We start from the raw sequence: 56,355 nt of genomic DNA, 5'->3' as shown, positions 1-56,355 counted from the left end.
GGGCAGCAGGCACTGCCCATACCCTCCCTGGATTGGCTGCCTCCTCAGGAGGCTCTGACCAGCCAATCAGGCTTTGACTGTGGGAGATCAGGTTGCCATCATGGTCTGGCCTTGACTTCCTCATCCAAAATGCCCTTGTGCCCCTGACTTGATTCCTAGGGTCTTGAAATATTTAAAATCAGAAAAAAGAGTGTTTTAGGCTTAAATTGTGTCTCCGACATCAAGTAAAATGAACATTTAAGTCTCACTACTCTTTGAGACAGCTACTCTTACCCTGTCATATAGGTAGAATAGCAGAGGCTCAGAAAAATTAAGTCTACCCAAAGACCATCAAATTAGGAGGAATGCCAGATTCTAAAGCCTGGACCTGCCCACCACCCTCTGTGCTTTTGAGTCCATCTAACCAGGAGTGACTGGGTTCAGAGAATTTTTTTTAAAAATCCCTTTCAGTTTTAGCTAGCAAGTCTCAATGGCTGACAATGACATCATCATTTACCTCCAGCTTTAACAACGACCAACTACAGAAGGGTGCAGGCCAGCTATCAGGACCAGTGTAAATGAGGAGGATGTTAAGACGCTGCTGGATTTCCGGCTCATCTGTGCCAGCCATTCCAAACTCCCATTGGTCACAAGAGAGCAAAACGACCAAGATCACTGGGGGCTAAGCTGAAAAGACCAGGGGAGTGCTTTCAGTCATCTCCTTAGTAGACTTCCAAGGGATCACTAGAGTTTAGAGAGCATGAGACCCTCCCTAAAACACCCTTCTCACAGTCTTGAGTAAGAGGGAACAAAAGACTAAACCAAAAGAGTATGGAGATAGAAGGGGCAGACAAGGTAATGTAACCCGTTCACTCAAACCAGAGAAACCCTGGGAGCAGTGCCTGGCTAGGCCAGGGATAAATAAGATGATGCCAGAAGAAAGCAACTGTGTGTTGTCCAGCCACTTCTGGAACGGAGAATGCAAACATAGTGAAACTTCCAGACAGGGGCCACTCTAGTGGAGCTGACCCCAGAATGCTCTTGTCTCCCTGTTGGACAAGTGCATGTAAAGCTAAAATTCTGAGCTACAGCCAGACATTGATGAGTACTGTGCCAAAATAATTTACAAAGTTATCTGAAGTCTTACATTTTATTTAAATAGCCTCCAGCGAGAAGAAAGTGGGCCAATTACTACCACTTCCTTGTAAAATGAAGTAACCAAGCCAAGGAGAGTAGGTGCACCCAGCAGCCAGCCAGTCATGTGACAGGTGGGGTGCCTCTCAGTGTGGGCGGCCACGACCACGGCCCCGGCCTGCTGCTGGGGGAGCATCCACAGTTGAGCGGGGGTTCTTGATGGTTTCATCTACAGACACGATCAGGCACGCAGCCTCAGAGGCTGCTGTCAACGCATTGATCCGCACCATAGCTGGCTCCCACACGAAGGCCTCAAAGTTGTCAGCAATGTCCTCGTTGTTGATGTCCACCCCATACCACGTGCCCCCCTGAAAGAGTAGGAAAAGAAAGGAGGTAATATGAAACTGCTTTCAACTTTCCTCTTGTAAACTGATGCTCCAAAGGACACTGCTAGGAACCCACAGACTCTCTGAACTTGGTGGCATTTTGCTGAAGAATACTGCATCTTCCTATGGCAGCATGTCAGGAACCTGGAAACACCCCTACTCCCGCCAGCTCCTCCCTTTAACCCTGGACATACCACACAAGACCTCTGGGATCTTCTCCCAGGCAAGCTGTTGTGTTTCGGGGTAGCCCCATCCTCAGGTCACCTGAGGACTATATAACTATCAAACAATGAGTTCTCAAGATAAACAAGAATGACAAAAATATTATTCAATCTCTCATCTCATTGCTTCCAATAGCCCAATTTTACAGATGAGGCAAGTGAGACACAGAGATAAAGTCACTTTAAGCAAAAGTCCTAATACAAGCCAGAAGCAGGGTCATTCACTGGGTGCTGAGCACTTAACAAACCTACATCTATTTAACAAACGGAGACATTAAACTCTCAGAGAGGTTGAACTAACCAACCCAGGGTCACACTTGGAGAGCTCTGGAGAGCTTCACCACACTGATAAGCCCACTCCATGTGGTCAGCATGTGCGTCCAGGAAGGTGGATGCAAAGTTCCTCCTGTGGTACCATGAGGAGCATCATACTCTTTTTTTTTTTTTTTTTTGAGACAGAGTCTCGCACTATCACCCGGGCTGGAGTGCAATGGCATGATCTCTGCTCACTGCAACCTCTGCCTGCTGGCTTCAAGCGATTCTCCTGCCTCAGCCTCCCAAGTAGCTGGGATTACAGGTGCCCACCACCACGCCTGGCTAATTTTTTTGTATTTTTAGTAGAGACAGGGTTTCACTATGTTGGCCAGGCTGGTCTCGAACTCCTGACTTCATGATCCACCCACCTCAGCCTCCCAAAGTGCTGGGATTACAGGCATGAGCCACCACGCCCAGCCACAATCATATTCTTGGTAGAAGCAATGAAGAAACCCTGGATCTCCAGTGCTAGCACCATGGCTTTCCTTCTGCCCTCTGAGGAGGCAGGTGGTCAGGCAGACAGGCTGGGTGGAGTTGCAACCTATCTCCTGGGCTAAGCGTGCACAGCTTGAGTAAGCACAGCTCACATTCAGAACCCAGCCCACCCGCCCAAACCCGGAACCCTGGGGAGAGAAAGGACCCACCTGGGCATGCCGAGCCCGCAGTTTGTTGAGAATGTTTGTGGCATCAAAGCCAGCATTGTCACACAGCTGGCGTGGGATAATCTCCAAGGCCTTGGCATACGCCCCAATCAACAGCTGCTGTTTTCCTGGAATAGTCCTTGAGTAATCCCGCAGGTACTTGGAGAGCTCCATCTCAATGGCCCCGCCACCAGCCACCACTGAATCATTCTGCAGAGATCAGACCTCACAATGGAAGAAGGCCCCTGGTCCAAACTTCCATGCTGGGCCACTCAGTAGGTCCCTTCAGCCCAGAAAGAGTGGTTCTTCATTCCTTCCTCCATCCCAAGCCCCAAAAGCCCAGACACAGCCCCTATCTAGAACATCCCAACTTCAACCTGCTGAACCTTATGGTTTCTATTTTCAAGGTCACCTGCAGCTCAAGGACACTGGCACAATTACTGGAATATCTGACTACATTAGCTCCACAGTTTGCTAACAAAACCAAGTGTTTCTTCTGCTTGCTCTGTTGCCCAGGCTGGAGTGCTGTGGTGTGATCATAGCTCACTGTGGCCACCAACTCCTGGGCTCAAGGGATCTTTCCACCTCAGCCTCCTAAGTAGCTGGGACTGACTACAGGCACATACCACCATTCCTGGCTAATTTTTTTTTTTTTTGTAGAGACAGGGTCTCGCTATGTTGCCCAGGCTGGTGTCAAACTCTTGGCCTCAAGCAACCCTCCCACCTTGGCCTTCCGAAGTGCTGGGATCACAGGTGTGAGCTACCACACCTGGCTAAAAAAACAAGTCTTAGCTTTCGAGGCAGGATGACCTATTTTTGAGAAACTGAGGCTCAGTTTCTCTACCATTTGTGGGGCAAATCAGGGCTCACCACACCACCCAGGAAAGGGCAGGTTATATAGAGAAGGAATCACCACACAAATCCAAGGTCTGAACAGCTAGGGAGATGAGAGTAGGCTGTGCAGGCAGGAGGCCATCAGCCCCGTACCTTGATGGCCCTCCTGACGATCATGATGGCATCATGCAGGGACCGCTCTGTCTCCTCCATAAACTGCTCGGCACCGCCACGGAGGATGAAGGTGCATGTCTTGGCCTTGGGACAGCCAGTAAAAAAATTGTACCTATGCCCAGGATTAAATAGTACACACATGAACTCTTGTCTGCCACCGTCCTACTGTTGCCCTCAATGCCAGCCCTCCCAACACGCAGCAGCTGCTCTTACATTCTTCACTCAGGTTACCCAATCCCAACCTTATAGACACTTTCTTGGAAAGGTCTACAGCTGTACCACCAGGGCATAAAAGATTGTGGAGTCAAGGCTTTAGATCTTCCTGTAGTGCTTTATATTATCTGAGCTCTTTATGGCTCAAAGGTGAGACTCTGTAAAACCTGTATACCACAGCCGAAAGATGGCAGAAGACCAGACCCAGGCGGGTTTGTGAGCTCGGCCTGGGCCCACGGCTCACCTCTCGCCTCCAATCTGGGTCTCTTCAAACACCTGGCATCGACCCAGCACATCTGCTGACAGAGCATTCACACTGGTCTGGATTGAGCCTCCACACGCCTAGGGAGCAAGGAAGGCAAGATCTAGCAGTGAAGGTTCCCGAGGCCAGGCAGCTTCCTGCCACCTCGTCCCAAAGCCAATTCCCAAGCCTCTGCATTACCCACCCTTTCCCTTGACTTCCAGGTGACCCTTCCCCCTCCCTGAAAGAGCAAAAAACCAAAATAGAACTAAAACACATCAAGGGCAAACAGGAGAAGTTAAAAGGAGATAAGGACCCATTCGATTCAGCTTATACTCCCTCCCCTAAACTAGGGTGGCACTGGGTCCAGCAATTGAACTCAGGAGTACTTTAAACCTAAAAGTATCGTTTGTGGGATGCTCATGAAAGGGAAGAAATCTGGCTAGAAGAATCCATATTTGAGTTTGTCCAGCTAATCATAGCATTACTGCTAGGTTCTCTCACAAACTAGATTTCTGGACTTGTTTTGGTTAGACTAAAGTAGTTTGTGCCACTGGGCACACACACATGGAAATGGAGTGCTTCCTGGAAAAAAAGAGAGTTAAAAAAAAAACAGGGCTCAATTCACATGCCAACCTGACAGTACACTATCTGTTATACCAGGGGTCAGTGAAAACCCTTCAGGGCCACAAAGGCCAAGAAGCAGCCTGTGAAAATCTGGTTACCATCATTGTCCTCTTCAGATCTTCCTCAGGTACTCGGCCAGCACAGAACATGTCCCTGTCAGCAAAGTACTGGGTGGCCACATCCCCAATGGGGAGTTTGGACAAGACAACTTTGGCTCCAGAATGATGGATCTTCTCTAACTTGTCATAGAGAATGTTCCATTCAGCATCAACAATTGCCTGATAATCCTGGAGAGACCCAGAAAAGGATGAGAATGCTTTGGGGTGAAGGTTGACATATATGGTAAGGTAAAATATACCCATCCGCCCCCACCAAATAAAACATGCTGATTTATCTGGGAATTAACAGAGATAAACAGAATAGCCACTCCTCAGTCCAAGCAAACAAGGACCCCATAAGATGACTTACGAATCACTTGAAACTCCCCAACACAAAAACAGAAAGTAACCCCAAGGCTGAGAACCAAAGCTGGTGCTGTCAAGATGTGAGAAATAATTTAACCTGGCTGAGGTCTAGCCTCTTCTGAGGCGCTGGATTCATGGGAGTTCCCAATAAGACCCCTTTGGCTGGGCACAGTGGCTCATGCCTGTAATCACAGCACTTTGGGAGGACAAGGCAGGTGGATCACCTGAGGTTAGGAGTTCAAGACCAGCCTGGCCAACATGGTGAAACCCTGTCTCTACTAAAAATACAAAAAAAATTAGCTGGGCGTGGTGGCACATACCTGTAATCCCAGCTACTCAGGAGGCTGAGACAGGGGAATTGCTTGAACCCAGCAGGCAGAGGTTGCAATGAGCCAAGATTGCACCACTGCACTCCAGCCTGGGCGACAGAGTGAGATTCCATCTTGAAGGAAAAAAAAAAGGCCCCTTCCCCAAGAACTGCTCAAAGGTGGGTGACACGGCTACCTCCAGAGGTAGCCTGGGTAACATCAACAATGACAGCATACCTTTCTCTGCAGCACTAGGTCTAGTCTAGAAGTGGAGGAACTCACACCTGCACCAACAAGAGGAACCAAAATACTGGGCAGGCTATGTAGCTGGAAAGGCCCTGCCAACCCCTTCCCCAGGACCAGAGCATATTTCAACAGGTCTGCCCTATCCAAATTTCCTCAGGTCAAGGTCACTCAGGGAGAATACAGAGTATGGAAAGAAGGGGGCCTAGTACTTAGATATCAATATTCGGGGGGGGGGGGCAGGAAGAGAAAGGGGCCCACAACAGCCATGAAGACCCAGGGCTCTGGCTCAGAAAGCTGCCCATTTCTATGCCCCCACCAACTGGTGAACCCACCTACCTCAACTGTGTGGACTCTTATCTCAGCATTGTCTTTCTCAGCTTTCAACTCGAGCTCGACATTCAAAAGGGCAATCTTAGGATTGTGATACTTTTTGGGTTGCATTTCAAACCCAGCATAAGAGAAAGTCTTCTTGAATGCAACACCAGCTACCAGCTGAGAATCCTGTTTTAAAAAAACAAACAATTTAACGTTTTGGTACTAGCATGAAATAAAATCAAGTTAGTTGTTTGCTGGTTAGTGCTTATCCATTCCTGTGAACCTGAGCTAATGATGTCTTTATTTCACTGTTGTAACACAGCCTTTCTGTTATCATAAAATCGGAGACAAATCCTTTTTTTTTTTTTTTTAAATAACACAACATATTATTTCAGTTATCCCTTTAGCATTAAGGAAAATCATCTGGTTAGCAGAGGCAAAGCATGGTAAAGGCCTACTGGGCTGTCCTCTAAGACTGACCTCTGCAGCACTGGCCAATGGAGAATGCTGTACAAACTTCCATAAAGCATGCCAGAAGAGAAGCCAGGTGTTTACAAAGAAGGCAAAAGTTGTGCAATGCTACCCCCTTCTATACCCCAACTCCCAAATCTCAAGTCTCCTCCTGCACACCTCCATGTACCCGTAACTTGCACTGCACCCTCCACCCGCATACCCCCAATAGCATGGATACTACAGCCTTGACGCTTCCTCCCTCCAGAAGATGAAGCCAAAATGTCATAAGAATCAGAAATCCCCCGTGTAATTTCTAAGCTATCACTGCAGGTCCTCAGACCTCAATCCCTCAACTTAGGATCTTCTACCACTTGTTCCACAACAGAGCTTCTCTGTAGGTTGGATTTAACAGCAGGGCATAATAGAAAGCACACTGCACTCAGGGCTGACTCAGCACTACCATGAGACTTAGGTTTCAACGTCAGATCTCTTCCTTACTAAATGACCAAGTCATTTCCAACACCATAAAAAAGGGTATTCAGTTCAATAACCTTTAGGTTCTCTGCCAGTGCTCTTCTACAATTCTAATCTATAATACTGTAACCCATGGGTGAAGAGTATCTGTCCCCAATTCCTACATCATTCAAATCCACAGCTTCCTAAAGGGAGTGATGCCTGAGCTGAATGATGGATAAGCAGATATTAGTTAAACAGAAAAAAGGAAAAAACGAGTGCTCCTAAGAGGTGGGAGGCAGTGTTGTGGAATCAGGGAATGAAAAGCCATTTGAGGCCATACTGACCAAGGTTATTTATAGATTCAATGCCATCCCCATCAAGCTACCAATGACTTTCTTCACAGAATTGGAAAAACCTGCTTTAAAGTTCATATGGAACCAAAAAAGAGCCCGCATTGCCAAGACAATCCTAAGTCAAAAGGACAAAGCTGGAGGCGTCACGCTACCTGACTTCAAACTATACTACAAGGCTACAGTAACCAAAACAGCATGGTACTGGTACCAAAACAGGGATATAGACCAATGGAACAGAACAGAGTCCTCAGAAATAATACCACACATCTACAGCCATCTGATCTTTGACAAACCTGAGAGAAACAAGAAATGGGGAAAGGATTCCCTATTTAATAAATGGTGCTGGGAAAATTGGCTAGCCATAAGTAGAAAGCTGAAACTGGATCCTTTCCTTACCCCTTATATGAAGATTAATTCAAGATGGATTAGAGACTTAAATGTTAGACCTAATACCATAAAAACCCTAGAAGAAAATCTAGGTAGTACCATTCAGGACATAGGCATGAGCAAGGACTTCGTGTCTAAAACACCAAAAGCAACGGCAGCAAAAGCCAAAATTGACAAATGGGATCTAATTAAACTAAAGAGCTTCTGCACAGCAAAAGAAACTACCATCAGAGTGAACAGGCAACCTACAGAATGGGAGAAAATTTTTGAAACCTACTCATCTGACAAAGGGCTAATATCCAGAATCTACAAAGAACTCGAACAAATATACAAGAAAAAAACAACCCCATCAAAAAGTGGGGAAAGGATATGAACAGACATTTCTCAAAAGAAGACATTCATACAGCCAACAGACACATGAAAAAATGCTCATCATCACTCACCATCAGAGAAATGCAAATCAAAACCACAATGAGATACCATCTCACACCAGTTAGAATGGCAATCATTAAGAAGTCAGGAAACAACAGGTGTTGGAGAGGATGTGGAGAAATAGGAACACTTTTACACTGTTGGTGGGACTGTAAACTAGTTCAACCATTATGGAAAACAGTATGGCAATTCCTCAAGGATCTAGAACTAAATGTACCATATGACCCAGCCATCCCACTACTGGGTATATACCCAAAGGATTATAAGTTATTCTACTACAAAGACACATGCACACGTATGTTTATTGCAGCACTATTCACAATAGCAAAGACTTGGAATCAACGCAAATGTCCATCTGTGACAGACTGGATTAAGAAAATGTGGCACATATACACCATGGAATACTATGCAGCCATAAAAAAGGATGAGTTTGCGTCCTTTGTAGGGACATGGACGCAGCTGGAAACCATCATTCTTAGCAAACTATCACAAGAACAGAAAACCAAACACCACATGTTCTCCCTCATAGGTGGGAACTGAACAATGAGATTACTTGGACTCGGGAAGGGGAACATCACACACTGGGGCCTATCATGGGGAGGGGGGAGGAGGGAGGGATTGCAGTGGGGAGTTATACATGATATAAATGATGAATTGATGGGTGCTGACGAGTTGATGGGTGCAGCACACCAACATGGCATAAGTATACATATGTAACAAACCTACACGTTATGCACATGTACCCTAGAACTTAAAGTATAATAAAATAAATAAATAAATAAATAAAAGAAAAAAAAATCTGTCATTTGCAGACCTGTCATATTTGTAAATTTCTTCATGAAAACCCCAAATAATAAATCAGATGGAATCCAAAAAAAAAAAAAAAAAAAAGAAAAGCCATTTGAAGTTGCTAGAATTTAAAGAACCAGGCAGTAAGGAAGAGAGAGGAGAAGCAGGCAGGGGCCAGTTTAGAAGGGTCTTACAGGCTCTGTTAATGCCTGGCTTTGTATAGGGAATGCAGACGTCAGAAGGCTTTACACAGAGGAATAAAGTAGGAGACTTCACCTTGCAAACAGTAAGTAAGTACAATGGATTTAGGGGATCCAAGACTGGAAGAGGGGTGGCAATGGTCCCAGGAAAGAGTAAAAGAGAGACTCAAGATATAATTAGGAAATCACGAGGAAAATTGAACAATGGTAATTGACAGGTTGGAGTCAGAAGGGTTTTCAAGGATGATCCCAGATTTCTAGTTTAAATAAACGGTGGTGACACCAACTATGACAGGAAATACAGAAAATGCTATCACAGGACTGGAGGACAAAATAAAGCGTTTAATAGCAGTTAGATACAAGAGCATGAAGCTCAGAGGAGAGGTGAGGACTAAAGATATGGATCAGGAAATTCTCAGTTAACCCTGGTAACAAGTAAATAATCACTACCACTATTTATTGAATTCTGGGTCAGGTTTGTATGTATTTAACGAATGTAGGACAGTCTGGGAAAAACACAAGTGTGGCTTAGAGTCCCTGGCTTTCTTGCCAGGTAAGATTATTAGTACTAATTTCTAGTTTAGTGGATGCCAATCTAATCTCAAGCATTTATGTAAGTAGGAAGGCCCAAAAGAAGATGAAAAATTGCTACTAAAGCAGTGAGTAAAGACAAAGTCGGCAAGCCATGATGAAGACAGGGAAATGGCTCAGATGACTTCCAGGTTCCTCACGGCTTTATTATACGCAGAGAATCTCAGCCCACTGGTCTGACATGTGCCACAATAGGAGGGGAAATGGCAAAGTGGGAATGCAATTTGGGAGGGTAAAATTTAAAGAGAAGGGCCAGGCTATCTTTCAAGCTGGTCCTCCTCTACCCAAATCGCTTCAGTTGAGGTCACTGACGACGAGAAATAAGTACAGGAGGCCAGAGACTGCAAAGGCCAAAAGTAGCATGGAGATACCAAGGATGTTTCCAGACAGACACTGCTGTGTTAAAAAGGAGTTCTGCTGTCCAAGACAGTAGCCACTAGCTACGTGTTGCCATTTAAATTGAAATAAAATTAAGATTCAGTTCCTCAGTTACATTAGTTGCATTTCAGGTGCTCAGCAGCCAAGTGTGGATAGGGCTATCATATTGGACAGTGCAGATATGTAACAGTCCCACCACCCTACAGAAAGCTCTACTGGAGGATGCTGAGTTAAGAGCTACACATGCTAATATGGATCAGTTTCTAGAGTATGCTGTTAAATGGACAAAAGCAAGCTACAGAACACTATATAAGCAATCTTTTGTCTTTAAAAAACAGTATTTACATACAAGCTCATATATGCACAAAGTAACTCTGCAAGGATACACACAAACTAATAGTGGCGGTATATGGGGCAGGGGTAGTGCATGAAACAATTCTAACTTTAGGCCCCTTCACAGTCTGAAATATGTATCACCTATTCAAGATAATTGAATGAAAGAAGGGCGAGCTTAACGGTATCACTTAGGAGTAAACCACTGAACTGAAAAATCCCTCTCAGATGCATTAATTGGGAGGTCACTGATAATTTATTTGAGATAGTCCTACAACCCCCCAACCACCCACTGACACAGAGAACCTGAGATTCTGAAAATCATCCAGTCCAATTTTTCTATTCTGCTGACAAATAATATCCACAGAGGTTACCAAGTTTATCTAGTCACAGCCTCTAATGGCAGTATGGGAAGTACAATATAAGTCTGACTTCCTGCCTAACATGCATTCTCTTTACTCCTGTAATGAGTACCCTTCTGCCATAGGAAGCTGTCTGAAGAGTCAATATGAAAGCAAGAGCTGTCTTAGAGGAAGGCCACAGCAGGCTTACCTCAAGGGCTCCACCCTGTACCTTCTTGATTCCAATCATTTTAAGCTGCAGCAAATCATCGAGCATCATCACTGCATCCACCACCATCTTAGCAAAGAAAGCTTTCTGCTGGGAGATCAGCTTGGAGCTCAGAGCGGTCATGGCACACTTTTCCAGCAGCTTCCTCTGCTCCCTGGGACACAAGGGCAGAATCTCAGAATCTGCATCAGGTCTTGAAAACCAAATCCCTCTCATCTGATTCTATTACCACGTGGAGGCAGTTCCCTTCCAGTCTCTAAACTCAGCCCTCTCCAACTTCACCTTCTGTATCTTTAGGGCAGATTATCAGTGACAGACGGTGACTGCAGTCAAAGATCTCATATGTGGCAGCTTTTAAACTACAGTTGACAGCTTCTTTTGTGCTCTGTGGCCTGGGACACAGCCAAGGGTCTGGCATGAGCCAAACAGCCCCAGGCACACAGAGAGACTGCAGCATGCTTCTGTATCCAATTTGGCCACAGGAAGTCAGTCAAGGTTCTGACAAAGGCCTGCCGAGGTGACTCGCACCTGTAATCCCAGCACTTTGGGAGGCGGAGTTGGGAGATCACTTGAGCCCAACAGTTCCAGACCAGCCTGGGCAATATAGCAAGGCTACGTCTCTTAAAAAAAAAAAAAGTCCACTACAGACTTACACTTTATCTGCCTTCTTCACGGTCACAGCAATCTCTTTGATCTTGTTAACTGCCTGCCAAGAACAGAAGTTGAATGAGTTTCTCATGCTAAAGACAAACTGCTGAAATGGACCCCAATCTCTCACTAGTCCCGAGTCTGTTTACTCCCAAATCCTAAGCATTTCTACTTTACAGCTGAAACAACACTTCTAGGTCTTGTAACTGCTCAGAAAAACGTAAAACTCTATAGTTCAGAAAATTCCAAAAGTCAGAAATGCAGAGTGAGTATACAGTTCTGAAGAATCAGGGTGCTTCCAAGATTTTGTTCTGGGTCTGTAGGTAACACACTAAAACAAATGAGTGGAAACAGCTGTGACACGAGATTAAGCCAAACCTCCTGGTTTACTAAAAACACCTATGAAAACTTCTACCACTTTATATATTAGTTATATATAAAATATGCATACAAATATATAAACTATCTTTTCCAAAGTACTCCTCATATATTATTTCATTTTAATGTCACTACTCAAATTAGAGATAGCAAAGAGAGAAAGTAAGGCCTAGAAAGATTAAATGACTTGCCCCAGATCACAAATGAAGGTTAGAGGGCAAATAGCTAGGTCTCAATATACATCATGAGGTACTTGATAAAAACTAGTCCTTACTAAAAGACTATGTCTACATCATAGTCTACCAGGCTGACCCTAACCTGAGCCTTAAAAAGATAAAGTAATACACCTCATCAAATGGCTACAGAATAGTAGAACTGAGATTACTAGGGAGATGTCAGAAAATGCCCAAAGTACCCTGTTCCCCAGTCCCTCCACACTCCTGGAAAGAAATTCCCCTTCCTAAGAGAAATGTGAAGGTGCCCAGACCCAAGGCAAGGTTAATCAGTACTGCCCATACCAGCTGGGTGGCTGTGCGGAAAGCTCGAATGATGATCTGGGGGTGTAAACCTTCCTCCACATAGGGTTTCACCTGCTTCAGAAACTCTGCAGCCAGCAAGGTCACTGAGGTGGTGCCATCACCCACCTGGAAGATGACAGGAAATACACGTTTTCTGATATTCAGGGAATAAAGCCCTGAAACTCCATTTTTAGGCACACTACCCATTTAAACTGAGTATTCTTTAAATGGATGTCAAGCTTTTTTCTGGAAGCACAGGTTTTTGCAACAAGTAGAAAGAAGGTAATGGTAGTTAGATATCCATCATGTCAAATAGTCCTGGGCTACAAAATTAATTCCCCAGACAGTCCCATTCTCTAAAGAGGGCTGATGTGGACAATCAGATGTTCTCAGGGTATAAAATTACACACATGAATTAAGTGAGAACTTATGTTACGTACAAGGCATTGTGATAAGACAGTCATTGTCACGCGTATTATAATACAGTACTTACAAAAATCATGGTACCAAGAAGCATGAGACAAACATTGTTTAAGAAGCAAAAGGTGGTTGGGCACAGTGGCTCACACCTGTAATCCCAGCACTTTGGGAGGCCGAGGCAGGCGGATCACCTGAGGTCAGGAGTTCAAGACCAACCTGGCCAACATGGTGAAACCCCGTCTCTACTAAAAATACAAAAATTACCTGGGCGTGGTGGCAGGTGCCTGTAATCCCAGCTACTCGGGAGGCTGAGGCAGGAGAATTGCTTGAATCAAGGAGGCAGAGGTTGCCGTGAGCCGAGATCACACCACTGCAATCCAGCCTGGGCAACAAGAATGAAACCCCCTCTCAAAAGAAAAAAAACAAAACAAAACTGGGAATAAGCAGATTACTAGTCTGCTAATCTTTTTTAGATGGTGCTTTTCTGTGATGGGATCTAAACCCTACTTAATGAGGGTGAAAAAAAGAGCTTTCAAGAATATCGGATCAACTTAAAACTGGAAGAGATTAATTTCGGTAGAGATGGGGTCGTGCTGTATTGCCCAGGCTGATCTCAAACTCCTGGATTGAAGCAATCCTCCCACCTTGGCCTCCTAAAGTGATGAGCTACAAGCATGAGCCACCATACTCAGCCCAGAAATTTATTTTCAACTTCATGTATGTTCACTGTGTAAGGTAAGAAATTCTCACAGGGCAAAAAAAAAAAAAAAAAGGTTACTACAGAAAAGGTTTAAGTGGCCAGATTTCTGGACCAAAAGGCATTATTCCCTCATTGAAGACAAAAACAAATCAAATCCAGACTCTTCTCACTTTAATTTTAAATATGCTATACCTATTTTATAGGCTAGTGGGTCCTAATAAACCTTTTAATATAATTTCAGGACATACCTGTAGTATATATATTTTGCAGTACTCTAAAATACAAAACCTATCTGTCAACACATTTATTAATACTCCAGTGTTAGAATTTATTTTTAAAAGACAGACTGGCTGATGCCATGAATTATACACTTAAAAATGGTTATAAGAATAAATTTTATGTCTATTTTATCATCAGTTCAAAAAAAAAAAGGCCTGGTGTAGTGGGAAATGCCAGTAGTTCCAACGACTAAGGAAGCTGAGGTGAGAGGAGGCTTCAGCCCAGGAGTTGAAGGCCAACCCAGGCAACATAGTAAGACCCTATCTCCTAAAAAAAAAAGGGGGGGGGGGGGCAGATTGGAAGCCTTAGTTTACAGCCCCATTTTATAAGCGACGAGAGGTGGAATTATTTAACCTAGCAACTCAAACAAATGACAGCACACAACCTGTTAAGGTCTCAGGCAGTAGACTGATATCTAAAGACTGTTGTCATTCACCAATGTATTAACAGATATGAAAAGCTACATGTAATGAAATACTATGAATTTTAAAATGCTAATAATTCTAAATACTTTTATAAGCATGTATTACTTGTACAATTATAATTATATAAAATCTTTAAAAAATTTAATAGAGGAAAACTAAGGAGCAAGCAAGCATGTGTTTCAACCTCCATTTAAACACACAACTATTCTCCTACCTCAGCATCTTGGGATTTGGCAATGTCTACCAAAGTCTTTGCTGCAGGATGGACAACATCAAGAAGTTTCAGAATTGTGGCCCCATCATTAGAAATTGTTGCTTTGCCTTAAAAGAAACAAACAAAAATTTAAAGCCCCTTTCTTAAATGCTGTCTTCAAGTTGGACCTAGAGACCATGTACACTTTACTGGGATGGGGCAGAAGGGATCACGACAGGGCTGAAGGGAAAGGATACCTATCTGATCTTTCTATACAGAATTCGCTCTGTACACAAAGGGTCTAAAATCACAAGCTTTTGAAGACCACAGACTCCCAATTTTCCTTGAAGAGTAATTAATACATGTCAACTGGATACAAAAAAGATTTTTTAAATAAAAGTAACCACTCAGATATTCTTACCACAGTCGATACCCTCACACATCAATATACCAAGATATAAACAGGAATTTTCTTGTCTTGATAACAATGGAAGTGACCACAGGAAACTCCAGATAGTTCTATTTCATGTTTCTAGGCCATGTCTCCCTATGAGGCAACAGGCTTTTGAACCTAGGTTCTCTCATATATTCCCACACGGGCTCAGCAGTCAGGACAATTAAGAATTGGAACTGCTTCAGAGTGAGTCATCTTTCAATGATCTTAAAAACAGTGGGATTTCTGAGACCAACGTATGCTAGTCCCAAACACCCCCCAGGAGCCTCCTCTCTGCACATAGGCCTGAGGAACTCTGTAGACTTACCTCTGCCATCCACAATAAGCTTGTCCATGCCACGGGGACCCAGGGTGGTTCTTACAGCTTCAGCAATCACCTGGCAGGCACTGATGTTACTCACAAGCTGGGGGATGCCTTGGGAGCTATCAGTCCCCTCTTTCAATAGGATAACTGGTGTGGGCTAGAAAAGAAAAATTAACTGCTTTTAATAATCATCTATTATAATGAGACTGGCAGGGGAAAGGGGAAAATGCTCCCATCTCTCCCTTAACAGAATTATCTAGAGGTCTTCTTAAACCACATTCGCCCAACTGTCTACCACATCCATTCCCCAACCAGCCTCTACCTCCAGAGACACTATCAATTTAGCCTACCCTGCAGGTATGCTAGACACGAAAATGGTTTGAGAAGCACTGACCTCGTCTAAAAAGAACAAATCATGAGTTCTCCAGTGCCCAGCTGAATGACCAAGGCCTTTTCAACTTCTGACCTTACTCCCTGTGTGGAGGAATTAGGTCACAACACACGAGGAAGAGGCAGACCCTGCTAAGTGTTCATCCCGCAGCAAAACACCCACTTGTCTGTGTTACAGCTCAATCTTAGGGAAGCAGATGGGGCACTGATGCAAAATGCAAGATGCCAAGAGCTTGAGGTGTTGTCCTGGAGATGCCTAGGCAGTCAGCTTTATATAACAGTGATGTTCAGCTGCAGTGTAGGGAAACAGGCAGAGAAACAAATAGTACCTTTGCCCTGTTTTGAAAAATGATGGCAAATCTAATTCATATAGCAGTGTTTCCATCTCTCATGCTGGCTCAATAAAGTTTCTGTGTGACTAATTTCCAATCAGATACCCCAAAGAAGTTTCTCTCTTTCTATATTGCATTGGTCTCCAGAACATTCCCTATCCCTGTAAGGGCTTCATTTGCAGATCTGCTTTAGAAACTCTGAGAAACAGGGATACTTGCTTGTTTTAAAGGGCCTGCTCAGATATATTTGCTCCAGTGACCACCTTTATTAGCACAGAGGGTACTTTCTCTCTGCATTCAAACGTGAGCCTTCAGAGATGAGCCCACAAACTAGATCCAGTCTTCTCAAGTGTTTCTGGCTAATTTTGTGTGTGACACAGAATGTAGTAGGATAAATACTATTTCAAAACTTTTATTGTGTTTAAATTTGTTACTAGGCTATGATTAAAAATGCACTTCTTGGCCAGGCGTGGTGGCTCACGCCTGTAATCCTAGCATTCTGGGAGGCCAAGGCGGGCGGATCACAAGGTCAGGAGATCGAGACCATCCTGGCTAACACGGTGAAACCCCGTCTCTACAAAAAATACAAAAAATTAGCCAGGCGTGGTGGTGGGCACCTGTAGTCCCAGCTACTCGGGAGGCTGAGGCAGAAGAATGGCATGAAACTGGGAGGCGGAGCTTGCAGTGAGCCGAGATGGCGCCACTGCACTCCAGCCTGGGTGACAGAGCCAGACTCCCTATCAAAAAAAAAAAGAGTATTTCTTAATGTGGAATGCAATGAAGTTTGAAAGCCATTGCCTAGTCCTTACAGGTATGTGAGATGTCTGAGCAAGGAAGGCACAGGAAAGCACAGGGTTTTCCCAGCCTAACAACGAGGAGTGAGGAATTCCTGCCAAAGACAGTCTAGCCACCCATGAGGCTGATTCCTTATTAACTGGTCAATTTCTTAAAAAGCTCAACTCTTTTGGCCAGTGCAGCTGGAGGGTAGTAAGCAAGAGGAAGACTGGAAAAAAGCTGAAGAGGCAGGCAGGAACCAGATCACATACCCACTTGTACACACACTACGGTGAGGAGTTCAGATTACATTCCTAAAAAGGAAAGCCCTGGGAAGCTTTCAGCAGAGGAAAGGCATACTGTGATTTACATAAAAACAAAAACCACTGTAGAAAAAAGAGGATCACTTGAGCTCATGGAGTTCAAGATCAGCCTGGGGAATGGGGCAAGACCCCGTCTCTACAAAAAGAAAACGAAAGATACCAATAAACTCTACGGAATAAGACAGTGGGAGTAATTTAATATATTATTCTTTTTTTTTTTTTTTTTTAATATTTCTAAGAGACAGGGTCTTGCTCCACCATCCACGCTGGAGTGCAGTGGTGAGATCATAGCTTACTATAAGATCAAGCCTCCTGAGCTGGGCCTCGACGCGTGTGGTACCACACCTGGCTAATTTTTTAAATTTGTATTTAAAAAATGTCGCCCAGGCTGGTCTCCAACTCCTGGCCTCAAACAACCCTCCCACCTCAGCCTTCTAAAGCACTAGGATTACAGGCATGAGGCACCATGCCAGGCCCTCATTAATTTTGTTTAAATGTTTGTCAAATAATCAAACATTACTCATTTTATTTTTTATTTTAAAAAGAATGCTTGTCATGTAAACCCCTACATTTGGGGTCAGGCATCAATTGAAGGGAAAATTCCTTCCTTTTGCTGGAGTGTCCCAGGTCTGGTGGCAAGAAATGGCTTCTCTATACTGCCAGCATTCTTCCTGGCCCTTCAGCTGGCCCAGTCCGTGGCACTTTCTGTAAGGGAAAGATTTGTGTCCTGAAAGGCCCCACCATCTGCCAGTCTTGCTAAATCATTCCTTATGGCAGCCCCAAGTCTTCTCTGGTCCACCCCTGCCACAGGTGGAGTATTACACTTTAAATCAAAAACTAACACGAGTCTCAATCACTTTTCCTATCACCTTCAACAGGTTCTTTCACCTCCTTAACAGCTTAACTTATCCAATGCTTGTGTACACTTTTTCTCACCTCAACCTGCAAAGTGTACCCCCATCTAAAACAGTCACTGCCATCTTCTACCAAAACCACTTTCTTGCCACCAGGCCACCAATTCCTCAGGGCTCTAATTCTTCCAAGAAGTTTTCTCTATAGTAATAACAGGGGCATGTGAACAGGGGATCCTGTAACTTTCTCTTCACTTGCACTTGCTCACAACTTTTGTATCACCATCTAAGTATAAGCTTTCCAAAAACAAGGACCAGAATAACCTTAACTTGAAGAGTGCCAAGATTTGGTCACGCATGAAGCAATATTCAGCAGCTTTTGGGGCTGAAAATCCAACTGCTACTTGTAAGTGTTGAACAGCACTGGCTTCTTGACTTTTGGGGAGAAAAGCACTGTCAGTATAGTAACACTAAATTTACTTAAGAGTTCTTAAGTACAATGCAAGAAGAGCTTGGAAACAGCTAACCACAGATTCCCCAGGGTCCCTATGCTTTGTAGGCGCAGAAGAAATGGCAGGCTGGGTAGAGAGCGTCTATGGGGTGGAAAAGGTGGCAGAGCTGGATTGAGTCAAACCAAGCCAAGCACGATATAGGTTCTCTTCTAACAGTTTCCCAGCAACAGGCACTATATGGAAAGTCCAGCTTCCGTCCCTTAGTTACTTTCAACCTTGCTCCTTTTTTTTTTTAATTCCTCTAATAAATAAGAAACAAGGTCGGGTGTGGTGGCTCACGCCTGTAATCCCAGCACTTTGGGAGGCCAAGGTGGGTGAATCACAAGGTCAGGTGTTTGACACCAGCTTGGTCAACATGGTGAAACCCAGTCTCTCCTAAAAACACAAAAATTAGCCAGGCGTGGTGGCATACGCCTGTAATCCCAGCTACTTGGGAGGCTGAGGCAGGAGAATTGCTTGAACCTGGGAGTGGAGGTTGCAGTGAGCCAAGATCATGCCACTGCACTCCAGCCTGGGCAACAGCAAGACTCCATCTCTGGGGGAAAAAAAAAGAAAGAAAGAAACAAAAGCGACTCCAGTAATCTGCCACAGGTATCATGGAAGGTTTTAGAATTTCCGCTTACTGATCTTCCTCTTCATCCTACTTTAAAACTTTCACTAAGCATTATTAAGCTTAATAGTTTACAAAACAACAACAAGTGTGTATATGCCAAGGCACACAGCGCTCAACACCACAAAGGCAAGGACGTACATTTTATACAAGCTGTACCAACATCACAGGACTGAGGTTTCAGGGGACCTTTTCACCTCTCTTTCGATTACAGAAGGATTCTAGAATATCAGGGGCCAATTTGAAGACAGGAAGACTCTTGGAGATAGAAGTTTTACGTTCCAAAAATGGGGAGGAGATATTAAGAGCCAATACAGCAGGGAAATAATCAATCTGACAGAGTAGGGGTCAGTTCAGGGAAAACCCAAGCGTGGTGACCTAGACAGAGCCCATTGGTGAAGTTTTATCACGGCAGAGAATGGCGGTTCTGATCCCCAGCTGTGTGATTGTGAACCAAAGCTCTTATGGAAGGCTTGGCAGCGGGATGGACTGATTACAGAGATGAAAGGAAGCAAACAACCACCTCGCCGAGTAAGAGCTAACATTGCTGAGTACTTACCATCTGCTAGGCACACTGACAAACTGAGAACCAGAAATTAAATAACATGCTCAAAGTCACACAGCTAGTAAGTGCCAGAGCTAAGTTACAAACCTAGGCATGCAGTGTAGCTCCAGAGGCCTTACTGTAAACTGCTATACTATGCTGCCTCTGCACAGAAGATGAAGACTTCAAGAATGAGCAATGCTGGAGACATAAAGGAAAGAGGAAGTACAGTTAAATGCGAATTTCCTTCTACGTTGGGTACAAGCGGGATTCACAGGGCATCTGGTAGAACACCTAAAAGGAGTCTGCCTCCCTAACAGGACAGGGAAAAGCTGCAGGAAGCAGGAAAAGAACAGAAGATTGAGTCGGACAGGCCAAAATGAGTAAATGAACTGCAAAGTGCACAGAAAGCAGTATCTCAGTCAGGGTCAAACACCACCTCGGAAGCTGGACCTACTCAACAACAACCCAGGAGATACCATCGAGGCTTGGGACCCACGGGAAGCATCTGAAGCTCCGAGAGGGAGAAAAGAGGTGTGGGGAGTAGGGCTACAAGGAGCACTTTAGGTGGCTCCAGGACTCACAGCAACTCCCTCGCCCCACATTTTAAGAAAACGAGACCCAGAGTCAGGTAGCCAACTAGAAAAGTCTTTCTAATGTCACCGGAGTCCGAGCCTGGGATACAGTGTCTCCATCTGCCTTTCCCGTTCTCCTGGCTAAGAGGCTGCACCCCCTGTCAACCACCAGGGCTTGGTACATTCAGTAGGCACTAAAGACACATTTATTTAATGACTGAGCGAGTGAGTGAATGAATTAAAAGTACTAAGGAAGGCGTCTGCTTCTCTGCACACTGCGGCGAGGGTCAGCGAGTGACCACAGTGAGTCCCTGGGCGGGCACAAATGAGGTCCCCAATGTGCCTCTGCCAGTTGTAGGAAGCACACGTCTTTACAGACTGCAAATCTCAGGGCAGCCCCGGCTTCCAAGTCTAGCGCCGACCGCGTAACCACGGCCGACCTGCACTCGTTTCACGCAAGTCCCGGTCATGCGGGGCTCAAAAAGAGGTCCCCGACGTGGGTTCGCGGGCCCGAAGCACCCTGGGACTTGTAGTCCCCAACCGGCCCGCCCAGAGACTCCCCTAAAGCCCCACGCAGCCCTCGCCAACGGCTCCAGCGCCGTGCTCGGGCCGAGCCAGGCCGCGGGGGCCCGGGGTGGCCCATAAGCTGGGGACCTGGGAGAGAACAGAGGCGTCAAGTAAAAGAGGATCCTACAGAGCAAGCTCCGGCCGAGTGGGGCCGGCCATAGCAGCTGATGGCGACGGATGCGCGAGACGCCACTCACCATCATTTTGGAAGCTTATTCAGCAGCCCGCCACTGTCCCCTCTTCTCCGAGACCCGGCCGCCCAGCAACCCACAATGCCTCGCGCAGTAGAAATACCCAGAAGATTGGGCCGGGAGAGGAAGAGAACGGACCACTTCCGCTACTCTATGGTTCGTTACCACCGAGTCGGTGCGGCTAGAAGGACCTGAGGCTGGGCTTCGGGCGCTCGCTAGTGAGGGGTGGTTATTAAAGAGAGTTATCACCGCATTTCGGTCGTGCTTCTTTGAGCACGGAGGGTCTTTGCTCGGTCCGCATCACCTACTAACTTAATTCCGCCCTCCTCCATCCCCGGGCGCCAGACCAAGGAATGAAATAAAGGCAAAAGTGTGGGACGCAAAGTGTGGGATGGGCTGGTGCCAAAGCACTTTACGTGAGCGATCTCATTTAATCCTCACAACCCTATTGCGTTGGTCCTATTACTAAGGCCATTTTACTGATGAGAGAGCGGAGGCGGACAGGTTACGGTGTCCAGTGTCACAGTTACACAGTGTCAACGGGGCGAGCGTGGGAAGCTGGCCCCAAAGCCCGTTTTCTGGCTTTGCACTGGCCAGAGGCTCCTCGTGGATGGCGTGCGCCAGGCCGCGTCCCCAGCGCCTATCCACGGTGAGCGCGCAAGCGTTGGTGGCACTGGGCGGAGAACCCCCTGGCGCAAGACGAGTGCCTTCCCGTGAAGACGTGGGGAGGAGGGAAGCGCAGCTGGGAGAAGGCTAATCGTAGTCAAGCGAGGAGGCCTTAAAGCGGACAAGACCGAGACCGCAAGGACTAACAGCCATGACTATCGGCAGCTGAAGCAAGTCCGGTACCGGCACACCTCCAGTGCTTGTCCTCCGCGGCCCGCCCACCGCCCTCGAGGACCAGGAGAGTCGAGTCCAAACTGAGAAATGCTGGGGCGGGGCTGAGGCGAGGGCTGGCTGCAGCTGTTAAGAGTTTAAGCCAATCAGTCCCCGGCTCCACTTCTCTCTACCAATAAAAAGTAGGCTAAGGCGCAGAGGCGGAAAGTGTGGCTACATGAGCAGGCGTCGGAGCCTATCAGCCGTGAGCCTCGTTCTCGTCGTCCAGCCCGCGGCGAGAGCGGGTATGTGGGCGGGAGGCCGGGGCAGCTGTCAGGCTAAAGTCGGGAGAGCGACGCGCGGCGGGGCGGCGGGAGGAAACGCGGCGCTGGGCCGGGCCCTGGAGATGGTCCGCGGCGCCGCGGGCTGGTGTTGTCTCGTGCTCTGGCTTCCCGCGTGCGTCGCGGCCCACGGTGAGCGGCAACGGGTGGGACTGCGTTGCAGGGCGGGGCTGACCGTCCAGCTTGCGCCGCGTCTCGGGTTGGGGGCCACGGGTCACCTTGGGGACCCCGCGAGTTCAGAGCAGGACAGGTCTGGGAGCGGGCGGCCGGAATAAGTGGGTGGTGGTCCAGGGACATAAGGTGGGCGCAGCCTGAGGCTGAAGCTCTGAGTCCTCAGCTTCCCACGACAAAGCAGATCTCCCCACTCGCCCCTCCCGGCCCACTAGCGCCGACCCAGGTGACTTAGGGAGCGACCGGGAGGGAGGGCTAAGGAAAGATACTACAGGCTGGAGATACGTATGTGAGCACTCACATGTGCAGGAGCACACATTCCTACACGTGGACACACACGCACAAACCGTTTACACCTACACAAGCACATAAATGTATACATCTGTGCACACACATCAGCACATACGTATACCCACAACTTACACAAATAAGCACACGCAAAGGCAAGCAAGGGTTGGGGAGGGACTGTTTGACGCTAGTCCAGGAAGGCTTTCTGGGGGTGTATTTGTATCTGACGGGGAGTCCCCACTCCCAGGACTGTATAGCCCAGTGCCAAGCCATGGGAGCTCTAACTGATGGCTTTCATTTGGGCAGTAAACAAAGACAGCTAAAGCCTTAATCAATCCCAGCCTTGGTACACAGTAGTGACTTAGTAGTTTGTTCATAGATCAATGGACTTGTGACAGCAGTTTTCTTTTTTTTTTTTTTTTGACGGAGTCTTGCTTTGTCGCCCAGGCTGGAGTGCAGTGGCGCCATCTGGGCTCACTGCAAGCTCCGCCTCCCGGGTTCACGCCATTCTCCTGCCTCAGCCTCCCGAGTAGCTGGGACTACAGGCGCCCACCACCACGCCCGGTTAATTTTTTTGTATTTTTAGTAGAGACAGGGTTTCACCGTGTTAGCTAGCATGGTCTCCATCTCCTGACCTCGTGATCCGCCCGCCTCGGCTTCCCAAAGTGCTGGGATTACAGGCCTGAGTCTCCACCCCCGGCCATGACAGCAGTTTTCATCCTTCAACATTCCGCAGTCTCTCTGGGTTGAGGAAACCAGGGACTCAAGTCCAGGTACAACATTAAACTTTGGTGCTGGGGAGAAGATCCCATGCCCCAGAAAAATCTAGTTGTCTGGAAATTCTCCTCCTTGGTGCTATGGAGCTGGATATAGTTGTTGTTCATTCATTCAGCAAAATTTATAGGGCTACCCCTATATTTACTTATGAAGTTACGAAGTGGAAGAGACAGATATTTAAAAATTATGAATCCAGGGCAGGTGCAGTGGCTCACACCTGTAATCCCAGGACTTTGGTAAGCCAAGGTGGGAGGATCACAAGCCCGGACAACAAGGTGAGACTCTATTCCTATTTAAAAAATGAAAAAAAAAAAAAAAAATCAGCCTGGGCAACATGGCAAAACCCTGTCTCTACTAAAAAATACAAAAAAAAAAAAAAAAAAAAAAATTAGCCAGGCATGGTGGCGCATGCCTGTAGTACCAGCTATTTGGGAGGCTGAGGCATGAGAATCGCTTGAGCCTGGGAGGTGGAGGTTGCTGTAAGGCGAGATCGTGCCACTGCACTCCAGCCTGGGTGATAAAGTGAGACCCTGTCTCAAAAAAAGAAAAAGAAAAATTATGAAAGGTATATAATTACAAATTATGTTGAAAGTCCCCATTTATTGAAGAGTACATTTGAATGGGTATGGGAGGGCAATCATGAGGCAGAACCTTTCTCTGAGGAAGTGACATTTAAGGTATGACCTGAAGGATGACTAGGAAAGAGTCGGGTAAAGGGGTGGAAGTAGGGTGGGGTGGGAGTAGGGGGCCTTCCAGGCTCAGGGAACAGCTTGCAGAAAGACCCAGAGAAGTGAAGAAACTGAAAGGTCTGTGTAGCTTGAACACAGGATGGAGAAGATGAGGCTGGAAGAGTGGCCAGGGGCCACAGCAAACAGGGTCTTGTAGGCCACAGTTTAAAAAGAGTTTAAATTTTAAATGCAAAGGGCAGTTATTGAAAGGTATTGAACCCCTAGGCATGGTGATGTGCTCATAATTGCTAAGATGTTTTCGATTTCTGGTTGTTGTTTGGGGAGCAAGAATGGAGGCAGGGAGGCCAGGTAAGAAGCTGAGCTGTCAGGACAAGAGATGATAGTAACTGGACTAAGGGGGTGGCAGCGGGACCAGAAAGTCAACTTTTAAATGTTAGTGAGAATTGCTTTGTACGCAGGTCACTACATCTCTACCCTGAAACTCCCAGGTCTTCAGAGCAAAAATATTAACCCTGGAGCTCTCAGTTTTCCTGGCTTACTGTGTAAGCAGCAGCAGCTGATATAAACCTCTGGGGTTACTAACTCTGCATCAACTCTATCCTCCCCAGGACAGAGACCATCTAGCCCCCAACCCCGCCACTAGGGGACCCCGTTGGCTGAAGCCAGGACCCTGCGTCCAGACTATAGTTGCGTCCAGACTATAGCCAGCCCAGCTGAAGACACAGGGTCTGGGATCTGAACCTAAACCAGTTTGTTCCTGGGAGGCTTCTTACCTGTACTCTTTATCCTTCAGGCTTCCGTATCCATGATTATTTGTACTTTCAAGTGCTGAGTCCTGGGGACATTCGATACATCTTCACAGCCACACCTGCCAAGGACTTTGGTGGTATCTTTGTAAGTTAAGGGAGACACCTATCTCTGATCCTCAATCTCCCTCTTCCCCTCACTGGCTGCAGTGACCCTCTCATCCCACCTGAGTGTGGGACAGGGAAGGGAGCGGAATCAGCTCTGCCTTCCATGAGCTGCAGCACAGAAAGGAAGCTCTTCCAGCTACTCCCGAGTATAATATAGACCTAGGCACCACGGAGGGACAAGTTGTCTTTTTAGGGGACATGAAGTGAAAAGCCAAGAGCACCAGCTTCCTCTGCCAGCTCTACCTCTGAACTATGTGACTTAAGGCAAGTCACTTCCTCTCTCTGGATCTACAACCAACTCCCCTGCCTATCTCATGGAAGGGTAGGGTGGTGTAGGACAACCAGATAGGCCTTTGCGATAATTAAGTAAAAATGTTTAAGTGTCTGGCGATACAGAAACCACTCCGTTTCCTTCACACTTTACAAGGTGCCGATAAGATGGGATTGTCAGCCCAGTCCTAAAGCTGGTGTGTCTCATTACACTCTCACCTCTCCAAATGTTAAATGTTTTTCAGCACACAAGGTATGAGCAGATTCACCTTGTCCCCGCTGAACCTCCAGAGGCCTGCGGAGAACTCAGCAACGGTTTCTTCATCCAGGACCAGATTGCTCTGGTGGAGAGGGGGTAAGGAGTGGGCAGGCAGGACATGAGGGTTGAGCAGGCATAGGACAGATTCTGAGATTATTGGTGGTAGTGCTTTGAAAGAGCTGTTTTTGAAAATTTCATCTTTTTAAGGGTCTTTGAGAAATGTCTAGCCTGGGCCAACATGGAGAAATCCTGTCTGTACCAAAAACACAAAACTTAGCTGGGCACGGTGTTGCACACCTGTGGTCCCAGCTACTCAGGAGGCTGAGGTGAGAGGATTGCTTGAGGCCACGTTAAGGCTGCAGTGAGTCGAGATCATGTCACTGCACTCCAACCTGGGCAACAGAGCAAAACCTTGTCTCAAAAAAAAAGTTTTAAAATTATCCATGCTTTTAGCTATTTACTTATGAGCCTTTATAACAAATTCTTCAGAGTCTGCCTTCTATACTCCCAGGGTGATGGTCTGGTGAAGGGGGAGCTAGGACCTCTCTTTCCTTTGGTCTCATCACCACCTCTTCCAGGGGCTGCTCCTTCCTCTCCAAGACTCGGGTGGTCCAGGAGCACGGCGGGCGGGCAGTGATCATCTCTGACAACGCGGTTGACAATGACAGCTTCTACGTGGAGATGATTCAGGACAGTACCCAGCGCACAGCTGACATCCCCGCCCTCTTCCTGCTTGGCCGAGATGGGTGAGGGCTCCTTGCCTCTGGCTTTATCAGCACGAGGCTGGGCGCCATGACTTGGGGAGGTCAGGGGTAATCACCAGTCCCTTCTTGCAGGCCTCAACTTGGGGTACTTCAATTAGAGGGCAAAAAAAGTTCTTGGGCTTTGAAACTCCCAGATTGATGGGGACAGTGGGGCATGATGGGGTACCAAGAAAGTGACCATCACCACTTCTCTTCATGCCCTCCCAGCTACATGATCCGCCGCTCTCTGGAACAGCATGGGCTGCCATGGGCCATCATTTCCATCCCAGTCAATGTCACCAGCATCCCCACCTTTGAGCTGCTGCAACCACCCTGGACCTTCTGGTAGAAGAGTTTGTCCCACATTCCAGCCATAAGTGACTGAGCTGGGAAGGGGAAACCCAGGAATTTTGCTATTTGGAATTTGGGGAGAGCATCTGGGGACAAGTGGAGCCAGGTAGAGGAAAAGAGTTTGGGCATTGGTAGGCTGAAAGGGAAGCCACACCACTGGCCTTACCTTCCCCAGGGTCCCCAAGGGTGTCTCATGCTGCAAGAAGGGGCAAAAGACAGGCCCCAGGGCTTCTGGCTAAAACCTGAAACAAAAGGAGCTGAAGGTAGGCAGCCTGAGAGCCATCTGTGACCTGTCACACTCACCTGGCTCCAGCCTCCCCTACCCAGGGTCTCTGCACAGTGACCTTCACAGTTGTTGGAGTGGTTTAAAGAGCTAGTGTTTGGCAACTCAATAAACCCTCACTGACTTTTTAGCAATAAAGCTTCTCATCAGGGTTGCAACTGTGTCCTAGAATAAGAGCACACAGGGGTGGGCAGGACCTTCAAACTCACTCATCTCATCCTACACTGTCGTTCTGAGGAAAGGAAACGCCCACAGAGGACAGTAACTGGCCCAGGTCATTTGGGACCAGTGCTCAGACTGCTAGTCTTAGATCCCAGCACAGCTTCCTGTTGAGAGCCAAGGAAGCTCTGGGAAGCCAGAGTTCAGCCCCTCAGGAGAAGACTCATATTAGAGCACGGGGATCCAAACTGGACCTCAGGGCCAAGCATGATGGCCCATGCCTGTAATCCCAGCACTTCAGGAGGCCAAGGTGGGAGGATCACTTGAGCCCAAGAATTCAAGACCAGCCTTGGCAACAACATAGCAAGACCCCATGTGTACAGAAAAATTAAAAATTAGCTGGGTGTGGTGGCGTGACCCTATAGTCCCAGCCACTCAGGAGGCGCAGGTGGGAGGATCACTTGGGTCCAGTTGAAGGCTGTAGTGAGCTGTAATTGCATTTCTGCACACCAGCCTGGGTGACAAGGTGAGACCCTGTCTCAAAATTAAAAAGGCACCCAAACTGGACCTCAAGACCCTTGCTCTTGGGCATTAGAACATTTGCATAGCAGAGTGTAAATAAGAGCAGAGGTGAGCCCAAGCTGGTGAGCCTGGAGCCCCCATCTCCTACCATTACCTCGTCTAATCAGTACCCCTTTGCACCCACCTGTGACTGCCGCACGCCTAGGGCAGCCTGCCCAGCCACTAGCCACAAAGCATTCCTGCAGAGGCCTGTCACCACTTACATTTTATTGAGAACAGTGGGGGGCAGAGGGGGAGTGCTGACTGTTGTGAAGGAGTAAGAACCCAATGGGTAAGGGGCCAGACAGGTTCCACCTGGCTCCATGGTCCAGGAAAGGGCCTGTGGGGTGGGCACCTGTCCTCTCTGGGATCCCTCAGCAGGGGAATGTGGCAGGCTCCTCCAGGAAAGGGAGGCATTGGGAATGATGGGTTGTAATTCCCATAACATCCAACCCAAGAGTGAGAGGGGTGGTGCTAATCTGGGGGTAGGAGGGGACAAGACAGGGCTACTCTCCAAGTATCTAGCCCAGCTCCTCGAGGTTTCTGGAAGACTTCAATGTTCCTCTGTGGAGACCCTAAAGATGGAGATTGAGGCCAGAAGAGCCCCTCACTGACCCATTTTAACTGGCCCCAGGAATACCAGAGCATCCTGATCTAAGGAGCAGAGGCCTGTCAAGACCCAGATCTCAGCCATGCTGCTGAGTGCTCATTGGGAAGCAGGTGTGAGAAAGCGTGATGACCCCCGACGTGTCCCTCCTGAGGAAGGCAGAGGCCTTTTCCATACTCCATAGGGCCAGCCACTATGCCAGGTCCTGAGAGGCAAGGCACGAGTTACAAAGATTCTGGAGTCTGGAGAAGGGGTTAATCTCCACTTCCCCAGATGTCCAAATGGAGGTGTGAGTAATCCCCCTGTCCAGCATTCCCAGGAGACAGCCTCAGGGAAGGAGCTCAGGAGGCCCAGATCCTCCTGCCCGCCTCTCCTTGCTGTGGCAGTGGTCAAGCAGTTGCCTTACCAGCCACAGCTGTGGTGGGGGGAGGTGAGGGCGCCTCACTACCTCCCCTCTCTGCTTCAATGAACTCGGTCTCAGATTTACCCCCTCAAAAGAAATCAACAGCAAGTTGAAAGGGGAGAAGCCTCCGGTGAATGGGTGAGTATAGGCCGTGGGGCCGAAGAGAAGAAACACTGTTAGGCCCTGGCCCTGATTCCAGCTCCTTAAACCCTAGAGTGGAAGAACCTCAAGGGGAGGCCAGTTGTGAAAAGCTCAGTGCCAGTGCAGAGTCTGAGCCAACTCAGCAGCAGTGTCCAGGGCATGAGGTCTGGTGGGGGTTGGGGCCAGGGATCCAGGCTCTGTCCTACCCTCTGGCAGAGAGGGCTCGAATGGGGAAAGCAGGCAATGGGAGTTGGAAGTTCCCTCTGAGCCATTTCTCTGGGGGAAGAACCCTCTTTTCTGGCAGGGTCTAGGGCAGGGCCCTTTCTGGGCAGGGCAACATCACACATCAGTCATCTCATCCCCCAGCTCTGCATCTTCTGGCTCTCCTTCCTCCTCCTCCTCTTCCTCCTCTTCCTCTTCTGAGGTCACATTGGGTTCATCAGCCTCTGCTAGGCATTTGGGACAGGAACAGACAAACAGATAGTTCTCCCTGCAGCGGTGAGGGATGGTGAGGGGGAAAAGTCAGGGAGCTACGGGACAGAGGACCCCAGAGCCCAGCCGCCCAACCATGTCCCCAGCTGGGACCTGAGGATCTTGTGGCGGCTGTGGCGGCTGCGCTCCCGCTGACAGCAGTCCAAGTAGCTGATACAAATTTCCTGTAGGGTAAAGAGGTGCAGTCTGATGGTCTGTGCTCTCTTAAATGGCATAAGGGCCTCCCCAACACCTACCCTATCTCCAACCACTGCCCCATCTCTAGGAGCCAGGCTTGCGTTGCCCTTCAGTGAAGGGGCGGGCTGCCCTCATCCAGTTCCCAGTGCCTTCAGTAGGCAGGCCACTAGAAGCCTCCAACAGCCTGTGCCTGAGACAGAGGAGACTGGTTAGCCTCAGGCCGTGGTGAAAGCCAGTCACTGGCCAAGGTCTGCAGCTGGGATCACAGGTCTTGGTATGATGCTACTTGCCCTGAAGAAGATTCAACCAGGCACTGTGCCTGCAATAACAGACAAGACCGTAAACCCACAAAGAGCTATCTCCTGCTTTCTTAGAAACTACATATCTGCATTTGACCAAAAGATAGCTGGGGACAAGAATCTGAGCACATATGTGTCCCTCAAACTGTCCTGAGGCTTTCTGGAGTCATATTTTGAAAAAGTGAGGTAGGGTTAGACCAGAACCATGAGCTGACTCAGACCCTAAGGTATGTGGGGATTCCACCCAACAGCCTGAACTTCAAGTGCTCTAGCCACGGCTGCTCCTGATCCCTGCAGCGAACTTCCAAGGCCTACTACCCACCCATCCCCATGGTTCCTGGCCCCTCTCACCTCTCCTGGCTTAATATCCTCCAGAGCAGTGACATGCAAAAGGAAGTTGTTTTCTGGAAAGGAGGTCTCTGCATTGGGCACACAACTGTGGTTGCCTGGATCACAAGAGGCAGGTAATGAGAATTATTGCCTAAAAAAATACTAGCCTCAATTCTGCAGAGCACTGGGTCCTTTCTTGCTCTTTCATCCCTGCCAAGGCTGAGCACGTTTTGGAACCCAAGTTTCCAGACTCTGCTTCCAGTGTTCTTTCCTGAACACCATACAGCACAACACAAATGAACTCCACTGCACTCCCACTCCAACCCGCTGTGACTGGCCAACTGCATTCTCAGTTGTGTTCCCACTGTCTCACAAAGGGAGGGACAGGGCTCTGAAGGAATGCCCACCCAAGACCACTTAACTCAGTTCTGCCTGCTATTGGACATCTAGTAACAGCTGACACAGGCCCTCTGAGAATCCAGTTTGGGAGAGTAGAGTGGCCCAGGAGCCTGGGAGGAGGAGTTTGCAGTCAGGAAACCAGGGGGTGGGAGGCTGAAGTCTGGAAAAGGCAGCTGTCTGAGCTGAATCTGCCCCTCCTCATCAGGTGCTGATGAGACTCGCCCTCTAGCCTGGGCTCCCAGTACTCCCAAATCTCACAGGGCAGTGATGGTGCAAAGCCCATGCATCCCTTTGCAAGAATCAGAGCTCTATGCCTGCTTTAGTACAGGGCCTGGCCTATTGTAAGGTTTTATATATAATAAGCAGGTATTATAGCACAAACAGTTGGGTGAACAAATGAAAAAAATGATAGAACAAAAAGGCCCAGGGGAATTCCTGTGGGAGCTCAGACCTAATGGAGCTCCCAGACTCAACTCTACCAGCCTAGAAAGGGCCAACTGAGAAAGATAAACTGTGGCTGTGAGGCCACCTGACAAAGGCAGAAGCGCCTAGGACCATCCCTCCTCAACGCCATGACTCACAGCAGCTCTGAAGCACAAAGAGGCCAGATCCTTCACAGTTAAGAAACTCTCCAGTTGCTGTAAGACAGTAATATACAGACATTATTCTACCCATTTTTATAGGCAGGAAAAGGAAATGAGGCTTACAAGGACAGGCACTGTCGCCACTGTCCTGCCACCCCACCACACTAAGGCATCAGTCCCTACCATATTACCTAAACTTGCCTCTCTGAGACAGAAGCCTTGCTTTTCTGTCTATAAGACACCCTATTTATCCAGCACCCCCTCTCCTCCCAGCATCAAGTCTCTGGATAAATCTTGGGGCTGTTTCTCACCTGTGTGCCCTGTGGATAGATCTGAAGCTCCCCACAGGCACAAAGGGATTACCTTCTCCCACCATTAATACAGAGCATCCTGGGGAAAGATTTTGTGTCCACCATCTGACTGGGGGGTCACCATGGTTGGGTAAGGCCAAGGCCCTATCTCACCAACCTGCCTCGATGTCCTTGTACAGCTGGTCAATGAAGATGTCAAGTTGCTCACGGTCCTGAGGCTTCAACTCCAGAGCATCACAGGCATGGACCCACTGGCTTAGGGAGCTGGGGGTCCCAGGCAGCCCATGGTTGGGGAGGTGGAAGCCCAGGTCACAGGGCTCTCCACCTCCAGGTAAGTTAAGCCCAAGAAGAAGGGTCTCTCCCCCTACCCCATTTCATTCTCCAGGGTGGGGGCCCATCTTCCCCAACAAAGGCTCCCCAAAACAGATTCCAATGCCTGATTCTGACTCCTGCCACTGTGTCCAGTTCAGTGATCTGCCCAGAGTCCTACCGTACCCCATCCCAGTCTTGAAAGGAACTGTGGCTACCTTCCTCAGTTTCCCACCCCGAGAGTAAGTTCAATAGCTCTGGAACATTCTAACCTGGTCCCGATTCCTTGGCCATTGGTCCCAACAAGAGCAAAGAGAGACCGGAATCCATCTGGAGTGAACCACTGTGGGGGCAAAAAAGAGATAAAGAGATAAGCGCTCATGTTAACAGCCACTTGCTTTTCTTCCAATTGGACTCTGTTTGGGAAGCCTTCTGTGAGTCAGGCTCATCCCAACTCCAGAAGACCAAGTCGGCTTTGGCTCAGCTGTCCCAGTAGGAGATGCTGACCTTGTTGCTCCTGGAAAGCTGGAGTAACAAGGAGGCCACTGGTCCCACCCTCTCCTCACTCACCTGACTGACTGCTTCCTCATAGAGGGCCTCTGTGAAGAGTCTCCGCAGAAGTTCCAGTTGGCCCTGGTTTAGGGGAAGCAGAGAGAGATTTGTCTCCCTAGGGATTTCCCATTAGCACCCAGGCAGGGCCCAGGTGACTAGGGAGGGAAGGAAAAAGGGCCAGCACTGTAGACTGAGCTTTCCGTAGGGGCAAAGGAAGGCCACAAAGTCCACCTCCAAAGAGCTTTGGCAGTCTGCCGGCCTGTTCCAACCTGGGGTGGCAAACCCAAATTTCTCTCCATTTTCCAGCACTTGTACCAGCAAGGCTGAGACAGCCCGAAATGTCTATCCACACCACCACCGTCAAATCTCCCTTGACCTGGCCTCCAGACCAGCTGGGCTCTCCCACTCCCTTCCTGTAAGTTCAGTGCAACAGGGCCCACCCCAGATGCAAACCTTTTACACACCTGCCTCCACCCTCAGGCAGCTCCTGCAGGGAAGTCTGCTGTACTCAGTGAGGACCCATACTCTTTGATTGGGAATGGTCACTCAAGACATGGGCAGTTTCACGCTGCTCTGATTCTGTGGCCCCACAACCCTCTAGTCTCCATTCTACCTGATTTGCCCACTGCTATCCTATGACAAGTCCTGCCTTCTAACACCAGTTAGGGAGCACTTTCAGGGCAGGGAATCCAACACGCCCTTCCTCTGTTGTCACCCCACTTCCCAACTGTAGGTCCACATGAGGTCATGAAGTAAACAGTGGCAGGAACGTAAGTCCTCTGAATCTATTTCTGGACCCAAGTTCTAACTCCTTCCTGTAGCTGAGAAGTGATCAAATGTGGTGCTTCCCACAGATGGCCAGAGACATCCTAGGGTATTTGGGGAGGGAATGAGACAGGCCATGGGAGAAGAAGAACCTTGAATTTGTCTCCCAGAAGTTTATGGACAATTTCCTCCTCTTCGTTGGCTGTTTTATTACAGAACTGGGAGAAGAGCCTGATCCAACGGTCCTTGTCCTTCGCCTGCAGTGAACAAATATACTTAAGGGTCACAGACACCCACCTTCTTACTGGCACTCCCGCCCACTTACGAAATACCACCACCACAGGAGCTTATAGGAGCCCTTCCTCTGCCTGAGGCTTCCTCCCAATGGTGCCCAACCATCTTCCCAGCTGGAGCCCAGATAGCCAATTCAACAACACTTGGAAAACAGGAGAAAGAGGCTGAGGAACAACATTAATAGAAGGGCGGTTAGAGTGGCTTCTCTCGCTTTATGTAAGACGCAATCCTGAAAAAGTGATGCTTATAAATCAAATGCATGAATTGCTACTGCACAAGGCATCTTCTGTATCAGAAACTACAGGCATACTATCACACTGGTGTTTAAGTTAAAATTAAAAAAAAGACTACAGGCAAAATGAGCCCTCCACTCCCTATGCCTGACATGTTTAGCACATTCCTAAGGTTTTACATAGCAAAGAGCTCTCCTTTGGGAAGGCCAGGAAGAACTCTGCATCCAAGCTAGGGCTTTGAGGTGAGGAAAAGACCGAGACCAAGGGTTGAATGGGGCCAAAGTCAGCTTCCCTGAGAGGGTTGGGTGGGCTCACCTGTTTCACTGTGGCCACCATCCTGGCCATCAACATGATGCTTGCAGTCTCAGGTGGGTAGTGAATGCTCCTGGGGAAAGAGAAAAAAGATTGGCCTAGAAATTCTCTCCCTAGTAGCTGAGCTCAGGGAAGCCGAGTCTGACTGGTACAGAGAAAACTTCCTACCAATTCCGTCAATTACCATGAGAGAAAGTTCATAGGCAAGGACTTAGGCAAGACTTTGCATCCCTATTGGCTTAATGGGGCTCTTTCTGGGAGAGTGTTAAATGCTACGGACAGAAGGACTGACAGCCCAGATTAAAAGCAGGAGATAGGGTGATGTGACTTCTGTTTAACCCTAAGAAAGGAGGAAAAATCCAGGGAATTGTAACTTAAGAAAGATGGCAACACCTGATGAGCCCAGGCAGGCAACCTGAGAGGAAAGGATAAAGGAAAGAAGAGAGGAAAAGTGACTCACCTCCATGCCTCCTGAAGCTTATTGAGAGGATGCAAGGGGTCATCCTGGGAAGGGCCTGGGCACAGGACCTGGTGGTATTGCTCAGTGGCTGCCAGCCGACATTCTGCACTGCAGTACATCACCTGTTAGGTGGGATAGAAGTCAGTACCCTAGGATCTGGCCCTAGTATCACCTCCTCTAACTGCATCCCTTCCATAAATAGCCCCTGAGCTGTAGCTCAGATGTATTATGAGAAGAGAAAACATAGGGTGCTCTGGGGACACGTGAAGGGCACACCTAGGCTTACAAAACCACAGAAAGGGAAGAGAACTTTTCAGGTAGAGGGGAGAGCCCTTGCCAGGTCCCCAGGAAGAAAGCAAGCTCCCACCAAGCCCATTTTCCAGACAATGTAACTGTGCCAGGGAGGATCAAACTGGAACAATAACCAAGCCTTTTCAACATCTTATTCTACATTATAGGTTTCAAGGGCCATGACCAGGTCTGTCATTGCTCCTGTCTCCCCACTGAGGACTCCAGCTAAGGCCTCCCTCACCCACCCCCTTCCAGGTATACTCCCCAAGAATACTCACTTGGCAATGAGGACAGTTCTGGTGGAGGTCCTTGCGCACAGTGCACAGCTCTGGGTGAGGCAGAACCTGGCCTGGTTTCCCGGTCAACCTCTGGGCATTCTCCTCTGCCTTCTCCAGTGCCCGAAGGCAGTGGTCACAGGCTGAGGGTGAGAGCCAGACACAACAGTGTCTTGAGAGCAGAGGCCATATCTATCCCTTTCACAGCCCTATGGAGCACCTGCTATGTGTCAGGCACCATTCTGGTGTTTCATAAAAGTTTGGGAAGTGAGTAAATGAATAATTACATGCATGCATGAATGAATGAATGAATTTCACATGCAGCCAAAGGTAGATGATCCCCTCCTCCCTCTCAAGGACTTCCTGGCCCTTATTGTCTAACTCTCCTTGCTTCTTAATCAGACTCACTCTGTGGGGCTCCCCTACCACCCCAACACTGGGCTTTTCCCATACTCTGGGACCAACCAACCCTCCTTTCATTGTGTGTCTCCAGCTTAAGAAATGTGTGGGCCAGGCACAGTGGCTCATGCCTGTAATTCCAGCACTTTGGGAGGCCAAGGCAAGTGGAGCACCTGAGGTTAGGAGTTCAAGACCAACCTGGCCAACATGGTGAAACCCCGTTTCCACTAAAAATACAAAAATTAGGTGGACACAGTTGTGCGTGCCTGTAATCCCAGCTACTCAGGAGGCTGAGGCAGGAGAATTGCTTGAACCTGGGAGGCAGAGATTGCAGAGAGCCGAGATCGCACAATTGCACTCTAGCCTGGGCAACAAGAGCGAAACTCCGTCCCCCTCCCCTCAACTCCAAAAGAAGAAAAGTGTGAAAAAAGCACGTGGTCAGCAAAGCCAAGGGCATCCTACTTGTGCTCACCCCTAACTCAGCCTTCTTTGAACAAGGGCCATGTAGCCTCCTCTTGGTGGAGGACTCTACTTTGGCACTGGGCCTTCAGCATGACCATGGAGTCAAACTCGCCTGAGTCCCACTGTGCTCCCTCAGGGAGCACATCTGAAGAGCCTCCCACCACAGGAATTAGCCTCAAACACCTGAGACTGGACAGAGGTGTGGTTCTCAGGCATAGTCCTTCAATGGAAGATAGCATTTCCTCCCAACACCCAGAGTTCCAGAGACATCAGCCAGTAGGGATGTATGCAGCTCATTTCCACGCACAAAGGCGACTGGGCCCAGCAGCCATGAGGAGTAGGAGAGCTGTACTCACCTCGGTAGCGATAAAGTGCATTCCAGAGAAACTGTGCAGCCACCAGGGGCCGTTCTACGAAGATGGTCTCCCCCTTCCGGATCAGCTGTGTGGCAAACAGACCCTTTCCCTAAGAGGGCAGAGGGATAGGATGGCTGTAAGAAGGAATAGAAGACATAGCTCCAAGAGCTTCCAGGAGGCTGTCCAGCCTCACTCCTACATGCCTCACTCTTAGGAGAGGCCTCTGCCTCTATGAGTTCATGGAGACTGGTCAGTACCCTCCATAACTTTCTCCTCTGGAAATGCAGCACTGACCTATTTTCAGTTGTACTCCTTTCAGCCCATTCAGAGCAGAAGGCCTGGAACAGGGAGGAAGCCACCATGGCAGTCATCTCAGATTACTCAGAGAAATTTTCTGAGTATGGCCAGAGCAGGGCCAAGGCTTATAGCAGGCTGGGGCCTCCAGTACCAGGAGCTGGTAACAGCAGGGCACTCATCTCTGAGTCAGCCACAAGCCACTCCAGGATCCTGGCAGTGGTGTTGCTACACAGGGCTGCAGAGAAATCCTACACCATGGGACAGGGAAGCCTTGTTTGGGGGAGAATGTGCCCTCTTCCTTGGTCAGCTGAATACCCACAGCACCTAGCACAGTGCCTGGCATCCAACAAGTCCTTGGGGGTTGCACTGAAAGAAAGGAGCTAATACTAGTACCAGTCCTAACATGAACTTGCTGTGAACCTTTGAGCCAACTGCTTCACTTTATATCTGTTTCCCATTTGAAAAGTGAGCATTATAATAATACCTACAAGGTAGTTTCCAGGGTGCAACAATATAGCACAGATGAATGTACCTTATGAGCTCTAGCTTCTTCCTACTCAATGAGAGGTACAGGGACTGGCAACATGGGCATCACCTAGGACTCTGTTAGAAATGCAGAATCTTAGGCCCCACCCCAGACCTGCTGAATTAGAATCTGCAGCGTAGGCCGGGCGCGGTGGCTCAAGCCCGTAATCCCAGCACTTTGGGAGGCCGAGGTGGGTGGATCACGAGGTCAGGAGATCGAGACCATCCTGGCTAACACGGTGAAACCCCGTCTCTACTAAAAAATACAAAAAAACTAGCCGGGCGTGGTGGCAGGCGCCTGTAGTCCCAGCTACTCGGGAGGCTGAGGCAGGAGAATGGCGTGAACCCGGGAGGCGGAGCTTGCAGTGAGCTGAGATCCGGCCACTGCACTCCAGCCTGGGCGACAGAGCAAGACTCCATCTCAAAAAAAAAAAAAAAAAAAAAAGAATCTGCAGCGTAACAAGATGCCCAGGTGATTCACATGCATGTTAGTTTGAGAAGCACTGGTCTAAAACACTATATACATCATGTAAAGGATGAAAGATGAGAAAACAACTTCTGAACTGCCATCTCTCAAATGTGCAAAAGGACTCAGCAGATGGCTTCAGAACCCAGGCAGTTACTGGCCTTATTGGGCATATACTCCCGCTACTCAAAGATGATGTGTAGAGCCCTGCCAACACTGAGCTGCCACAACAAAAGGAGAGGAAAAAAATGCTTGACACCGAAGCAAAATGACATGTCAGTGTTGCCTCCCAGGTAGCTCCCTGACTCCTCAGAAGGCCAGATAGGGTTACTCTCAAACTCAGAGCGAAAAATCTCAACCCTGTGAACAACTCTGGAAGCTCTATCTCACAGTAGAATGGGACAGGTGAAACAAAACCAGGAGGCAAAGCCCTGGGCACACCCTTGCCTGGCTTCCTGGAAGCCCTTCCCCCCTATGCCTTGTATCCCATCCCAATCTAGCAAATTGAAAACTTGGCCTTCCTCTATGGGACAAGACAATATGAACAGGGACTCACATTATTTCTGACAATCTCAAATTTCAATATTGGACAAATATAGATCTCCCTCTCTTTGTGAAGAACTAAATGCAGAAAATATCTAGTAATCAAAACAAAGAGAAAAGAATCGGAATTGTTCCTATATAAAGTCACTCATTCCCAAAACTGATGAGCATATTTCAAGGAAAACAGAGTCTAACTCATATTAAGGTTGGGCCGGGCGCAGGGGCTCACGCTTGTAATCCCAGCACTTTGGGAGGCTGAGGCAGACAGATCACGAGGTCAGGAGTTCAAGACCAGCCTGAACAATATGGTGAAACCCTGTCTCTACTAAAAATACAAAAATTAGCTGGACATGGTGGTGTTCGCCTGTAGTCCCAGCTATTCAGGAGGCTGAGGCAGGAGAAACACCTGAACCCAGGAGGCGGAGGTTGTAGTGAGCCAAGATTGCGTTACTGCACTACAGCCTGGGTGACAGAGTGAGACTCCATCTCAAAAAAAAAAAAAAAAGAAGGTTGGAGAGCACTGAACCTGAATGAAAAGGGACAAACCATACATCCTTCCAATTTGAAAAAAAAGTTTAAAAAAAAATCATGCAGGCTGGATGTGGTGGCTCATGCCTGTAAATCTAGCACTTTGGGAAGCGAGGATGAAGGATTGCTTGAGCCCAAGAGTTTGAGACTATTCTGGGCAACATAGCAAGACCCCATCTCTATTTAAAAAAAAATTGTGCAAAACTCTAAGACTATGTAGTAGATTTTTTTTTTTTTTTTTTTTTTTTTTGAGACGGAGTCTCCCTCTGTTGCCCAGGCTGAAGTGCAGTAGCACGACCTCAGCTCACTCCAGCCTCTGCCTCCCGGGTTCAAGCAATTCTCGTGCCTTGGCCTCAGGTAGCTGGGATTACAGGCGTGCGCCACTACACCCGGCTAATTTTTTTTGTATTTTCAGTAGAGATGGGGTTTCACTATGTTGGTCAGGCTGGTCTTGAACTCCTGACATCAAGTTCAAGTGATCCGCCCGCCTCAGCCTTCCAAAGTGCTGGGATTACAGGTGTGAGTCACCATACCCGGCCTAATTTTTGTATTTTTAGTAGAGACAGGGTTTCACTATGTTGGCCAGGCTGGTCTTGAACTCCTGACCTCAAGTGATCAGCCCACCTCAGCCTCCGAAAGTGCTGGAATTACAGGAATGAGCCACCATGCCCGGGCAGACTATGTAGTAGATTTCAAAATCTTGATTAAAAGAAGAAAGCCCACAATACGCCATGCTGCTATCTGGCTAGTGCACCAGTATGGTAGTCCAGCTGGCTTCCACTGGACCTGGTGAGGTTTCTGTTCTGATTGGTCATGTCTCTGGCATAATAGTTGATAAATTTTTGAAAAGTCATTCCTATCCACAGAAGCAATAAAAAGTGTCAAAAACTACTCCCACTTGAGGCCCTGGTCTATAAAGTTTCATGACCCAATTCTCTCAAACCGCTATTTAAACAATGTAATGACAGAAAACACGGAAAGCTTTATTTTACCAAAAACACACACACACACACACACACACATATAACCCTCATGTGGTAACTTGAGGAAAATAACACAGAGAAAAAAAATCACAAACCAATCTTATTTGAATAGAGAAGCAAAAAGCCCAGGAAAATCCACGCTGTTACCAAGTCCAGGAAGGTATATTATTTTCTCCAGCTGCAGATCAGATATAGGCAAGGAAAGGGCGATCGGCTGGGGCCTTGATAGATGCCTGGGCCAGGAAAACTGTGCAAGGAGAGTGGCTGAAGTGATGAAGTGAGAGGGAAGAAATGAAGAGAGGAAGGGGCTGAGAGACTGGGGGCTAACGAAGAAAAAGGTGAGGAAAATTACTGCAAACCAAGAATGATGGAACTGAGACATCTTCAAACTGTGGCCATCCAGGAACACTAGAGACTATGGAGATGGAGATATGAACAGGTAAGGAGACCAAGGATGTAGGGAAGCTGATTTACCAGGGAAGGAGCAGAGTGCTCCAGACACCTTTGGAGCAGAAAGGGGGCAAGGGAAGGTTGGGCCGGGAAACTAGATCAATACGATAATGCTGAGAGCAGATGACAGACAACTAGAGATCTTACATCTTGGGCAAGAAACAACAATACACACAGCCACGACATAGGATAAATTATTCAACCTCACTAGTAACCAAAGAAACATAAATGAAAACAAATATCATTTTGCACATATCAATAGGCAAAGATAACTAGGAAAAAAATAGTGCTGGACAAAACAAAAGGATGTTTGCATAGAAAATGAGCTCTAAGACTTTTGACTCCAGGTTTCAAAAATACAACAATAAAGGGTCCATTAATAAGGGGTTGGTTGAGAGGGTTGTGGCCCTCTAACGGAAGAAGCTACTACTCACCTCTTAAAAATTAATATGTAGAAATAGGCTTGATATTGAAAGACTCACTGCTGCATCAAAAAGCAATTTCTAAAAATGTAATTTTAACGTACACATCTTTGCACAAGTATAGAAGTATGAGTGATGTTTATGTTTTCTTTCCTTACACGCATTTTCTATTTTTTTCCACAGTGAACTTTTGGAACACAATAAAAACGACAAAATCTTGTCACCTTCCTACTAAAAACTCTCCCAACGCCCCCACGGCCTTTGGACTCTGGTCCAAATTTCTCAGCACTCCAAGGACCTTCGTGAAGGGTCTTGGCCTGTCTCCTCATCCCCCCACCCAAATTTCATACATTAAGTCCGTGAGGACCCACTCTCTTACACCTCAGTTCTCTCTGCCCAGCACGTCCCCGCCCACCGTTCCAGGGACCCAGCAGCAAAGCCCCCTAGCCCCGCCCCGAGCAGTCACAGCAGGGCCTCCGGCTGGCTGGCCGAATTCCGCTGGGAGGAAATGTGCACGGAGACTCCGGAGGCCCGGGTCTATCGCGTGACCGCGCCACGAGCCTGCGCGCGGGGACAGACTGGGAGCCCCCCGGCCGCGAGCAGGGGCTGGGCCGTAGCGTCCGAGCGGCACGGAAGCCTCTAGGCTCCGGGCATGGAGTCCTGCAGGGCTGTCTCCGTGGCCGGACTGGGCTGAGGCTCCCGGCAGGACCCGCCCCGACCTCACCTTGGCGCTACTCACGAAACGGACTTCCACGGAGACCCGGGCGCGGCCCGCCACGCCCACGCAGAAGGAGAACACGTCGCACGTGGAGGCCGCCATCTTGGCGTGCCTCCGCCTTATGACCCTTAACCCCACCTCAACCTGCGAGGCCCCACCTCCTTCTGGCCCCGCCCCCGGCGAGAGTGCCTCGGAGGTTGCGAGGTTTTGCGCTCCACCAAGTCTGAATTTAGGTGCCGTGGTTTGTTGACGGGAGTGTAGCTGGGCCTGCCTTTGTGCTCTTACATCGGTACCTTTTTGTGTCTGTACCTCTGTATCTGAGTCTGTGTACGCGTACATAGTTTTGATGTGTGTATCTTTGAGTCCGTGGCATTTTTTTTTTTTTTTTTGAGACAGTCTCACTCTGTCGCCCAGGATGGTGTGTAGTGGCGCGATCTCGGCTCACTGCAACCTCTGCCTCCCAGGTTCAAGTGATTCTCCTGCCTCAGTCTCCCAAGGAGCTGGGCGTACAGGTGTGCGCCACTAAGTCCAGTTAATGTTCGTATTTTTAGCAGGTTTCACCATGTTGGCCAGGCTGGTCTCGAACTTCTGACCTCAAGTGATCCGCCCGCTGCGACCTCCCAAAGTATTGGGATTACAGGCATGAGCCACCTCGCCCAGCCTACGATGCATGTTTCTATGTATGTTGTCTCTGTCCACACAGTGGCCTGTCTTCACTGAGTAAAGTGCTCTTTGGACCCAGCCCTAGAGTGGGACAGCAGAAGGCCCACTTACTCATATCCTCCCTAGCTCTCAGCCTGAAGGGAAGGACTAGCTTATACCCCGGAGCTCACTCACCGCACCTGAAGAGTCCAGGACAAGATTTCCTTTCTCGGTAATCCGTCTGGCAGCAGGGCGGACAGTCCTGCCAAAGGTCAGGGTGGACTTGTGCCTGTCTCAGATTCTTCAGTGGCTTAGGGGCCATGCAACCCGGGGGTAGTAGAGGAGTCCATAGTGGACCTCAGGTTTGAGAACCTCTGAAACTGGATACAGAAGTGAGTGTGCATATGCACACACTGTCGTGAAAAGGGGGAGGGGCCTGTTCTCTCATTCAGGACCCCAAAAAGCTGCAAACCACAGACCTATGGCCTTTGTCCCCACAGCTAGGCCTGACTATCAAGCCTTGTTTTGTTTCCTTGTCCCCTGATTTTGTGTGTTTTGTTTGAGACAGGGTCTCGCTTTGTCGCCCATACTGGCATGGGGCGATCTCGACTCACTGCAGCCTCCAGCTCCCGGGCTCAAGAACAGACTGGGCAACGTAGTGAGACCTCATCTCTCCAAAAAATAGAAAAATTTGCCGGGCATGGTGGTGCGTGGGAGGATCACCTGAACCTGGGGAGGTCGAGACTGCAATGAGCCGTGATCAAGCCACAATTATCTATCAAATAATTACAGATAGATGGTTGACAGGGACAGAGAAAGGTTCTTGAAACTGACCCTGTCTCCCCTCAAGCCTGCAGTCTGGTGTCAAGGAGCGAATAGTCCACGGACTTGGGGGAGATAGATAGTTGGCAGGGCCAGAGAAAAGGTTCTTGAAACCGACCCTGGGTCCCCTCAAGCCTGCAGCACGGTGTCAGGGAGCGAATAGTCCACGGACTTGGGGGCAAACCTACCCCGAGAGCAGCTGGGGGCCGTGTCCTCACTCACCACCAGGTAGCAGGGCAGGCTTCCTTCCACCCCTCAGCTCAGTCCCCAACAGCCATTCTGGAATCTGAATGGTCTGTGCTACGGAAATCAGCTCTGAAAATCCTGGCAGCAGGTTTCTTTCAGAGAAATTGAGCACATTCTTGAGAAGAAAAAGGACCCATGAGTCAGAGTCATGAAAGGGGGAAATTATAACTGTCCTGTGAAAACACAGCAGAGTTTATGACAAAATGCCAGCCTTGGCATACACAAATACTTCTATAAAAAGATGGGGTTTTGCGAGGCCAAGGCAGGAGAACCAATTGAAGCCTGGAGTTCAAGACCAGCCTGGACAACAAAGGGACGTTGTCTCTACAAAAATGTTTAAAAATTAGCCAGGCGTGGTGTCACGTGCCTGTAGACCCAGCTGCTCAGGAGGCTAAGGTGGGAGGATCACTTGAGCCCAGGAGGTTGAGGCTGCCGTGAGCTATAATTGCACCACTGCACTCCAGCCTGGGTGACCGAGGGAGACCTTGTCTTGGCTGCTGGGCCTGAGCTGCTTCTGAGAATGGTAACAGTTCAGACAAAACAAGAAAACGTTGGGAAACTTTGTGAAGTGGGCTAAACAGTTTTACCTTCTCCTCTTTGCTCTCAACTCCTTCTGATGGGGAAAGAGTCTATGCCCAGATGCTTATTCAAAGAGGCTCCTTCTCCACAGCCAGGCCAGGAAAATATTAATTGCTGGTACAGGTATCACTCCCCCAGGTGAGAGGAGCTGTGATATTATGAAATATATATTTGGTCTTCATCTCGATTTCCTGGCATAGAACTCCTAAAATCCCTAGAATCTCTGAAGTGATGTTTTTTCATATGCTAATGAGTTGACCGATGACTGATAGACCTTAAGACTCCATAAAAAACAAAAAGGGCAGGGTTGGGCTGGGTGGTGGCTCACGCATGTAATCCCAGCACTTTGGGAGGCTGAGGTGGGTGGATCACAAGGTCAGGAGTTCAAGACCAGCCTGACCATATGGTGAAACCCCGTCTCTACTAAAAATATAAAAATTAGCCAAGCGTGGTGGTGTGCGCCTAGAGGCTGAGGCAGGAGAATCACTTGAACCCGGGAGGCAGAGGTTGTGGTGAACCAAGATCGCACTACTGCACTCTGTCTCAAAAAAAAAAAAAAAAAATGGAGGGGCCGCCTTGTGAAATGAGCCCTCAATCTGTGGGGTCAGACACTACCTGCAGGTAGATCATGTCAGAATTTACTGAATTAGAGGTTGGAATGTGGGGTACACCCCTATACGTTTGGTCACAGAAGTGTTCTGTGTTGATTGTTGTGGGGTGAAAGCAAAAGAAAAACGGTTTTTTTTTTTTCCATTTGGTCTTTTCTACTCAGGGGCTTACAAGCCTTGACAGTAACCACACACTTCGCACTGTGCCTGGCACATTATTGCTTTACAGACATCTTCTCACCCCTGGGTGGTCTAAGTTATGAATGCACCCATTATACATATAAAGATAAAAGGCTCGGAAGTTCCATAGGTTGGCCAAGGACATAGTTGAAGGCAAGAATCTGTGCCTCCAATTATTACATTATTCCAGTTTCCAGGAATCAGTATAGAAAAGGGGGTCCCTGCTTGACAGCTCAGATTCCTCTGGTTGAGGAGGCTTTTTGTTGAAGTGTGAGGCAGGGAGCTCCAGTGGGTACCCCCAGGAGGAACTAGCCCAGGCAGCCTGGCTAGGGCCTCTGTCCCAGTCCTCAGCCGTCTACTCCTGACTCGGCATCATCACTCTGGATACTGGCGTTGGAGCTGCTGGAAGGCTCATCCAGGGAGGCAGCCTCGGCAGATGTAACCGCTGCCCTCAGCTTTTGCTGCTTCTGATACTTGACCCTGCGGTTCTGGAACCAGACTCTCACCTATAATTGGAGACAGTGGGCAGAGATCAGAATGTGACCAGCAGGTCCCACTGCTTCCCAATTCCTGGAGTGAACACCCCTCTCTGCCTGGCCAATATTTGCTCTTCCTTCTCAGGGAGGCACGTCCTCCAAAACACCCCTTTCTATAATTCCAGACACCATTCATTCATTCGAGTATTTACTGAGCTTCCAGGATGTGCTAAGCACCATCCTAGGTGATGCTGATACAGTGGCGAGCAACAGAGGCAAGCTGCCTACCCTCGTGGAGCTCAGGAGCTAGTGAAGAAACACTGGCAAGAAACATGTAAACAAACAGAGCTATGTAAACACAAAACGGGATACAAACAGGGCTTTGGGTAGAGGAGGCCTCCTTGAGGAACCAGCACTAAAGCTGAGGCTCAAAGAGAGAGAGGCCCACCTGATGGCGACAGAGAAGAGCAGGCCCACAGGGCAGGGAACAACCTGTAGGAAGGCTCTGAAATGGAACCAAGCTTGGAGTGTTTGAGGACCAGGAAGGAGGAGAGCATGGATTAGAGTGAGAGGAGAAAGTCAAGGGAGGGAAATGGGAGAGGTCAGCGGCTGCCAGATCACCCAGGACCTGGAAGGCCATATAGATAAGGAGTGTCACCCGTGAGGCTTTTACGTGGGCCCACGTAATCCTATTTACATCCGAAGTGCACTGTGCACCTGGCTGCTGTGTGAAGCATGGATGGCAGCAGAAGCAGGGAGACAGGAGAGAGGCCACTGCCACAGCCCCGGGGGACCTGGGGCGTACATTAGGGGTGACTGAGAGAAGTGAAGCAACTCTAGCTGTATTTTGGAGGTAGAGATGACAAGGCTCAATGATGGTTGGAAGCGGGGGAGAAGGAGCAATCTAGGATGATGGGGTTTTTGAGTAACCAGGTGGATGGTGGAGGCATGTATGGGAAAGGAACACATTTGGGCAAGAAAAAAGTCAGGAATTGAGGTTTAGACTTGGGTTTCAGATACGTGCCCATGAGACATCTAAGTGGAATCACCAAGAAGGTAGTTAGAGATATAAGTCAGACAAGATGGTTGTGCTGAGGATACAAATTTGGGAGTCATTGGCTTATAGATGGCATTTTAAGCCATGGGAATAGATGAGACCAGCTGGGAAGAGATTTCGAGGTCCCCAAGGGAAGGGTAGCCTGCCAAGGAGACAGAGCTGGGAGGAAAACCAGACAGCATGGTGTCTGGAGGCTATGAGGAACATGTTTCAATAAGGGATGAGGTGGCTGACTGTCCAGTACTAAGAGCTGCTGAGTGGTGGACTGAGTTGAAGAAAGTAAAGTGTCATATTGTTGGTTCTGGCAACATGGAGGTTATTAGAGACCTTGCTGAGAAGTTTTGATGGCATGGTAGGGAAAAGTCATGTTGGAATGTGTGAAGGAGTGGGAGGTGAGGACACTGACAAAGTGAACATGGCAAGTTCTTGAGAAGTTTGCCTGTGAAAGGAACAGAGAATTGACATAATAGCTGGAGAGGAATATAGGGGTGAAAGAAACATTGATTATATTGACTCTCTTCAATATCTACTTAATTTTTTTCTTTTTTCTTTCTTTTTTTTTTTTTTTGTTGTTGTTGTTGTTGCTTTTTGAGACGGAGTCTCGCACTGTTGCCCAGGCTGGAGTGCAGTGGTGTGATCTCCGCTCACTGCAGCCTCTGCCTCCTGGGCTCAAGCGATTCTCCTGCCTTGGCCTCCTAAGTAGCTGGGATTATAGGCACCCAGCTAATTTTTGTATTTTTAGTAGAGATGGGGTTTCACTATGTTGGCTGGGCTGGTCTTGAACTCCTGACCTTGTGATCTGCCCACCTCGGCTTCCCAAAGTGCTGGGATTACAGGCGTGAGCCACCACACCTGGCCACATCTACTTAATTTTACTAGCAGGTCCTTATTTAGCATGAAAATCCTTTATTATCAGTTTTTAGACTAATAATCTAAGTTAACATTCCAATCTGTTCACATAATGTGACTTCAAATGGGACTTCTTTTCATTATATTGAGCGTGCAAAAAGTCAGGGCCTGTCCCCTCAACAGCCTGGCACAGGGAAGAGGGTCCATGTCTTCCTCCCACCCTCCGTTTAGGGCCTTGCCGAGGTAGTGTTTGTCCCCAGGTGCAGCCCAGGCCCAACAGGAGTCCGTACTCCCACCTGGTTCTCTGTAAGTTTGAGCCGAGCTGCCAGCTGGGCTCTCTTCTTCCCCACCAGATTGTGCTGTTTTGCAAACACTTTCTCCAACTCTTCCAGCTGCTCCAAGTTAAACATAGTTCGGACTCTCTTTTGTTGTCTCTCAGTGTCCCTTAGGTCCTCCGTTGGGGCCCAGTCTGGGAAGGCCCAGAGTCCTGAGCAATGAGCCAGCTCCAACCCTAAAGAGCAACCAGCAGCAGGGGAGGTTATCCAGCAGCAGGGGAGGTTATCCAGCAGCAGGGGAGGTTAGCCAGAAGCCCCCGGCACTCCCACCTTGGCAAAATGAGAAGGCATACACAGCTCTACTACCTTGCCTTCCCCTTGGCCAGGTAACAGTGCAAGAAGACAGTGGAAAGAGACTGTCCAGAAATAACAGCAAACAAATAAATGGGAAAGAAGGGACAATGCAATGAGACTCTGTCTGCCACCACTACTGTCTAGCCAAGTGGCTTCACTTCTGGCCCCTAATAGGAGTTGCCAAACCTCCCTTCTCTTTGCCTTCCTCTCCTTTCCTTGACTGCTTCTGGCAACACCATGGAATGGGCAGAGAAGAGTTCCCCAGGGTTTCACCCTTTTAATTCATTGAACAAATACACTTTTTGAACGTCTACTGTGTGTCATGCATGGTTTCAGGACAAAACAGAAAATCTCTGTCATTATGGAGCTTACGTCTTAGAAGTAAGGTCAGAAGAGATACAAGTCAGAAGAGAGGGTTGAGCTGAGGATACAAATTTGGGAGTCATCGCTGAGCACAGTGGCTCATGCCTGTAATTCCAGCACTTTGGGAGGCTGAAGTAGGCGGATCGCTTGAGATCAGGAGTTAGAGACCAGCCTGGCCAACATGGTGAAACCCTGTCTACTAAAAATACAAAAATTAGCTGGGCATGGTGGCACATGCCTGTAATCCCAGCTACTCAGGAGGCTGAGGCAGGAGAATGCTTGAGTCCGGGAAGCAGAGGTTGCAGTGAGCCAAGATAGAGCCCACTCCACTCCAGCCTGGGTGACAGTGCAAGACTCTGTCTCAATTAAAAAAAAAAAAAAATTGGGAGTCATCAGCTTATATAGATGGTATTTTAAGCCATGGGAATAGATGAGACCAAGCTGTGGGCCAGTGGAGATGCATCAACCAGGAGCAGTTCCTAAGTCAAATCTTGATGGGAAAGAGGGAGTGAGTCATTGGGCTATCTGGGAGGACAGTATTCCAGGCAGAAGAATGGCAAGCATAATGCTAAGGCCATTCAGCCCCCACTGGCCTTGGGGAGTCAGGGCTGGCAGACAGACTGCCCCAACAAAGGGAGTGTGTCTGGGGTCCTGGCTGCTTAGGACTCCAACCACTGGGCCCACTAGGCTTACTCTGTGCCTGCCAAGGTAGACCAAAAGATCAGGAAAAGCCCATCAGACATACAGCCTGGTGTACCTAGTCAGCCTTGTTTCAGAATCAGAAGTTGACCTTTGGGGAAGAAAGTAGGCTGTATTGTGTATTCCTTAAGAGTTCTAGTTGAGGCCAGGCATGGTGGCTCATACCTGTAATCCCAGTACTTCGGGAGGCTGAGGTGGGTGCATAGCCTGAGGTCAGGAGTTCAAGACCAGCCTAGTCAGCTTGGCAAAACCCTGCTCTACTAAAAATACAAAAATTAGCCAGGCGTGGTGGTGGGCACCTGTAATCCCAGCTACTCGGGAGGCTGAGGGAGGAGAATGGCTTGAACCTGGAAGGCGGAGGTTGCAGTGAGCCAAGATTGTGCCACTGTACTCCAGCCTAGGCGATAGAGTCAGACTCTGTCTGAAAAAAAAAAAAAAAAAAAAAAAAAAAAAGCCTCTAGTTGGAATCCCAGCTTTACCACCAATTACCAGCCAGAGGACCTTGGGCAAGTCAATGTACTTCTGTGAGCCTTGATTTCCTCATATATAAAATGGTGATAATTAATCCCTACTTCCAGAGATGTCCAGATTTTAACATGGTGCTGTCTAGGCACAGTGGCTCATGCCTGTAATACCAGCACTTTGAGAGGCTGAGATGGGCCCATCACTTGAGCCCAGGAGTTGGAGACCACCCTGGGCAGCATGGCAAAACCCTATCTCTACAAGCAAATACAAAAATTAGTCGGGTGTGGTGGTGCACAACTGCAGACCAGCTACTTGGGAGACTGAAGCAGGAGGATCACTTGAGCCCGGGAGGCAGAGGTTGTAGTGAGCCAAGCCGAGATCACTCCTTGCCCATAGAGCAAGACCCTGTCTCAACAACAGCAACTACCACAACAACAACAACAAAAACATATGCGCTGTTTGCTTACAGGGTGCTTAGCAGTGTGCCAGGCACAGAGCAAGACGAAAGTCTATGGTTATTATAAAAATTAAAACAGAAGTGATAATCCAGTGGGGAAGAGAGGGATTATTTCCAGATATGGGAAAAATTAAGCTGGATCCATATCCAATACCTTGCACTAAAAAAAATCCAAATGGAAATCTTTAAATGTAAAAAGGTAAACCCACAAAAATTGAGAAAAAAACAGGGGGAAGTTATTTTATGACTTCACGGTGAGGAAGTTCTTTCCAAGTATCATATGAGACCTGGGGCCAGGCACAGTGGCTCATGCCTGTAATCCCAGCAGTTTGGGAGGCTGAGGTGGGAGGATCGCTTGAGCCCAGGAGTTCAAGATCAACCTGGGTAACATTGTGAGATTCCACCTCTACAAAAAAAATGTTTTAAATTAGTCGAGTATGGTAGCGCATGCCTGTGGCCCCTGCTACTCAGGAGGCTAAGGAGGAGTGCTTAAGCCTGGAAGGTTGAGGCTGTGGTAAGCCATGATTGCACTCCAGCCTGAGTGACAGAGAACCTGTCTCAAAAAAGAAAAAAAAAGAACTGATTTATAAAACTACATCAAACATATAAAAATTAAAATTTTTTCTATGTAACAAAAGAATACCACCATAATCAAAGTCAAAGGCCAATAAATAGAAAAAAGTGTGTAGTTCATTACAGTTAAAGGGCTAATTTCTTTTTTAATTTTTTGAGATAGGGTCTTGTTCTGTCGCCCGAGCTGGATTGCAGTGGCTTGACCTGGGCTCACTGCAACCTCTGCCTCCCAGGCACAAGCAATCCTCCCACTTCAGCCCCCACCAAGGTGCACACCACCATGCCCAGCTAATTTTTGTGTTTTTAGTAGAGACGGGGCTTTGCCATGTTGCCCAGGCTGGTCTCAACTCCTGAGTTCAAGTGATCCACCCGCCTCAGCCTCCCAAAGTGCTGGGGTTACAGGGGTGAGCCACTGCACCCGGCCGGGGTTAATTTCCTCAGTAGAAAAGAGCATCTACAAATAGATTGTTTTAAATAACCAACTACACATATGGACAAAATACAAGAACAGATAGTTCACAGAAAAAGAAATACATCACAAGGTCAGGAGATCAAAACCATCCTGGCTAACATGGTGAAACCTTGTCTCTACTAAAAATACAAAAAATTGGCCAGGCGTGGTGACATGTGCCTGTAATCCCAGCTACTTGGGAGGCTGAGGCAGGAGAATCACTTGAACCTGGGAGGCGGAGGTTGCAGTGAGCTGAGATTGCACCACTGCATTCTAGCCTGGGTGACAGAGCGAGACTCCGTTTCAAAAAAAAAAAAAAAAAGGCCAGGCGCGGTGGCTCACGTCTGTAATCCCAGCACTTTGGGAGGCCAAGGCGGGTGGATCACGAGGTCAGGAGATGGAGACTATCCTGGCTAACATGGTGAAAACCCATCTCCACTAAAAATACAAAAAATTAGCCGGCTGTGGTGGCAGGCGCCTGTAGTCCCAGTTACTCAGGAGGCTGAGGCAGGAGAATGGCATGAGCCTGGGAGGTGGAGCTTGCAGTGAGCCGAAATCGGGCCACTGCACTCCAGCCTGGGCAACAAAGTGAGGCTCCATCTGAAAAAAAAAAGAAAAAGAAAAAGAAAAAGAAATACAATAGCCCTTAAACATGAAAATATTCTCCATCTCACTTATTACAGAAATGCAAATTGAACTAACACAGCGATACTGTTTTCCTTCTGTCAGGTTGGATAAACTAAGATGGATAACACATCATGTAGGTGAGAGTGAAGGAAAAGGGAGCACTCTCACACACAGTTGGTTTTGAACTCCGGGAGTGCAGAGCAGGTGCAAGCTCTGTGGAAGGCAATCTGGCAAAACTACAGCAAGCCCAACAAACCAAACTATACTAGAATAGCCTATGTGCAAGGTTATTCATTGCTGTGCTGTATATAACAGCAGTGACAGAAAACATCAATGGGACCTGATTAAATAAATTATGATATATTCCTTCAATGGGCTACTCTGTAGATGTAAAAGAAGCTCTTTATGGATTGGAAAAATCTCCAAGATACATGGTTGAGTGACTAGAGTAAGGTACAGAGCATAGTGTATGGTGAGTTTGGGGAAATGAAGGAAAGAATAGACGTGTGTGCATATCTGTATTCAGGTAATAAATATGCATAAAATATCTCAAGAAGTAGGTGGCTAGGTGACAGGCAAAAGAGAAAAGTCCTCTCCATATATCTTAGTACAAATTTTGACATTTGGACCGTGTGGGTGTAATACCCATGCAAAAACTAACTTGAGGCCGGGTGCAGTGGCTCATGCCCGTAATCCCAGCACTTTGGGAAGCTAAGGCGGGCAGATCATTTGCGGTCAGGAGTCAAAACCAGCCTGCCCAACATGGGGAAACCCCATCTCTACTAAAAATACAAAAATTAGCCGGTCGTGGTGGTAGGCGCCTGTAATTCCAGCCACTCTGGAGCTAAGGCAAGAGAATCACTTGAGCCCAGAAGGAGGCTGTAGCGAGCAGAGAGAGCGCCACTGCACTCCAGTCTGAGAGACATAGCGAGACTCCTCTAAAACAAAACACACACACACAAAAACTTGAAAATGAGACAACTGTAACATGAAGTAATAAACTATAATTCAGACTTCAGGTGTGTGAAGAGCTCAGAGAAAGGTGACTTGGAGTGATGGGCAGGGCTGCCAGATCCAGTGATGTTGAATTTGGATGGGGCTGGGAGTCCAGGGGTTAATGCACTGCTGAAATGGGTTGAGGAAATAAATGCTGGACTGGGGCGAGTGCCCTAGAGTAGGAACCCGGCAAGATTGTGTTACAACTATCTTAGTATGGGTTGACAAGTCTTGGACTAACTTTGCTCCTGTTTTCTTCGTGGGGACATGGGGAAACATGAACCTGGCAACCAAAAATGCAAAAGCATGTGTAGGTGGATGTTTAATGCTAGAGGGCAAAATTCCCTCTATAGTTACTTTTTTGTGTTTGTTTGAGAGGGAGTCTCACTCTGTCGCCCAGGCTGGAGTGCAGTGGGGCAATCTTGGCTGAATGCAACCTCTGCCTCCTGGGTTCAAGTGATTCTCCTGACTCAGCCTCCTGAGTAGCTGGGATTACATGCGTGCGCCACCACGCCCTGCTAATTTTTTTGTGTTTTTAGTTGAGACGGGGTTTCACCATGTTGGCCAGGCTGGTCTTGAACTCCTGACTTCAGGTGATCCATCCGCCTTGGTCTCCCAAAGTGCTGAAATTACAGGCGTGAGCCACCGCGCCCGGTCTTACAGTTACTTTCTCATGAGATTTAAGTGCCTGGCCCTTAAGCACCACTTAAGAGCATTGCAGGCACGCAGGCTCAGAGCGGAGAAGTGTGGAGCCCAAGTTCACAGACGTGAGCAGTGGAGGCAGTAGCGGTGCGTGAGCCTTGACCAGCTCCTAACAGCTCCTCACTCAACAGCAAAGCCCGGAGCGTCCACTTCTCCCCCCCAACAAAAAAACAGGGCCATCGGTTAGGGTCGAGAGCAGCTTTGGGAAGCGTGTCTGCCACCAAGCGCTACCCTGGGGTGTGCGAGGAAGTCAAGGGACGCGGAGACAGGGAGCAGGGCTGGGTCCCCCTGCAGCCCCACCGCTTGCCTACTGCCCACCGCATTCAGGCGCTGCGCCGCCCTCACACCCACCCTCTCCCACCTCAGCAGCTTGCCGGGCAAGCCTCGCGCCGGAGGCTTTCTCGGCAGACTGTCGCGGTCCTCGGCTTCAACTGCAAGGTCAGCGGTGGCAAAGCCCCTTCCCACTCCAGCCGTGTGTGATTCTCAGACTCAGTGCCCTCTCCTGCACCTCCGCCGGAGGTGGCGGCCTAGGCTCTCCAGCCCCCTCCCAGTCCCCCGCATGCGGGCGCGGGGCGCGCAGTACCTGTGACGCTGAAGCCCCGCGGGCCGCAGACGGTAGCCACGCGCGGCCCTGGCACAGGGTAGAGACCCACGCTCAGGTAGGCTGGCAGCCACGATGCCGGACACGCCCAGGGCAGGCCCGGGCCGGCGCACAGGAAAGGAGCGGTCCAGAAGGCAGGGTGGGCGCAGGCGGAGCCCGACGGCTGGGAGGCCGCTGGCGCGCGGGGCTCGGGCCTCGCCAGGATGGCCTCGACAGAGAAGGGGGACTCGAAGCGTCCGGGAGCGCGGGGCGTGTTCGGGCCGGTGGGGAACCTAGGCGCCGGAGAGCGGCCCGAGCGAGGCGGCCGGACCCGAGCGCCCGAGGGAGCGGGCGGCGGGCTGCCTGGCGTCCTGGAGCTGGGCATGACGCGTCTCTTGCCGGGACGGGCGCAAGGAAGGGAGCTCGGGAGAAGTGAGAAGATTCTGCAAAAGGTCGGGAGCAAGACCGGTGGTCTGGGAACCTCCCGGCGTTCGGCGAAGGCTCTTAAATTTGGCGGGGCGGGGCATGGGGCGGCCTCTCCCCTCTGCGGCCCGGGCGGGGCCCCCAAAGCCTGTGAGCGCCCGCCGTGGGCGAGGCAAGGTGGCCACAGCACCAAAGAGTGTGTTCCCTCCCTTCCTCTGCTTTTAAAAATGCCCACCCTGGGGCGGTCAAGGGGAGGACCCTGAGCTCGCTTGTGATCTTGGGTGGAACACCCAGCCACCGGGCTCCATCTTTGTCCTTCTGTCACTGGAGCGGGGATGCCCATTTCCCCGGGGCCTCGCAGAGGCGGAGCTGTGATCTGGAGAGCGGTAGGGCAGTGCCTGCGTTCTTGGCCTCAGCTGACCCGCGCCATCCTCGACGCAGAAGCCTCGGCCAGGTTCACCTAGGACCGCGCAGACTTTGTTCGTTTTTAAATGTAAATATTTTATTTATAAGCACAGTGATAAGTAAATTTTCCACCTGGCTTCAGCCTTTTAGTTTCCCTGCCTTGAGATGCCGCTGTGGTTACCAATTTCGTTCTTTCTTTAACATTTTTTTTGGCCAGGTGCGGTGGCTCATGCCTGGCATCCCAGTGCTTTGGGAGGCCGAGGCGGGATGGCCGCTTGAGCCCGGGATTTGATTTGATTTGATTTGATTTGATTTGATTTGATTTGATTTGATTTGATTTGATTTAGGGGCAAAAGATATGGCCACTATGTCTCTACCCCTGGACTTTTAGTATATAATTCTGTGTTTCCATACATAATTATCAGTTTTCAGTTGTGTCATTTATTCCTTCTTCAGACTGTAAATTCCTGAGCATAAGCATTAATATTTCCAATTTACATATTAGTAAATACAGCGAGAGGTTGACAGAACTGCCTTGGTTCAAATCACCTAAGTATGTGGTTTAAATTTGCATTTATTTCCCTGAAGACGTTCATTGTGAGCATCTTTTTATATGCTTATCAGTCACTTGGATATCCTCTTTTGTGTGAAGTGCCTGTTCAACTGGTTTGCTTATTTTTGTATTGGGTCACTATCTTTTTCTTATTGTAAGAGTTTCATGTATAGATAATTTGGAATCAAGTCCTTTGTTGTAATATATATAGAAGCAGATAACTTCTGTCACTCTATGGCCTGCCTTTTCATTCTTTTAGCAGTGTTTTTTTTTTTTTTTTTTTTTTTTGAGATGGAGTTACCCAGGCTAGAGTGCAGTGGCACAATCTTGGCTCACTGCAAACTTTGCCTCCCAGGTTCCAGCGATTTTCTTGCCTCAGTAGCTGGGATTACAGGCATGTGCCACCATGCCCTGTTATTTTTTGTTAAGTATGCCAAAAATAAAGCCAAATGAGTAACAGACTTTATTTGTATGTATTTAGTTATTTAGAGATGGAGTTTTGCTCTTGTTGCCCGGGTTGGAGTGCAATGGCGAGATCTCGGCTCACTGCAACCTCTGCCTCCCAAGTTCAAGCGATTCTTCTGCCCCAGCCTGCTGAGTAGCTGGGATTACAGGCGCCTGCCACCATGCCTGCTAATTTTTTGTATTTTTAGTAGAGATGGGGTTTCACCATGTTGGCCAGGCTGGTCTTGAACTCTGACCTCAGGTGATCTACCCCCCTCGGCCTCCCAAAGTGCTGGGATTACAGGCATAAGCCACCACACTCAACCCTATATTTAAAAAGACCACTGAGATGCGGTAGTACATGAACTAGGCACTTTATAAAACGAAATATCTGAATAGCTTAAAATCGTATATGGCTGGGTGTGGTGGCCCACGCCTGTAATCCCAGCACTTTGGGAGGCCAAGGTAGGCAGATCACTTGAGGTCAGGAATTCAAGACCAGCCTGGCCAACATGGTGAAACCCCGTCTCTACTAAAAATACAAAAACTAGCTGGGCATTGTTGTGGGTGCCTGTAATCTCAGCTACTCGGAGGCTGAGGCAGGAGAATCGCTTGAACCTGGGAGGCGGAGGTTGTGGTGAGCCGAGATTGCGCCACGGCACTCCAGCCTGGGCAAAAGAGCAAGACTCTGTCTCAAAAAAAAAAAAAAAAAAAAAAAAAAAAAAAAAGAAATGTACTGAACTCTATGAATCATCAGGGAAATTCAAATTCAAATCACATCGTGATCAACTATACACGCACCAGAAGATGGAAAATACCAAGGGTTGGCTGGGCGCAGTGGCTCGCACCTGTAAATCCTAGCACTTTAGGAGGCCAAGGCAGGTGTGAGGGCGAGGTGGGTGGATCACTTGAGGTCAGCAGTTCGAGACCAGCCTGACCAACATGGTGAAACCTCCATCTCTACTAAAAATACAAAATTAGCCAGGTGTGGTGGCGCACGTCTGTAATCTCGGAAGCTACTTGGAAGGCTGAGGCAGGAGAATCGCTTGAACCTGGGAGGCGGAGGTTGTAGTGAGCCACTGCACTCCAGCCTGGGCAACAAGAGCAAAACTCTGTCTCAAAAAAAAAAAAAGAAAAGAAAAAGAAAAGAAAAGAAAGAAAATACCAAGGGTTGATGATAATATGAAGCATCTGGAACTCTTATCCCCTGAGTGTGGGTATATAAATTGTTACAAACGCTTTCGAAAAATGGATGAGCAGTATTTACTTAAGCTTAACCCTCTGACCCAGCAGTTCCTATTCTAGGTACAGTGTATACCCAACACAAATATGCATATATGGTTAACAAGAGACATGTCTGAGAATGTTCACAGCAGCATTATTTGCAATAGGCCCAAATCAGAAACTACCAGAATGTCTACCAACAGTAGAATAAAGTTGTGCCACTGCCCTCCAGCCTGAGTGACAGAGTGAGACACTGTCTCTAAAAAACAAGG

General features: G+C 48.4%; 4 protein-coding genes across 5 annotated transcripts; 1 reads left to right on the top strand and 3 right to left on the bottom strand.

The window, feature by feature from the left end:
- Positions 1 to 1,110: 1,110 nt before the first annotated feature.
- CCT7 (chaperonin containing TCP1 subunit 7) lies at positions 1,111 to 21,178 on the bottom strand. Of its 2 annotated transcripts, XM_010361964.2 has the most exons (12): positions 21,035 to 21,178; positions 15,363 to 15,516; positions 14,623 to 14,729; positions 12,585 to 12,710; positions 11,694 to 11,746; positions 11,023 to 11,194; positions 6,120 to 6,284; positions 4,864 to 5,052; positions 4,142 to 4,239; positions 3,664 to 3,796; positions 2,680 to 2,886; positions 1,111 to 1,481 (listed from the first exon to the last, which is right to left on the bottom strand). In XM_010361964.2, exons 1-12 carry the CDS (start codon positions 21,038 to 21,040, stop codon positions 1,260 to 1,262), a joined length of 1,632 nt encoding a protein of 543 aa, XP_010360266.1. In that variant the 5' UTR covers positions 21,041 to 21,178; the 3' UTR covers positions 1,111 to 1,259. The 2 variants fall into 2 exon arrangements, with proteins under 2 accessions (XP_010360266.1, XP_010360267.1); XM_010361965.1 differs by lacking the exons at positions 11,694 to 11,746; positions 14,623 to 14,729; positions 15,363 to 15,516; positions 21,035 to 21,178 and having other exon boundaries at positions 1,114 to 1,481; positions 12,585 to 12,646.
- Positions 21,179 to 22,136: 958 nt separating this feature from the next.
- On the top strand, positions 22,137 to 27,088 carry PRADC1 (protease associated domain containing 1). The gene is made up of 5 exons (XM_010361963.2): positions 22,137 to 22,317; positions 24,904 to 25,004; positions 25,540 to 25,649; positions 26,132 to 26,299; positions 26,525 to 27,088. The coding sequence occupies exons 1-5, from the start codon at positions 22,152 to 22,154 to the stop codon at positions 26,643 to 26,645; spliced, it is 666 nt and encodes a 221-aa protein (XP_010360265.1). The 5' UTR covers positions 22,137 to 22,151; the 3' UTR covers positions 26,646 to 27,088.
- Positions 27,089 to 27,858: 770 nt separating this feature from the next.
- Positions 27,859 to 41,173, bottom strand: SMYD5 (SMYD family member 5). Its single transcript, XM_010361962.2, has 13 exons — positions 41,040 to 41,173; positions 36,102 to 36,210; positions 34,888 to 35,027; positions 34,319 to 34,440; positions 33,862 to 33,931; positions 33,172 to 33,276; positions 32,273 to 32,335; positions 31,975 to 32,045; positions 31,551 to 31,657; positions 31,080 to 31,136; positions 30,121 to 30,215; positions 29,387 to 29,457; positions 27,859 to 29,291 (listed from the first exon to the last, which is right to left on the bottom strand). Exons 1-13 carry the CDS (start codon positions 41,133 to 41,135, stop codon positions 29,141 to 29,143), a joined length of 1,257 nt encoding a protein of 418 aa, XP_010360264.2. The 5' UTR covers positions 41,136 to 41,173; the 3' UTR covers positions 27,859 to 29,140.
- Positions 41,174 to 42,884: 1,711 nt separating this feature from the next.
- Positions 42,885 to 53,822, bottom strand: NOTO (notochord homeobox). Its single transcript, XM_010361961.2, has 3 exons — positions 53,038 to 53,822; positions 46,789 to 47,003; positions 42,885 to 44,616 (listed from the first exon to the last, which is right to left on the bottom strand). The coding sequence occupies exons 1-3, from the start codon at positions 53,798 to 53,800 to the stop codon at positions 44,458 to 44,460; spliced, it is 1,137 nt and encodes a 378-aa protein (XP_010360263.2). The 5' UTR covers positions 53,801 to 53,822; the 3' UTR covers positions 42,885 to 44,457.
- Positions 53,823 to 56,355: the final 2,533 nt, after the last annotated feature.

This window comes from Rhinopithecus roxellana, chromosome 17 (genome assembly GCF_007565055.1).
Source record: "Rhinopithecus roxellana isolate Shanxi Qingling chromosome 17, ASM756505v1, whole genome shotgun sequence".
Taxonomy (NCBI): Eukaryota; Metazoa; Chordata; class Mammalia; order Primates; family Cercopithecidae; genus Rhinopithecus; species Rhinopithecus roxellana.
This window is presented reverse-complemented; position numbering and strand designations above follow the sequence as displayed.

Excerpts from the sequence above, each read along its gene's own strand:
- CCT7 (XM_010361964.2), bottom strand. Across the intron at positions 5,053-6,119 it reads TAAGAGTCCACACAGTTGAG|GATTATCAGGCAATTGTTGA; the intron begins GTAGGTGGGTTC and ends GGGTCTCTCCAG. Across the intron at positions 4,240-4,863 it reads ATCTGAAGAGGACAATGATG|GCGTGTGGAGGCTCAATCCA; the intron begins GTAACCAGATTT and ends CTTGCTCCCTAG.
- PRADC1 (XM_010361963.2), top strand. The coding sequence starts at position 22,152 with ATGTGGGCGGGAGGCCGGGGCAGCTGTCAGGCTAAAGTCGGGAGAGCG. Across the intron at positions 25,650-26,131 it reads ATTGCTCTGGTGGAGAGGGG|GGGCTGCTCCTTCCTCTCCA; the intron begins GTAAGGAGTGGG and ends CACCTCTTCCAG. Across the intron at positions 26,300-26,524 it reads TTCCTGCTTGGCCGAGATGG|CTACATGATCCGCCGCTCTC; the intron begins GTGAGGGCTCCT and ends ATGCCCTCCCAG.
- SMYD5 (XM_010361962.2), bottom strand. The coding sequence starts at position 41,135 with ATGGCGGCCTCCACGTGCGACGTGTTCTCCTTCTGCGTGGGCGTGGCG. Across the intron at positions 36,211-41,039 it reads GTTTCGTGAGTAGCGCCAAG|GGAAAGGGTCTGTTTGCCAC; the intron begins GTGAGGTCGGGG and ends CTGCCCTCTTAG. Across the intron at positions 32,046-32,272 it reads ATGAGGAAGCAGTCAGTCAG|TGGTTCACTCCAGATGGATT; the intron begins GTGAGTGAGGAG and ends TTGCCCCCACAG.
- NOTO (XM_010361961.2), bottom strand. The coding sequence starts at position 53,800 with ATGGGCATCCCCGCTCCAGTGACAGAAGGACAAAGATGGAGCCCGGTG. Across the intron at positions 47,004-53,037 it reads GCGGGGCTTCAGCGTCACAG|GGTTGGAGCTGGCTCATTGC; the intron begins GTACTGCGCGCC and ends GTTGCTCTTTAG. Across the intron at positions 44,617-46,788 it reads TCAAACTTACAGAGAACCAG|GTGAGAGTCTGGTTCCAGAA; the intron begins GTGGGAGTACGG and ends CTCCAATTATAG.